At 42.5% G+C, this 72,089-nt stretch overlaps 2 protein-coding genes and 1 pseudogene across 4 annotated transcripts; 1 reads left to right on the top strand and 2 right to left on the bottom strand.

The window, feature by feature from the left end:
* Positions 1-15,424: 15,424 nt before the first annotated feature.
* Positions 15,425-44,044, bottom strand: LOC109879127 (ubiquitin carboxyl-terminal hydrolase CYLD). Of its 3 annotated transcripts, XM_031831219.1 has the most exons (19): positions 43,484-44,044; positions 40,023-40,399; positions 35,889-36,058; positions 32,723-32,966; positions 31,468-31,776; positions 29,754-29,859; positions 25,978-26,079; positions 25,235-25,351; positions 23,456-23,865; positions 23,025-23,190; positions 22,708-22,849; positions 22,374-22,496; positions 22,114-22,205; positions 21,949-22,015; positions 21,640-21,772; positions 18,690-18,798; positions 18,413-18,531; positions 17,507-17,723; positions 15,425-17,230 (listed from the first exon to the last, which is right to left on the bottom strand). In XM_031831219.1, the coding sequence occupies exons 2-19, from the start codon at positions 40,098-40,100 to the stop codon at positions 17,046-17,048; spliced, it is 2,889 nt and encodes a 962-aa protein (XP_031687079.1). In that variant the 5' UTR covers positions 40,101-40,399; positions 43,484-44,044; the 3' UTR covers positions 15,425-17,045. The 3 variants fall into 3 exon arrangements, with proteins under 3 accessions (XP_031687079.1, XP_031687080.1, XP_031687081.1); XM_031831220.1 differs by lacking the exon at positions 25,235-25,351 and having other exon boundaries at positions 43,484-43,868; XM_031831221.1 differs by lacking the exons at positions 25,235-25,351; positions 25,978-26,079 and having other exon boundaries at positions 43,484-43,869.
* Positions 44,045-46,116: 2,072 nt separating this feature from the next.
* On the bottom strand, positions 46,117-49,406 carry LOC109879128 (nucleotide-binding oligomerization domain-containing protein 2-like; annotated as a pseudogene).
* A 9,570-nt stretch (positions 49,407-58,976) lies between these two features.
* On the top strand, positions 58,977-61,861 carry LOC109879124 (uncharacterized). The gene is made up of 7 exons (XM_020471320.2): positions 58,977-59,125; positions 59,466-59,572; positions 59,717-59,827; positions 59,952-60,005; positions 60,116-60,277; positions 60,519-60,641; positions 61,089-61,861. Exons 1-7 carry the CDS (start codon positions 59,119-59,121, stop codon positions 61,125-61,127), a joined length of 603 nt encoding a protein of 200 aa, XP_020326909.1. The 5' UTR covers positions 58,977-59,118; the 3' UTR covers positions 61,128-61,861.
* Positions 61,862-72,089: the final 10,228 nt, after the last annotated feature.

Below are 72,089 nucleotides of genomic sequence, written 5' to 3'. Positions count from 1 at the left end.
GCTACAGGTGGGAGATGCTATGGTGACCAGCGAGCTGAGATAAGGGGGGACTTTACCTAGCAGGGTCTTGTAGATGACATGGAGCCAGTGGGTTTGGCGACGAGTATGAAGCGAGGGCCAGCCAACGAGAGTGTACAGGTCGCAATGGTGGGTAGTATATGGGGCTTTGGTGATAAAACGGATTGCACTGTGATAGACTGCATCCAATTTGTTGAGTAGGGTATTGGAGGCTATTTTGTAAATGACATCGCCAAAGTCGAGGATTGGTAGGATGGTCAGTTTTACAAGGGTATGTTTGGCAGCATGAGTGAAGGATGCTTTGTTGCGAAATAGGAAGCCAATTCTAGATTTAACTTTGGATTGGAGATGTTTGATATGGGTCTGGAAGGAGAGTTTACAGTCTAACCAGACACCTAAGTATTTGTAGTTGTCCACGTATTCTAAGTCAGAGCCGTCCAGAGTAGTGATGTTGGACAGGCGGGTAGGTGCAGGTAGCGATCGGTTGAAGAGCATGCATTTAGTTTTACTTGTATTTAAGAGCAATTGGAGGCCACGGAAGGAGAGTTGTATGGCATTGAAGCTTGCCTGGAGGGTTGTTAACACAGTGTCCAAAGAAGGGCCGGAAGTATACAGAATGGTGTCGTCTGCGTAGAGGTGGATCAGGGACTCACCAGCAGCAAGAGCGACCTCATTGATGTATACAGAGAAGAGAGTCGGTCCAAGAATTGAACCCTGTGGCACCCCCATAGAGACTGCCAGAGGTCCGGACAGCAGACCCTCCGATTTGACACACTGAACTCTATCAGAGAAGTAGTTGGTGAACCAGGCGAGGCAATCATTTGAGAAACCAAGGCTGTCGAGTCTGCCGATGAGGATATGGTGATTGACAGAGTCGAAAGCCTTGGCCAGATCAATGAATACGGCTGCACAGTAATGTTTCTTATCGATGGCGGTTAAGATATCGTTTAAGACCTTGAGCGTGGCTGAGGTGCACCCATGACCAGCTCTGAAACCGGATTGCATAGCAGAGAAGGTATGGTGAGATTCGAAATGGTCGGTAATCTGTTTGTTGACTTGGCTTTCGAAGACCTTAGAAAGGCACGGTAGGATAGATATAGGTCTGTAGCAGTTTGGGTCAAGAGTGTCCCCCCCTTTGAAGAGGGGGATGACCGCAGCTGCTTTCCAATCTTTGGGAATCTCAGACGACACGAAAGAGAGGTTGAACAGGCTAGTAATAGGGGTGGCAACAATTTCGGCAGATAATTTTAGGAAGAAAGGGTCCAGATTGTCTAGCCCGGCTGATTTGTAGGGGTCCAATATCAGGGGAACAATAGTCCCCTGGAGCAGAAAGGCAGACATAATAATATCAGGGGAACAATAGTCCCCTGGAGCAGAAAGGCAGACATAATAATATCAGGGGAACAATAGTCCCCTGGAGCAGAAATAATGTATATTTTTTTATTTCACCTTTATTTAACCAGGTAGACCAGCTGAGAACACGTTCTCATTTACAACTGCAACCTGGCCAAGATAAAGCAAAGCAGTGCAACAAAAACAACAACTAAGAAGTTAAACATGGAATAAACAAACATACAGTCAATAATACAATAGAAAAAAGTCTATATACAGTTTGTGCAAATGAGGTAAGATAAGGGAGGTAAGGCAATAAATAGGCCATAGTGGCGAAGTAATTACAATATAGCAATTAAATACTGGAGTGATACATGTGCAGATGATGAATGTGCAAGTAGAGATACTGGGGTGCAAAGGAGAAAAAGAAAGAAAGAAATAACAGTAAGGGGATGAGGTAGTTGGATGGGCTATTTACAGATGGGCTATGGACAGGTGCAATGATCTGTGAGCTGCTCTGACATCTGGTGCTTAAAGTTAGTGAGAGAAATATGAGTCTCCAGCTTCAGTGATTTTTGCAGTTTGTTCCAGTCATTGGCAGCAGAAAACTGGAAGGAAAGGCGGCCAAACGAGGAATTTGTGAAATATTCCTGCGCGTGCTACAGGTGGACAATCAGGGGGACGTCAGGTGAACAATAGTCCCTTGGAGCAGAAAGAATAATATCAGGGGAACATCAGGTGAACAATAGTCCCTTGGAGCAGAAATAATAATATCAGGGGAACATCAGGTGAACAATAGTCCCTTGGAGCAGAAAGAATAATATCAGGGGAACATCAGGTGAACAATAGTCCCTTGGAGCAGAAAGAATAATATCAGGGGAACATCAGGTGAACAATAGTCCCTTGGAGCAGAAAGAATAATATCAGGGGAACATCAGGTGAACAATAGTCCCTTGGAGCAGAAATAATAATATCAGGGGAACATCAGGTGAACAATAGTCCCTTGGAGCAGAAAGAATAATATCAGGGGAACATCAGGTGAACAATAGTCCCTTGGAGCAGAAAGAACAATATCAGGAGAACATCAGGTGAACAATAATCCCTTGGAGCAGAAAGGCAGAAAGAATCCATTCTGTTCAACATCAGCAGCCAGTCGTCTCTTCTGTTAATTATAGTCATATCGCCCTATTGAAGTCTGCTGTCCCTTAACATATTCCACTTTATTTTGAGGCCTGTTTTCTCTAGTAATGAAATGTCAACTCTCTGCCGGTCCCCCCCCCCCCCCCCGTGTTGCAGTGTTGATCAAAGTGACCTTTGTCCCTGTTCTCCACGCTTCGCAAATCAATACACACACAGTCAACAACACCTTGACAGATGAAGGCACAACATATAATAAATGACAATTCACCATCACAATGGCCAGAGCATATCTGACACCTACTGCTCATAGCAGTCATTTTCAACACAATGCCAGCCTGTTATGTTCAGAGTGGGGTTCATTTGCCGGGCCTGTCTCATTCTCTCACAGGTGTTGATATTACAGAGGAGCGACTTTGTTAAAAAAACACTTGATCTCACAGTCATACATTTCTCCTAGTATATACGCCTGTCCTGGCTAAGTGCTGACAGAGGGAATGGTATGACTACAGTTGTAGGTGTTTTTTATTATTATTGTTGTTGTCTTTCAGAAGAGAGGTTATATCCAAAGCAATTTTCCTCTTAAGGGAGCAAATTGTTCTAAGGAAAATTGTAACTGCCGTCACTCTGGGATGATTGGCAGTGTGTTTGGTGTGTTTGGTTGTTGGCAGACAGGAATGAAGGGAGGAGGAAGAAAAAGGCACAGTGCATATTACAAAATGTGTTGTGAAAAACAAGTGTGAAATTTCACACACTCCCTAGACCGGATGAAAATGGCTGCTGTTTTTACATGGTGGGCTTAGATGGAGCGGTGGAAATCTAACGCATGTACTGTATGTACACAGGTTTAGAGAGAGGAAATGCAGTGTGTTCTATAGTCTACTTTATAGGGGGAGGGAGGGAGAGAGAACGAGAGAGAAGAGCCCCTCCAGATGCTCATTCATTGAGTAGGCTCCACAGTGGGTCATCAGAATGATAAAGACTAGCCTTTTTCTCTGTGTTTCACAGATTTGTAAGGATCAAGAGGATTTGTTTCCGCTGGCAACCTTCCAGTCACCTGAGACAAAGGAGAAAATGGGAGGGAAAGGGACCTTTGGATTTCAGAAATGCTGCTTAAACTGTCCCCTAACCAATACAAATCCCACTAAAAGACAGTTCCTTGTAGTCACTTGAAGGTGTGAAAGTGTAAAACTAACCCCAACCCTAGCTTCATGTCTACATCCTGGTTCAACTCTAACCCTAGCTACATGTCTACATCCTGTTTCAACTCTAACCCTCAGCCACAACCCTAACCCTGGCCCTCAACTACAACCCTAACCCTAACCCTCAGCCACAACCCTAACCCTCAGCCACAACCCTAACCCTAACTCTCAGCCATAACCCTAACCCTCAGCCACAACCCCAACCCTCAGCCACAACCCTAAACCTCAGCCACAACCCTAACCCTAACCCTCAGCCACAACCCTAACCCTCAGCCACAACCGTAACCCTGTTGGAGTTGTCTGTTCTGTTGTCCCCACCCTCTCTTTCTCTCTGTCTCTCTGATACACAGCTCTCGTCCCTGCCTCGGTCTTTCTCTCTGTCTCTCTGATACACAGCTCTCGTCCCTGCCTCGGTCTTTCTCTCTGTCTCTCTGATACACAGCTCTCGTCCCTGCCTCGGTCTTTCTCTCTGTCTCTCTGATACACGGCTCTCGTCCCTGCCTCGGTCTTTCTCTCTGTCTCTCTGATACACAGCTCTCGTCCCTGCCTCGGTCTTTCTCTCTGTCTCTCTGATACACAGCTCTCGTCCCTGCCTCGGTCTTTCTCTCTGTCTCTCTGATACACGGCTCTCGTCCCTGCCTCGGTCTTTCTCTCTGTCTCTCTGATACACAGCTCTCGTCCCTGCCTCGGTCTTTCTTTCTGTCTCTCTGATACACAGCTCTCGTCCCTGCCTCGGTCTTTCTCTCTGTCTCTCTGATACACAGCTCTCGTCCCTGCCTCGGTCTTTCTTTCTGTCTCTGCTAGGCTTTTTCTTTCTTTCTTTCTATTTAACCCTTATTTTACCAGGTAAGTTCTCATTTATAGCAACAACCTGGGGAATAGTTACAGGGGAGAGGAAGGGTTGAATGAGCTAATTGTAGGCTGGGGATGATTAAGTGACAGTGATGGTATGAGGGCCAAATTAACACCCCTACTCTTACGATAAGTGCTATGAGATCTTTAGTGTACACAGAAAGTCAGGACCCCCGTTTAACATCCCATCTGAAATATGGCACCCTAAACAGGGCAATGTCCCTGTGTAGGGTGCATGCCTCCTACTGGACCTCAAACACCACTTCCAGCAGCATCTGGTATCCCATCTAGGGACCAAACAGGAGCAAACCTGCTCAGCTTCAGAAGCAAGCCAGCACTGGGATGCAGGGTGGTATGTTGCTGGCTGCTGCCCTGCCTCTCTTTGTCTCTCTGGCACACAGCTCTCCCCCTGATCCGTCTTCCCCTGCCCTGCCTCTCGTTGTCACACAGCTTTCCCCCTGACCCGTCTTCCCCTGCCCTGCCTCTCTTTGTCACACAGCTTTCCCCCTGACCCGTCTTCCCCTGCCCTGCCTCTCTTTGTCACACAGCTTTCCCCCTGACCCGTCTTCCCCTGCCCTGCCTCTGTCTTTCTTTCTTTCTGTCTGTCTCTGCTCTGCTGCCATGCCTCTCTTTGTCTCTATGGCACACAGCTCTATCCCTGCCCTGCCTCTCTCTCTGCTCTGCTCTGCTCCCAGCCTTTGCCCTGCCTCTCTGTCTATCTGGCACCCAGCTCTCCCCCTGGGCCCTTGAGCCAACAGGTCCCTGCTGCAGCTAATTGCCCAGACCAGACACTGACATGTCTCTTATTATGGACATAATGAATTATGAAAGTGACTGAGCAGTCGTCGTCGTCCCCCCCCACTCATACTCCTTCCTCACACCCCTCAATAAACATGTTTGTTTTGGGTCTGGCTCAACCTCATCCATTAATGTTATTGTTTTCCCTAAACATTACATTGATTCAATTTAACACCAATCAATTTGAAATGGTTCTGACATTCAGATATGACCTTAAAACGAGGCGATCTAAGAACTATGATTAGGATTAAACTTTCAGCTAATGAGGTGATTTCTCTTCCTGGAAGTGCGTCAGACAAGACCCAACAGGAATTGTCAGTAAAAATTTGATCAATTATTGCAAACTGAACAGGTTTAACTTGATTACCCCTTTGCACCCGCTAATTTGTGTAATTAATAACCCTGTTTCGACCGGGACAAAGCAGTTTATTAATATCAATCTATATCTGTGCTCCTTAATGAAATGGCATGTGCAGGTCATCCATTAGGCAGGTAATGTCATAATCAATGGTGCCAAAGACACATGTTAATTAATACCATTATTAATTGTTACAGTTATAGTTGAATGCTACACGCTGTCAGCTCCTTTGTCCTATTATGTATGGCAATCAGCGGATTGGAAATGGCAACGTAATTAACCATTCAGACAGGCAGCGCTGGGAATCCAAATGAGACAGTATCGGCTCTGACAGCTGGCAGGCGGAGCACTGCACATACTGGGCGTCGAACAAAACCAGCATTATCCACTGACCCGGGAACAACAGGAAAAGGGATGTATCGCAAACTAATAAATACATTCACAGTAGCCGGCCTGCCATATCACACAAAGGCCTGATGAAATGCCTGCTTGATGCTTTTGTCTGTGTACAAGCAGTGCATATGCGTTGGCTGAGCGTTTGGGTGGTGTAGTACTTCAGCCTGGCCTCAGAGCCTAACGAAATATACTTCACGTATTTCTGAGCACCTCCAAGACGTATGATACCTACTAATGATCTAGTTACTTCAGACAGAAACAAAGGTAGGTAGGTTAGTCAGGCAAAAAGGGTTGGCGTAATTCGTGACAGTCTAGCAATCCAAAGGCGTCAAATCTAACCCTTCCCCTAACTCTTATTCCAAAGTTAAGGCTCTATAGATCTTGACAGCTTGTAGCCTAGAACCCTGAAATAAGTTACCTCTTGTTCGTTCAGCCATCCATATGGGAATGAATGGGGAAAGAATAGGGTTTTGAAATTAACGCTGAAAATAAGGTCCGAGGCTTTGTTCTATGAGATAATAGCAGTCAGTTAACATGACCTTTATGAATTATGAAGCCTTTGTGTGATTTATGTTTTTTATTACTACATAAATTCTTCAAAATTCACAAAAAGAGATGTTAGCTTATAAAATTTTCCTCATGGGCTTTGTCCAACGAACCATGGTGGAGTTAGTGCCTACAAAAAGACACCATTATTATTTCTCTCTATTCAATCCTCATTGCAGAATTAAGCGTGATTTAAATTTAAAGGCAATGTCCCCACTTTAAAGGAGACCGCATTCAAGGCAAAACGCTGCATTGTCGGCTCAATCGGAAATGACCTTTATACTTTTAAATCGCACAATCTGTAATGCTTCAGCTTTACGCAAAAAAATATATAATTATTTAAACAGCTAAATGCATGAATTTAGTGCACTTTGAGATTAACATTGAGAGAAAAGAATATTGAGAGATTAGATCTTTTTCAGGTAACTTCCCCTTACCACATGCCACAGCAGACACTCCACTACTCAATTACAGTGGCTACTGTGGGTACTCTCTACTCTGGAACACATACAGTACAAGTCAAAGGTTTGGAAACACCTACTCATTCCAGGGTTTTTCTTTATTTTTTACTATTTTCTACATTGTAGAAAAATAGTGAAGGCATCAAAACTATGAAATAAAGTGTTATAAAATATATTTTGATTTGTTTATTTGAGATTCTTCAGTAGCCACCCTTTGATGACAGCTTTGCACACTCGTGGCATTCTCTCAACCAGGAATACATTTCCAATAACACGTGTGCCTTGTAAAAAGTGAATTTGTGAAATGAATGCGTTTGAGCCAATCAGTTGTGTTGTGACAAGGTAGGGGTGGTATACAGAAGACAGCCCTATTTGGTAAAATACCAAGTCCATATTATGGCAAGAACAGCTCAAATAAGCAAAGAGAAACAGTTCATCGTTACTTTAAGACATGAAGGTCAGTCAATTCTGAAAATGTCAAGACCTTTGAATGTTTCTTCAAGTGCTCTCGCAAAAACCATCAAGTGCTATGATGAAACTACCTCTCATGAGGACCGCCACAGGAAAGGAACCCCAGAGTTTCCACTGCTGTAGAGGATAAATTCATTCGAGTTACCAGCCTCAGAAATTGCAGCCCAAATAAATGTTTCACAGAGTTCAAGTAACAGACACATCTCAACATCAACTGTTCAGAGGAGACTGCGTGAATCAGGCCTTCGTGGTTGAATTGCTGGAAAGAAACCACTACTAAAGGACACCAATAAGAAGAGACTTGCTTGGGCAGGGAAATGGACATTAGACCGGTGGAAATCTGTCCTTTGGTCTGATTAATCCAAATTTAAGACTTTTGGTTCGAACCGCAGTGTCTTTGTGAGACTCAGAGGAGGTGAACGGATGATCTACGCATGTGTGGTTCCCACCGTGAAGCATGGAGGAGGAGGTGTGATGGTGCTTTGTTGGTGACACTGTCTGTTTTGAGAATTCCAGGCACACTTAACAGCATTCTGCAGCGATATGCCATCCCATCTGTTTTGACCTTAGTGGGACTATCATTTGTCTTTCAAGAGGCCAATGACTCAACACACCTCCAGATTGTGTAAGGGCTATTTGACCAAGGAGGAGAGTGATGGAGTGCTGCATCAGATGACCTGTCCTCCACAATCACCCAACCTCAACCCAATTGAGATGGTTTGGAATGAGTTGGACCGCAGAGTGAAGGAAAAGCAGCCAACAAGTGCTCCGCATATGTGGGAACTCCTTCAAGACTGTTGGAAAAGCATTCCAGGTGAAGCTGGTTGAGAGAATGCCAAGAGTGTGCAACACTGTCATCAAGGCAAAGGAACTGCTACTTTGTAGAATATATATTTTGATTTGCTTAACACTTTTTTTGGTCACTACATAATTCCATATGTGTTATTTCATAGTTGACTCTGACCTGTCCAATGAGCCAAACTGATTAAAGAATCCCACAGTAGCCAAACACACTCTCTCTCTCAAGCTGCTAGAGAGAGAGAAAGTCTACTGTCTGCATCTCTCCATTTTCTCTGTGTTGTCTGTTGCTGTCGCTAGTCTGCCCTCTTCTGTTGTGGTCTCTTAGTATTCGATGTTGCTGTCTCTTGTCTACCCTCACTCGTCCTGGTTGTAAAAAGTTTAAAAAGGAAACATTTGTTTTAATAGTAATTTCACAGGCTTTTTCACCTCAACTGCAATTCTTTGTAAACCAGTTCTTTGTCCCCAGTCTGAGGTCCTGAGTGCTCTGGAGCAGGTTTTCGGCAAGGATCTTTCTATACTTTGCAGAGAGATCCCAGTCCCTGCCAGTCCCTGCCGCTGAAAAACATCCCCACAGCATGATATTGCCACTACCATGCTTCACCGTAGGGATGGTGCCAGGTTTCCTCCAGACGTGAGGCTTGGCATTCAGGCCAAAAAGTTCAATCTTGTTCCTCATGGTCTGAGAGTCTTTAGGCGGGCTGTCATGCACCTTTTACTGACTGGCCTCTCTACCATAAAGGCCTGATTGGTGGAGTGCTGCAGAGATAGTTGTCCTTCTGGAAATTTCTCCCATCTCCACAGAAGAACTCTAGAGCTCTGTCAGAGTGACCATCGGGTTCTTAGTTACCTCCCTGACCATGTCCCTATTCCCCCAATTGCTCAGTTTGGCGAGGCGGACAGCTTTAGGAAGAGTCTTGGTGGTTCCAAACGTCTTCCATTGAATAATGACGGAGGCCACTGTGTTCTTGGGGACCTTCAACGCCGCATACATTTTTTGGTACCCTCCCCAGATCTGTGCCTCGAAACAATCCTGTCTCGGAGTTCTACGAACAATTTCTTTGACCTCATGGCTTGGGTTTTCCACTGACAAGCACTTTCAACTGTGGGACCTTACCTAGACAGGTGTGTGCCTTTTCAAATAATGTCCAATCAATTGAATTTACCACAGGAGGACTCCAATCAAGTTGTAGAATCTAGCTACAGAAACAAAACCCATTGAATACACTCGCTGGAAATAAACACTTTTCCTCACTTTTTTACTTATATCAACTCGGTTTAGCTTGCCCATTCACTGAATATACTGTTAAATAACTGACTGACACCCAATAGATTAAGGATTCTGAACTCTAGCGCTAGCATGATGTGTGGTTTTGGAAACTCAAACTGAAATGTAAAAAAATAATAAAATAACATTTTTTTACCATCAAAAGGAGTCGGGGCTAGACCATAAACATCCGGGGTTGAAGCCCAGAACCCCAGGCCTAATGTTGCCACTGGCCTTAAGCCAATTCCCCTAACTTTAGTTTTTTTGTTCTCCTAACCTTTGTAGTTTGTTCCCCTAACCTGAAACGTAAATTCTCCCCATAATTCTCCTTTGTTGTTATCACCCAACAAACAACCTAGTTTCAGATAAAGACGTGCAATACTAAATGCCCTCCATAATTCGTATGCTACGACCGGGTAAGACGTATGATATTATACGTTCTCTAATTCGTATTATATTTTGTACGACCGCTATTCCATTCATAACGTAACGTAACATATCATATGAAAGGTCACCATAGATTTATGTACAGAATAATACGAATTGCCCTGAGACAACATTGCATACTTTGTCTGTCCCCATCCCCCTTTTTAATTAAGGATCGGACCCTTTTTTTTTATGTTCACCTAAAATGACATACCCACATCTAACTGCCTGTAGCTCAGGACCTGAAGCAAGGATATGCATAGGAAACACTTTGAAGTCTGTGGAAATGTGAAATTCATGTAGGAGAAAATAACACATCAGATCTGGCAAAAGATAATACAAAGAAAAAACATGTGTTTTCTATTTTTTTGTCCCATCATCTTTGAAATGCCATTATATGATTTAGGAGTCTAGGCACAATTTTTTATTTTGGCCAAGAGATGAGAGCAGTATATGTGCAAAGTTTTAAACTGATTCAATGAACTATTGCAAAACTGTTCAAAATGTTGTATCAAGTCTGCCCAAATGTGCCTAATTGGTTTATTGATACATTTTCAAGTACATAACTGTGCACTCTCCTCAAACAATAGCATGGTATTCTTTCACTGTAATATCTACTGTAAATTGGACAGTGCAGTTAGATTAACATGAATTTCAGCTTTCTGCCCATTTAAGACATGTCTATGTCCTGGGAAATGTTCTTGTTACTTACAACATCATGCTAATCACATTAGCGCATGTTAGCTCCACTGTCCCGCGGAGGGGACACTGATCTTAATACTGAAAAAAGGGCTTTTCTCTTTTCTGAAATGATCACACTCATTTCTCTTCTTACACCTCTTTGAGAGCAGGGCTGAGTTCTCCTGGGTTCTCAGACTGTTATTGGTAAACATCCAGACAGGCAGATGCTCTCTCACAGATCTGTTGTAAACAGAGTAGTTCTAACCTGCCCTCCTCCGCACCCCCCACATGACATGTACTTCTTAGAAGTATCATCCTGGAATGTGTATAGTCAGAGGCCACCATACAACCCAAACAACAGGTATTTTTTATCCATATTGCTTCAGTTAAGACCAAAGGCCAATCACTCAGCATTGTGCTTTGCTGATGTTGTGATGTTGGATGTCTTGGCTCTTGGTATTTGCAGAGGGTCAACTGTAAATAGCACATTTAAAAGCTCTGTTAAATGTTTGTTTATTTTTGTTTATTTTTTTAAAATCCAGTCATAGGTTTCAATCAGAGCTCTAAATGTTATTGATACCATTGAAAATAGTTCTGGAATGAATTCCAAACAATCTGATCATTGTTTGGTTTTTAATTATTAACCTTTGCATGACCCACAGTATATTTAAGCAATAAGGCCCAAGCAGGTGTGATATTTGGCCAGTATACCACGGCTAAGACCTGTTGTTATGCACAATGCAATACTGAGTGCTAGGACACAGCCCTTAGCCTTGGTATATTGGCCATATATCAAACCCCCGAGATGCCAAATTGCTATTATAAACTGGTTACCAACATAATTAGAGCTGGAAATGTTTTTTTCATACCCATGGTATACGGTCTGATATACCACGGCTTTCAGCCAATCAGCATTCGGCGCTCGAACCACCCAGTTTATAATGATTGATCATGACCAATGTTATTTGGAATGGAAAGTGAATTTGACATGAGGAGGCACTGTTCAGGGCAACTGTGCTATATTAGAAATGGTATAGAAACTGTGCGTTTCTCCTATCCAACATGCATTTTACCCCATACAGTAGACAGATGGTATTGGTGCAAACTTCTTCCAGGAACAGTAAGACAAGACTGAGAAAGTGGGTGGCTGAGGGCTAAAACATACACACATAATGGTGTGGCTATAAGGACTATCGGAGCTGACCTTTGTATTTTATTCTTATTTTTTGCACCGTCTCTGTGCACTCACAGGGCCCTACACTCTATGCACACTGATACTCCCAACACACAAAACACTCACTCCCATCATATGATTACTTTTACACTGACTCTATATCCTGATGCCTAGTCACCTTACCCATATACCGACCCTGTATATAGTATGCTTACTTACTTTATCGTGTTCTTATTTTGTGTGTTTTTGTTCTACCTTGTTATTTTTACTATTACATTGTTATTGATTAAAGCATTGTTGGGGTTAGAGCTTGGAAGAAAGGTCTTTCACTGTACTTGTGCATGTGACATTAAAACTTGAAACACTCACTCATATTTAATCTGGAAAGCAGCTTGCGTGCCAATCCAGTCAGCACCTGTAAACAATGCAGTGTTAAAGGTAGCAGCAGGAGGGGAATAGGCAGTACACAGGTGTGTGGGCCTACACGCACGCACACACACACACACACAGACACCACCAGTCCCATCCCACTGCCATTGCTGCCATGTCTTGCCGTCACTCCCAGCCCTCTTATCATTACAGGCCCCATACAGACCCCCAGTGGGGGCCACCGGCCCAGTGCCACACAGACCCCGGTGGGGGGCCCAGCCAGCCAGCCAGCCAGCCCCCCCCCCCCCCCCCCCCCCGTACACACACACACACACACACACACACACAGAACAGTGATGGGCAATAAAAACACTTCACACCTTAAGCGAAAGATACGACTTTAAATATTTTACACACATCCTGCATATGCAATTTGCCCACACCTGGCTGTTAGGAGGAACAACATCTGGCAACGGTTGCTTTAGAGGCAATTAATTCTTCATCCGTCACTAGCATCCTCCTACTGAACATCATTTCAGAGGGGGGAGATGTTGTGTAAGCAACACAGGTATGTGAAGAGATACATACGTAAGAGAGTTCATATGTGGAGAGCAGAAGGGAGGTGTAGTACTTGACCCTCATGTTGCATCAAATAGAACAATGTTTTTCGTTACAAGACGCATGCATGCCTACATCAAAACGTTGAGGTATGATTACAAACTCATTTTGGCAGGGAATAGTATTTGAATCAGATTAGAGTTGGAGTAGTTTCTCTGTGACAAAAACATGTAATTTAATTTAAGTATGAAAAATAACTTGCTTCTGCAGCTGCCCATTTGAACAGGATTGCGAATGAATGGAAACTACCTTACAACACATATTTAAAATGTCTCAAAGTGATTGAAGAACTGCAGAGTTAATAGTTTCAGTTCTAAACATTAGTTTGATTGCACTGCTTTGACTTCATCAGACTGTGACCTTTAAAGCCACTAAATAAAACCCCTTATCACAATAGAGTTAAAACAGCACCTAAGTGGTATATTGAGTTAGGACTGATTGGCTTGAAATTGTTCTCTCTCAGCTCCCTTTTCATCTTTAGTGTCGGAAATCACTGTTTTCCTGTTGTCTGAATGGGCTTTTACATTTACCTTCTCTCTCCAGGCTCTGATAGGATTTCTTTGTTTACTGGCTGTCTTTCCCATGGGAATGAGACTGGATTTCAAGTGCAATGCTGAGTGTGAACCAACCATTCTGCATTCCTATGTATAGTAGACAGGCAGCAGAATCACTACCTGATGTGATGGGAGGCTGTTTACAATAAAAACCATACCGCCCATGTCTTTTTCAAGGTCCCGTGCATGGAGTAGATGTGTGAATACCAAGAACAACATCTGGCAGTCTTTGGAAAGTATTAAAAAAATTAAATAACAATATTTTAACTCGGGACTGACTATTATGAGTGAGATAGAACAGGAAATTCAGCCATTAAAAAAATACTTCAAACACAACACCAAAATAAAAGTGAGAAAGTGATCCTGACAGTGTCTGTCTGGGCTTCTGTTGTGTGTGACCGTACCATAAGTAGACAGGGGTTGGAGAAGAATATAGCCTGGGATACGCAATGAATATCGCTTTGTTTCACTTCACTAAAACAGGACAGTAGTAAAAGCCATATTCTGTGTGTTTTCCAGGCTAAGTAAGTTCGAGGTCTTTCCAGAGGCCCAATCCACCAGTGTAATATTTGCTCCTGTCCAGTGGAGACTATAGGTGGTAGACCCTGCCCCTTTCCCAGCAGCCCCAACCCAGCGGTGTTGGAGGGCCATTGGCTGTTTATCATAAACAGCCCAGCAAGGTCCATCTGCTTTGATTTTATTTAGCATTCTCCCCCAGGGCCTCTGAGCTGGAGTGAGAATAACAATACTTGAGCCCATCTGCTCCTGAAGTACCAGTCCCGGCTAAATTATCACACGCTACGAGCGGCTGGCATATGCTGTGGCATTAAGATACAAGAGGGCATTGTGGCGCCAGCTGTTGTGTTGACAAATACTTATCTGGCACTTCTGAAGTCAGCTTGCTAAGCTGGTTTCAAGTTTGACTAAAAACTAAATGGGTGTAAGGTGTGTAAGAGGGTTCTCCTGTGGGGGAAATGTATAATACAGGCGGATTTCTCTTTGTTGCTAAGTGTCTGGGGAATTGGGTCATAGGGTATATGGAACTTAATCCCAACATACAGGCCACGGGGATAATAACAATAAAAAGCCAGTCACACAATTGGTCAAACAAACTGCCATCTTAAAACTGATCTGTCATTCTTTATTGTTAAGAATATTGCACCCAATTTGTATTTATTTCCTGGACAGCAGATGATTGACTGTTGTTTTGAAGAGGCCTAGACTGGGGCCCATATTGTAATAAGCCTATGACTAAAGGCATAAACCCACTTGCTCACACATTGTCAACTGCTCAAACACCGATGAGAGACTTTTCTCAAGAGCTTGAAATGCTGCAGCCCTCACAGACAGGCACTGCAAGTCACTCACTAAGCTGGAAATGTAGCCATGCACCCGCTGGGCACACACTGGTTGAATCAATGTTGATTCCACACCCTTTCAATAAAATACCATTTGACCACGTGGAATAAACATTGAATTGATGTCTGTGCCCAGTGAGTTATGACTAACTCAAAAAGCCCGTTTCCCCATTTTAACAATGATTGATCAGAGATATGTTTAAAACACGTAAAGTATTTCTGCCTTTTCCAGTAGACTGTAGTTTGAGGTGATAAAGAGAAGAAAATAGAACCTTGTGTTAATGTGCTGTCTGGGCCTCGAGCTCCCTGTCGGACCAGGGTCCAGCTGCTGTGTCTCTGCCCACGGGGAGTTTAGTCCCATCTGCATCCCTTCTCTCTGACAAACGCATCGACCAGAGCAGAATCCCCGCTGTGCTGAGCCCCTGCAGAGAGACACCATGCTAATGAGACCTGCACCTCTGTGACAGGTGAGGACACGGACACACACCTGAGTCGTCATTAAGCTACACGACAAGCGTACCCCAATGCACTCACACTAAGATGCACAAAACAAAGCTAACTGCCAGGCACATGGCAAACATCTCCAACACACAAATAAACACTTTTCATACTTTTCAAAACAGGGGTTTTAATTTAGTTAACATTTACGAGAACAGCACTGACATTCATTTGCATCCGTTATATACTTTACAGATAGATGCCCAAGTCAATGTTCATAGATATCCATATCAGAGACTCACATGCTCCCGTGGAGTAAAGAAAGTCCTCCTGTCTGTCTGTGACGAGCATTAAACTTCAGCAGTGCAGAAACAAGCACACACAGTAATAATGTCCCCTTTGAGGGTCCCTGGGAAAACAATCACAATGGGGCTTTGTGGAGGTTGTAGTCATCTGGAAACCAGCATTGAACCTCTCAATCAGGCCTACATCATGACAAACTACACTACCCAGCATGCCACTGGTGATAACATTCAGTAGTATTAATGGGACGGCATGAATCACAAGAACTCACTTCAATATCTGGTGAGAGATGGGAGGAGGAGTTCCAGATAGCTTATATTTAATATATATTTTTTAATTTTCTTCAAAAAATTTAAATACGAGAATGTAAATATATTCAGATTAAAATATAATTAGGAATATACTGTATTTTAAAGTTACTTGATTTTGAGCCACGGTTGGGGAGTTGACTGTCACAAATGTATGAAAAAGACACAAAAGGCATATACTGTTTGTCTCATCAGATAGATAAGTATTGAGAATGACAAATGCCAAGCAGGGGTTTGCTATGTCTTGAGTGCAGTTAAAAGTTTAGACATGAAATAATTTTGTTTTCTGACACACAACTCCTTGAGACTTACAAAACAGAAAAATCTAAATTTAAAATTTCAGTTGAATGTTTCCACAAACTGTTAATTCAAAAACACCTGCCAGGCTTTAGAGTACCTGACCTGTCCTCTGACTGCATGGAGACCTGTCATACAGCCGCCTCTTACCATATATCCATTTGGAACACACACACTTTCATGAAATCTACAAGGTATAATAGGGAAATATGCCAAGTATTCTGGTTGAGCCTAATGCTATATTCGGTTGACACAAATATACTCTTGGTGGTGGTACACATCTGACATAATGAATCATGGTACTAAGGAGGTCTTAAGACAAACTGTTTAAACCGTATACATAGTTGGTTGAGGGTTTTGAACATTATTTCCACTATGAGTTGAATTATGGAGCGCTCCCATCTCTTACACTGATTAAGAAAAGCAGAACTCCCCCTGCTTTAGGTAAATGAGGTGGCCTCTGTCCTTCCATTAACATGGCTTGTTTTTGTTTCGCATGTTTGGTCAGCCGAGGCGAGCATGCCGTCCCCCTCTCCTCTTCCTCTCCACAGGAAGAGAATAATATTCAGCGGACTTCTCGTGTCTCCATCGACCGCCGTTCCCCACCACTCAGCTACGAGGCACAGGGAAGCTACTGACGTCAAGATCAGCTTGTTTTGTTGTTCACCACAGAGGGAAAACAAGAAGAACAACACTTCAACAAATGCACAGTGCAAATAAGCTTTTTTCTTTTCACTTTTATATTCTCTTCACTTTGGGCAGAGTAGACTGAGGAGACAGGGGCAGGCATTGAGGAGGTGGTGGGGACAGAGGGAGAGAGCTCTGGACTGCAGCTCTGCCGTCTGTCTATCTGTCTGTCTGGGAGTCTCCTGCCCCAGGGGCTCTACTTGTACAGGCTCATGGTGGGGCTCTGGTACATGCACATGTAGGCGTCACACAGCAGACGGCGGGCCTGGCCCTGGATGCTCTTGGGGTCCAGGGCGTGCAGCTCCTCAGGGGTCATCTTCAGATAGGCCCCCACCTCCGGACATGGAGACACCTGGGGGATGTTGAAGCCATTCTGCCCTCCTGTGGAACAACAAACACAGACAGAGCACTCAGATCTGTGGTATTAAAGCAATGGCAAGTGTTCTAGTTATATTTCTATGTAATATAATTTCTGTGTGTGAATTAATCCAAAATATTTACTATGGAGCTGAATATCTATTCATAATTATGAACAATGAGACAAACGGCCAATTTCAGAAAAAGAGTTGCTTTGACAGTTCATAATAACTTTGTAAATTATTCTAAATATTTCCCCACAACAACAAAAAATGATCCAATAACTTTTTCTCTCCATACCGTCGCGGTCGGCCATACTGTCGAAGAAGAGCCATGCAGAGTCTTGGTGGCCGTACTTGACGAAGGCCACGTAGTGACTGGTCTCTATGCAGAGCACGGCGAACAGCTCCATCCGCTGACGAGGGTAGCTACCCTGCCGCCACACACCCTCCTGCAGTTCCTTGGGGATGGACAACTTGCCGTGGCGATGGGCCTTCCTCCTCGGGTGGAGGTGAACCTGAGGGAACACATACACGTATGACACATAATGGTTGGAAATAAGTATTTACCTATTTCTTGGGGATTTTTTCAGTATTTCTAAATCACTAGTTATAAAAATCGGTTAATAACAGTTCTCACAGATCGATGGCAACTACAGAGTAAAGAATAAACTGGAGAATGACAAGTTTCACAATTCATTCGTTTAAAAAAATCTATTACACATATTCACTGAGAGTTATATTTTGTCTTCATCTATAAGTTATTTAAGCAATAAGGCACGAGAGGGTGTTGTATATGGCCTATATACCACGGCTAATGGCTGTTCTCATGCACGACGCAACGCGGAGTGGCTAGATACAGCCCATGGTATTTTGGTCATATATCACAAACCACGAGGCGCCTTATTGCTATTATAAACTGATTACCAACGTAATTAGAGCATCAAAAATAAATGTTTTGTCATACTCGTGGTATACGGTCTGATATACCACGGCTGTCAGCCAATCAGCATTCAGGGCTCAAACCACCCAGTATATAATACAACTTATTAACTCAGTCATTCCTTACATGAAACTCAGTCATTCCTTAGGACTTGTCTCCCCCAAGTGGATTCTACTGGAACTACACTGCTTTACAACTACTGCAAGTCCCTGATGAGATCCCCTTAGTTTCTATGTTGGTGAAATGGCACCCTCTGTCGGTTACCTGTGTATTGCACTTTTCACAGAACTGTTTTATCTTCCCAGCAGTGATGTCACCGTCCTCGTAGCACTCCCTGCATTCATACAGAGCCAGACCCCCGCAGATTCGACACTCCCTGGGAGCTGAGAGAGAAGCGCAGGGTTGAGGGTTGACTATACACACCCACACACAAACATATGTCGATGGAGAACAGTAGATTTCAGATAAGGAAAACAGTTATCACATTCAATAATGATAATCCAACTACATCCATATTCAAATAAAATAACGTTTTACGCACTGTCTTCAAGTAAGTCTGTGATGTCTAACTCCAGTGAGGGGAAGATCTTGTTGAACATCTTGAAGTCCTTCCCAAAGCGAGGCATCTGGATGATAAGGCAGGAAGGAGCCTGACCAGAGATAAGACGCATGAAGTCAGCAAATCAAATGTTATTGGTCACATATATTTAGCAGATGTTATTGCGGGTGTAGCAAAATGCTTGTGCGCTCCAACAGTGCGGTAGTATCTAACAATTCACAACAATCTAAAAGTAAAAGAATGGAATTAAGAAATATCAGATTGAGCAATGTCAGAGTGGCATTGACTAAAATACAGTAGAATAGAATACAGTATATACATATGAGATGAGTAAAGTAGTATGTAAACATTATTAAATTGACTAGTGTTCCATTATTGAAGTGGCCAGTGATTCAAAGTCTATGTACAGTATATAGGGCAGCAGCCTCTTTTATATGTATTTATTTAACTAGGCAAGTCAGTTAAGAAGAAATTCTTATTTACAATGACGGCCTACCCCGGTCAAACCCTAACGGCGCTGGGCCAATTGTGCGCTGCCCTATGGGACTCCCAATCACGGCCGGTTGTGATACAGCCTGGAATCGAACCAGGATCAAAGGGAAACTTCTAGCACTGAGATGCCTTAGACTGCTGTGCCACTTAGGAGCCTCTAAGGTGCAGGGTTGAGTAACCAGGTGTAGGACTGATGGCCTTGAGATAGAAGTTGTTTTTCAGTCTCTCGGTCCCAGCATTGATGCACTTGTACTGACCTCGCCTTCCGGATGATAGCCGTGTGAACAGGTGGTTGATGTCCTTGATGATATTTTTGGTCTTCCTGTGATATCGGGTGCTGTAGGTGTCCTGGAGGGCAGGTAGTTTGCCCCCGGTGAGGAGTTGGGCAGACCGCACCACCCTTTGGAGAGCCTTGCGGTTGAGGGCGGTGCAGCTGCAGTACCAGGCGATGATTTTGGGAGGGTCTTAGGGGCCAAACCAAATTTCTTCAGCCTCCTGAGGTTGAAGAGGAGCTGTTGCGCCTTCTTAACACTGTCTGTGGGAGGACCATTTCAGATCGTCGGTGATGTGTACGCCGAGGAACTTGAAGCTTTCCACCTTCTCCACTGCGGTCCCGACGATGTGGATAGGAGCGTGCGCCCTCTGCTGTTTCCTGAAGTCCACGATCAGCTCTTTTTTTTGAGGTGAGGCTATTTTCCTGGCACCACTCTCTCAGGGCCCTCACCTCCTCCCTGTAAGCTGTCTTGTCATTGTTGGTAATCAGGCCTACTATTGTGTTGTCTGAAAACTTGATGATGGAGTTGGAAGAGTGGGTGAACAGGGAGTAAAGGAAGGGGCTTAGCATGCACTCTTTGGGGCCTCTGTGTTGAGGATCAGCCAAGTGAAGGTGTTGTTTCCTACCTTCACCACCTGGGGCAGTGCGTCAGGAAGTCCAGGACCCATTTGCACAGGGTGGGGTTCAGACCCAGGGCCCCGAGCGAAATGATGAGCTTGGATGGTACTATGGTTTTGAATGCTGAGCTATAGTCAATGAACAGCATTCTTACGTAGGTATTCCGCTTGTCTCGATGGGATAGGGCAGTGTGATGGTGATTGCATTTTCTTTGAATCTATTGGGGTGGTAAGCAAATTGAAGTGGGTCCAGGGTGACAGGTAGGGTAGAGGTGATATGATCCTTAACTAGCCTCTCGAAGCACTTCATGATGACAGGCATTTAGTTCAGTTACCTTTGCTTTCTTGGGTACAGGAACAATGGTGGACATCTTCAAGCATGTGGGGACAGCAGACTGGGATAGGTAGAGATTGAATGTCCGTAAACACTCTGCGCATGCTCTGAGGACGCGGCTTGGGATGCCGTCTGGGCAGCCTTGCGAGGGTTAACACGCTTAAATGTCTTATTCATGTCGGCCACGAAGAACGAGAGCCCACAGTCCTTGGTAGCGGGCCACGTCGGTGGCACTGTGTTATCCTCAAAGCAGGTGAAGAAGGTGTTTAGCTTGTCCGGAAGCAAGACAGTGTAGTCTGTTATTGTCTGTAGAGACACAGGAGTAAGGGGGCCACATACATCTCGTGTCTGAGCCGTTGAATTGCGACTCCACTGTCTCTGTACTGACATTTTGCTTGTTTGATTGCCTAATGGAGGGAATAACTACACTGTATGTATTCAGCCATATTCCAAGTCACTTTACCCTGGTTAAATGCGGTAGTTCGCGCTTTCATTTTTGCCCTGAGCTCATCTACTTTATTATCCAGAGACTGAACATTAGTGAGTAATATAAGCAGTGGATGGTGTGCACGCCTCCTGAGTCGGACTAGAATTCCACTCTAAATACCTCTTCTCCACCGGCGGTGATTTGGAACAGGCTCTGGAATAAGTTCAATTGCCCTGGGGGGTACGAACAAAAGTTCCAATTCGGGAAAGTCGTATTCCTGGCCATAATGCTGGCGAGTTACCACCGTTCCGATATCCAAAAGTTATTATGGCTGTATGTAATAACACCCCAAAAAATTCTGGGCTAATAACGTAATAAATAACAGACAAAAAAACCAAAATACTGCAAAGTTGCATTAGAGCTAGGAGCAGAGCGGCCATATATGTCAGCACCATCTTACCTTACTGAGGAACAGCCATTACATAAACAAATCCTGAATATAAAGTACTTGATTGGTGACAGCAGAGCAAACAACATCCAACTTAAATTCCACAAAAGAGAACTGTGTGTTTTCTACAAGCTACTGATCCTGCCAATTTCCCATAGTAGCTCAGCCTTTCATTGATTAACTCAGCTAATCATTAGAATTGATAGTCAAGTTGACTCTCCATTCATGCTCCTAGAATGAATTGCTTCTTGATTGCAATCAGCAAATGATTCACCCCTGAGCAACACAACCACTGACAGACAGTCAGCCGGCCAGAAAGACATACAGACAGACAGGTCACCTCAGCAAACTTGAGGTCACTGTTGATGAAGGACCACTCTAGGAGCTGCTGGCTGGTTGGCACGCCCACTTTGTCCTTCTTATCCATGAAGATCTGGTAGAAGTAGCAGTCCTGAACCTTCTGACCTGCCGACCTAGACACGACAGACACAAACAGGATATCATGTGTAATACATTAGAAATCATACTCATTTGAGCTCAGATTAGATGTATGTCTAAATATTCTTAAATGTATATACTATTAGCAGAAAGAGTTTAGAAAAGCAATATCAAGAGGATATGTTGAGGAGTATGTTTAATGTAGACTGACCTCAGCTTGAGTAAGGGGTCCACCCTCAATATGTGATGGAACAGAATATTGAGGAACTCCTCAGGATCTGTTAGGTGAACATTGAGTTTATAACACTTCGAACAAGTTCATGATATGTATAACAAAACCACAACACTTTAATATTTTGCTAAAGGCATTAGACACCTTTTTCTTCAGACGTGAACCCTGAGGCAGCTTCTACCTTCTCCAGTATCCTTCTGAGCTTCATCACTTTAGTGGCACACACATAGCCATGTCTACAAGACAAATAAAATAGACAAGACAAATCTCAGTTATGATAATTGGCTGGGTCTAGAAAAAAAATTAAAGTGCTTATAAATGACATGTTAAGCATTGGTTTGCCACATGACATTACACTGAATGAATGTGTCTGAACAACACACGAAGAGCAGTTTCCTACTTACATGCGCAGGGGGTTGACTATCTCTGTGCGTAGCAGCTCCTGTGTCTCTCGGTAATACTCTACGTCAGTCTTGGACCTCGGCCTCAGCAGAACTGTGTCCAGGACTGAGCTGAAGGAAAACAGGCTAAAGAGGGGAGAGGGAAAGAGGAAAAAAAACATGATGCAAAAATATACATTTATTTTCCCTGTTGAGAGACTAAAAAGCTCTCATGTTTCCCATTTTTGTCTACACTGGGCCTTTAACTACAGTGACATAGGAAAGAGGAGGTTAAGAACTCTATAATAATACACGCAAGGAAGAAGTGAAAACTCAGATCTATTTTCTATGTCCTCACCAGAAGAGTGTGGAGTCCAGGTAGCAGGAGTTGTAGTGTCCCTGGATACCTTTCTTCTTGCCCACCATGATGTCTAGACCGTCATTCTCAGTGCGTGGAGGAGTGTTCTCATGCACCACCTCACTCAGATAACCCCCGAAAGCTGGACAGACACAAACAGAGAAGTTTAAGTTGACAATCCTGGGCAGGACTGCTTAGCTGGGTGGAAATGTCCCTGTATAGCCTTTACCCGTCCAATCCTAGGGAGTACCTAGAATAGGGGCTACGGGTCAATTAGTAATTCAGCGCAGGACTGACAGGTGACACCAGTGACTCACCGATAGAGTTGCATCTCTCTATGGGGTTGGAGGAGTGGTGTAGGGAGGGGAAACGGGAGTCAGGCCGGCAGCATTTCAGCTTCACAAACAGGGCCTTCTTGGGCGCGCAGCTGAAGTAGCGGGTACCTTGAAAGGTGCCGTCTGTACAGCCAACACACTCTTCCTCCTGAGAGAGCAGAACCAAACAAGGCCATCGTGATGTTATGAGTGCAGTTACCTGTATGCTATTACACCAAACATATAGCTAGTAATGATCCTGGATTTGGATGATTCTACCATTCAATTTATCAAATGTTGGTTTCTCTGAAGTTTTCCTTAAATTCTTAGTTCACGTGTTGTGACAATGTTATTGGGAAAAACACAAGACAAAACAGCCAGGTCTCAGAGGTGACAAAGAGACAATCCTTTCAGTCAGTGTAATGATCTCTCACCAGCTCCAGGCCAGCCAGTGGCTCTGGTAGTCCCGGGGGCAGCCCCACCCAGCGGATGACCCCACACAGGGGCGGGTTCTCCTTCACCTCCACCAGGGACCCCACCTCCAGACCAGGCACACCCCCACCCCCGCGAGAGCTGGGAGGTGAGGAGGGCTGCGGAGAGGGAGGGGTAGGGGACGGGGGCTCTGGCATCTGCATCTGCTCTCCCATCACTGACTGCACGGAGAGGGAGAGGGGTCCATGGCTCATGCTGCCATTGGGCCCCGTCTTACGGCTCAGGCTGAAGGGCAGGGAATGGAACTTGTTGTCATTGGACAAGGAAGCAGAGGGCGGGGCCCTGGTAGGAGGTGTGGCTTCATTGAAGTCAGGGGGCGTGTCTGTGAGGGACTTGGCAGGGTCCTCCCCGACTGCAGAGGAAAAGAACAATCAATTTTCACTGCAGCAGACATTACACTGACAGAGAGCATCTAGCATTGTGGACTCATCAGATATTAATTTGACTTTTTTGCCAACATTGTGAATAGGGAGTGTGCAGGTGGTGTCACAGCTTCATATCAGCAGTAGCAAACCAAATGTAACGTTGGCTTATAAACACTTTCACTATAAAGTGGGTACACATTTTTACATTCACTGTAAACACAACCACAAAATGTACCTTGTGTGACAAGGACTTTATTTACCTCCCATGGGAGTTGAAAAATGTAAATATTTGTGTCACTGTGAGAATGTGTCGAGAAAATCTAAATGCCTCCACATGGACAGCCACAGAATAATCCAGAAGAGATGGGTGAGTCATAAGATCATCACGTCACCAATGGAAAATACAATACACCATCAAATATGAATATGATGGACCTGAACATATGGGTAAGAAGGCAGTGATGAAAAACAAAACAGAGGTGATGAAACAGCTGTGACAGGACTTCTCTCATTCCTGCGACATAGAGGAGTCATCTCCACTGGGTCTTCCTCACCCTAGAGTCCACTGATAGCTCCATAACTTTACACACAGGCTTTACATGACTCAATCATTTTCAATACCCTTGGTTTCACTTGTGTAATTATCCATTCATCACCACCACGCTGTAAGGAACATGATCTTTGACCCCATGTAAACTACCTACCTAAACTAACCCACACTATCCCCCATGAAACATATCCACATGACCTCACTTAAACCAAGTACTGAAGGCTTACAAGAAACTATCAAGAATAAAGTACAGTACTTTACCTAATTTAATTATTCTGAGGGAGAAAAAAATGCAAGACATTATTAAAAGCCTTTTTGTGATTTGATAAAGACCATGCCACAACAATTACACCATGCAGTTGGACCGCACAGTTAATGGGAATGAGTAGATAGAGGACTCTCAGTGAAGGGTGTTGATCAGGGCCAGGACAATACCAGTATCACAAACACAAAGCAGATTTAACTTCTGTAGAAAAACAATACTCATTATGTTGTCATCCAGTCACATGCATTTATTTTCCAAGCTATAGAACACACTATTTTACATACAGCAGGTATTTTAAAAAGGACCAAAAGAGTTTGATCTGCTTCCTGTTTTTATTTTTGCCATGGAAAAAATATCTAGATACTGGTATCGTCACAGCCCTAGTCTTGATAGCAAGCTTTTTTAATCAAGTTAAAGATCAAACGCATTCTTTATTTGTTCACTGATTGGTAAATGAATAATGTAGAACAACCATGCATTAACAGGACCCTGCTATCAAGACAGATGGGAGTCTCACTACTGTATCTTGCTGGGGCTTTACCTTCATCAATGTACCATGTGCTTTTGGATTTGGCCTGGACTGGGTGGTCAACAGAGCTGCCATTTAAAGTATAATACAACTCTGACTTGCTTCTACTCCCACACTGAAGACCTAAGCCTGGAGATAACACAAGTCAACAGAGAAACAGAAAGCAGGTATGTGTTTGCTGCAGTGGAGGCTGCTGGGGGGAGAACGGCTCATAATAACGGCTGGAATGGAGTAAATGGAATGGTATCAAACCCATGAAAACCATGTTTTTCAATACCATTCCATTTGCTCCAATGCAGCCATTATTATGAGGCGTTCTTTAATGACAGCAGGATAGGTGGGGAGAGGAGGGAGAGAGAAAGGGATAGAGAGAGGGAACGGGAGGCAGATCGTCAGCACACTGAGCAGGTCAGTAGCCATGCAAGGAACAATGGTTCAGTAACTCTCACCACTCCAAACCATTAACATCAGCTCTGGAATCCAAATGGACCATTCACGCAAATGGAATCTGGCAAAACTTCAATTTTCCAAAATTGAGTCATCATGCCTCATTGATATGATTTCCCTCACAACATTCCAGATATGATTTCCCTCACAAAATTCCAGATATGATTTCCCTCACAAAATTCCAGATAGGATTTCCCTCACAACATTCCAATGACAGAAACCTCAACCAATATCACATCAGCACACTAACACCATGTTAAAGTGTTATAGTGTTAGCTAGTACATGCACTTGAAGCCAGCAGCAGTACCTTTGCTCTTTGGTTTGCTTTGGCCAGAGGAGGACTTGTCACTGCTGCTGCCTCTGGGGGTAAAACTGTGCTTCTGCAGCCTCTGGTCCTGCATGGAGTACTCTGCAAACAAACAGTTCAGTATAACAACAGTGTGGAACAACACTGATATACGCATCCCCCCGTGCTAAAACTCTACAGTGCACAGCTGTGTGTCTTGTTGCAGGTGCTGGCAGAGATATATATATATATATATATATATATATATATATATATATATACACACACACACACACACAGTGAGGGGGGGAAAGTATTTGATCCCCTGCTGATTTTGTACGTTTGCCCACTGACAAAGAAATTATCAGTCTATAACAACAAACAAAAATCCAGAAAAACATTAAATATATGTTATAAATTGATTTGCATTTTAATAAGGGAAATAAGTATTTGACCCCCTCTCAATCAGAAAGATTTCTGGCTCCCAGGTGTCTTTTATACAGCACTCCCTCTTAAAGGGAGTGCTCATAATCTCAGCTTGTTACCTGTATAAAAGACACCTGTCCACAGAAGCAATCAATCAATCAGATTCCAAACTCTACACTATGGCCAAGACCAAATAGCTCTCCAAGGATGTCAGGGACAAGATTGTAGACCGACACAAGGCTGGAATGGGCTACAAGACCATCGCCAAGCAGCTTGGTGAGAAGGTGACAACAGTTGGTTCGATTATTCGCAAATGGAAGAAACACAAAATAACTGTCAATCTCCCTCGGCCTGGGGCTTCATGCAAGGTCTCACCTCGTGGAGTTGCAATGATCATGAGGAATCAGCCCAGAACTACACGGGAGGATCTTGTCAATGATCTCAAGGCAGCTGGGATCATAGTCACCTAGAAAACAATTGGTAACACTACGCCGCGAAGGACTGAAATCCTGCAGCGCATGCAAGTTCCCCCTGCTCAAGAAAGCACATATACATGCCGGTCTGAAGTTTGCCAATGAACATCTGAATGATTCAGAGGGCAACTGGGTGAAAGTGTTGTGGTCAGATGAGACCAAAATGAAGCTCTTTGGCATCAACTCAACTCGCCATGTTTGGAGGAGGAGGAATACTGCCTATGACCCCAAGAACACTGTCCCCACTGTCAAATATGGAGGTGGAAACATTATGCTTTGGGGGTGTTTTTCTGCTAAGGGGACAGGACAATTTCACCGCTTCAAAGGGACGATGGACGGGGCCATGTACCGTCAAATCTTGGGTGAGAACCTACTTCCCTCAGCCAGGGCATTGAAAATGGGTCGTGGATGGGTATTCCAGCATGACAATGACCCAAAACACACAGCCAAGGCAACAAAGGAGTGGCTCAAAAAGAAGCACATTAAAGGTCCTGGAGTGGCCTAGCCAGTCTCCAGACCTTAATCCCATAGAAAATCTGTGGAGGGAGCTGAAGGTTCGAGTTGCCAAACGTCAGCCTCGAAACATGAATGGCAGAAAAGATCTGCAAAGAGGAGTGGGACAAAATCCCTCCTGAGATGTGTGCAAACCTGATGGCCAACTACAAGAAACGTCTGACCTCTGTGATTGCCAATAAGGGTTGTGCCACCAAGTACTAAGTCATGTTTTGCAGAGGGGTAAAAATACTTATTTCCCTCATTAAAATGCAAATCAATTTATAACATTTTTGACATGGGTTTTTCTAGATGTTTTTGTTGCTATTCTGTTTCTCACTGTTCAAATAAACCTACCATTAAAATTATAGATTGATCATACCTTTGTCAGTGGGCAAACGTACAAATATATATATAGATAGATAGATAGATAGATATATATATATATATATATATATATATATATATATACACATATACACATATACATACACACACATACAGTGGGGCAAAAAAGTATTTAGTCAGCCACCAATTGTGCAAGTTCTCTCACTTAAAAAGATGAGAGAGGCCTGTAATTTTCATCATAGGTACACTTCAACTATGACAGACAAAATGAGAAGAAAAAAAAAATCCAGAAAATCACACATGTAGGACTTTTAATGAATTTATTTGCAAATTATGGTGGAAAATATGTATTTGGTCAATAACAAAAGTTTCTCAATACTTTGTTATATACCCTTTGTTGGCATTTATTTATTTTTTTTACCAAAAAGTTCTCATTCTCCCAATCTTCTTCTGGATCATCCAAATGCTCTCTAGCAAACTTCAGACGGGCCTGGACATGTACTGGCTTAAGCAGGGGGACACGTCTGGCACTGCAGGATTTGAGTCCCTGGCGGCGTAGTGTGTTACTGGTGGTAGGCTTTGTTACTTTGGTCCCAGCTCTCTGCAGATCATTCACTAGGTCCCCCTGTGTGGTTCTGGGATTTTCTTGTGATCATTTTGACCCCACGGGGTGAGATCTTACGTGGAGTCCCAGATCGAGGGAGGTTAACAGTGGTCTTGTATGTCTTCCATTTCCTAATAATTGCTCCCACAGTTGATTTCTTCAAACCAAGCTGCTTACCTATTGCATATTCAGTCTTCCCAGCCTGGTGCAGGTCTACAATTTTGTTTCTGGTGTTCTTTGACAGCTCTTTGGTCTTGGCCATAGTGGAGTTTGGAGTGTGACTGTTTGAGGTTGTGGACAGGTGTCTTTTATACTGATAACAAGTTCAAACAGGTGCCATTAATACAGGTAACGAGTGGAGGACAGAGGGGCTTCTTAAAGAAGAAGTTACAGGTCTGTGAGAGCCAGAAATCTTGCTTGTTTGTAGGTGACCAAATACTTATTTCCACCATAATTTGCAAATAAATTCATCAAAAATCCTACAATGTGATTTTCTGGAATTTTTTTTCTCATTTTGTCTGTCATAGTTGAAGTGTATCCATGATGAAAATTACAGGCCTCTCTCATCTTTTTAAGTGGGAGAACTTGCACAATTGGTGGCCGACTAAATACTTTTTTGCTCCACTGTGTGTGTGTGTGTGTGTGTGTGTGTGTGTGTGTGTGTGTGTGTGTGTGTGTGTGTGTGTGTGTGTGTGTGTATATATATATATCCCCCATCATAACACCATTACAAAGTATAGGCCTAATAATGATTGGTGGCTGTGGAGCCTGGTAAAGCAGTGGGAAGGGCTTTATAATTGTGTAAAATACCGATATTTACTCAGTTAATCACAAAGACTGATGCAAAGTGAAAAGCATACTTTCACTCAATACCATAGACTTTAAGTACAAGTGAACATAATCAGTCTTAGGTTTCAGAGAGCAAAAAGCTTTTCAAAAGAGAAAATGCATTAACGAAATATACGCCCCCTTCCCCCCACAACACACACACACGCTTCAAGTATGTCCAAGAAGACCAAGAACGTCAAAGCATCTGAAACATTGTTGGGGTTCAGAGTCAGACAACACATACAAACAAATCAATAAAACCAATGGCTAGAACAAGAGGCTGAGAGGAGCAGCATCTCACTTGACTTTCAAAAACAAGCAGAACCATCAAACAAAAGAGCCTCTGTTACTGCTGCTGTTACTGCTGCCAGTAAAACACTAACACACAACACTCCAGTGTTCACTCACACCCGCTACAAATACTACACTCATAACTGCCTGACTGACTATATGGCTAATAGGCAATACCTGAAGCTTCTTCAGTTATCATTTAGAGGATCCAAATATATAAATATAAATAAATATATAGATTTGCACTTGATGAAATTGTAATAAATTGAAATAACTATATACATTTGATGTGAGGGAAAAAAGGAGAGCATAGACTACCGGACCACTGGACTCACCTGGCATTACGTCACAGATGGGGACTAGACGGGTGTGTTCCAGACTGGCGAAATTACACAGCAGCTTCCCATCGATAACACCATCCCAGTCCCCAATAGGATTGTCCTGGAAGAGCCGGAGACAGCAACCGATTACTGCTGCGGGCGTTCCTCATCTCCTACAACCTGTACTTACAGTCCCAGTCTCAGCAGCAGTCCTGTCATCACTACGACAGCGCTTCTCTCTCCATTCAACTACCCCCTCTACCCAGTAATGGTCCTCTGTCTGCTCTTCTCTCTCCAGTCAACTACCTCCTCTACCCAGTAATGGTCTTCTGTCTGCTCTTCTCTCTCCAGTCAACTACCTCCTCTACCCAGTAATGGTCTTCTGTCTACTCTTCTCTCTCCAGTCAACTACCTCCTCTACCCAGTAATGGTCTTGTCTGCTCTTCTCTCTCCAGTCAACTACCTCCTCTACCCAGTAATGGTCTTCTGTCTGCTCTTCTCTCTCCAGTCAACTACCTCCTCTACCCAGTAATGGTCTTCTGTCTGCTCTTCTCTCTCCAGTCAACTACCTCCTCTACCCAGTAATGGTCTTCTGTCTGCTCTTCTCTCTCCAGTCAACTACCTCCTCTACCCAGTAATAGTCTTCTGTCTGCTCTTCTCTCTCCAGTCAACTACCTCCTCTACCCAGTAATGGTCTTCTGTCTGCACTTGAACTCCCCTCTTAACCTTCCCTCTCTACGTTTCTCAAATGTACCTCCCCGCGTCTCAAAACAGAGCGGTGCTTATTCCAATTCCCAGGAAGCAGGGTCAAAGTTCTCCAGTACTGGTTGCTCCACTCCACCACACTAATCTATGTACTATTGGAAGGTTGGAGGCCCCATTGTTGGCAAAAATCTATCCAAATAAACAAAAACGTTATACAAATATAGCCTAACACTAAGCTGTTTTGTATATGGCGTGTCAGAGGGTTGTTGATGTTCTCTGTATGCTGGGCGAGGCTGGAGCAGAGTGGACGGAGCAGTGGACTCTCCTCTCCTTTCCTCGGCTGCCCAGCCAACCCGCTGGCCACGTGCCATGCTACTGGTCATACAGCCCAGTGCTGTAGCTGCGTCCCCAATGGCACCCTATTGCCTATTTAGTGCACTACATTTGGGCCCATTGGGCTCTAGTCAAAAGTAGTTCACTACATAGGGAATAGGGTGCCATTGGGGATGCATGCTGCAACTTTACCTCACTCCCCAGCTCCCCGCATGACTACTGCCCTTTGTGTGTGTCCCAGGCCAGAGTAGACTGAGTGGGCTCACTGCTGCTGCTACTACTAACAACCGGCAGTCAAATGCCTCTGTCATTATGCATGTTCCCTTTCCTTAACTGCTATGCCATCTGATTACATTGGCAATATCGACACCAGCAGTTGGCTAAATAAACATTATGAATTATCTTTGCTTTTCTGGATAGACAATCAAATCATACAAACATTACAGGGGCTACTTGAACTAGCCTTTTACCTAACTTGAGATGTCATTTACAAATTGTTAGCCATGTTCTATAAATACTGCATTATTATATATGTAGGGAGGACATTTTCCCTTTACCTAGTGTTAACAGCAGAGGAGAAGGTAACCTCCACTCTGACAGTATTTACATTGCCAGTCTGACATTCTACAGCAGACAGGAGAAGGTTGACAGGAGTAAGGCCCCAGTATGGGACCAGCGTCTCAAGCCTTACCATGTCTACTCCCACATAGTACCCCAGGCTCTCGTTCCCAGGCAGAAGGTCACAGAAGATGATGGTTCCTCTCTCCGGCCCCTCTCTGGTCTGGACCAGGACCCTGGAGTTGATCTCCAGCTGATGGAAATCCATCTCCTCCTCCACCAGGGTGACGTGATCCACCTCTAGCTCTCCCAGCTCCTCTTCCTCGTCATCCCACAGCTCCAGCTTGTCCAGGGCCACGAACACCCCGCACTCATCTTCACAGCGGAACAGCTGTCGGCCCTGGTAGGAGCCCTCTGTGAAGCCCTGGCCTCTGCCCTCCTCCTAGGTAGAGGCATAGGTTACATACAGTATGTTAAACGTGGGATAACCTGTGAGTGCCAGTCGCATGTGGCTTACTCAGACACGCTAACCCTTCCCCTAATCCTTCACACAGTAATGCCAAATAATTTCCCTGACCCATAACCTCTTCCCTAACCCTTACCATCACCGGAAAAGCCTAGCACTGGGCTGAGCTGATACAAGAGTCATGAGCTGTCATTACAGTGAGGTGAGCTCAGCTAGTAACCTGCCTATTCAGCAGGGGAGGGAACAGGGAAGTGATCATCATACATCTGGGATGATGAGGGTTTCAGATCGATAGTGCGGAGGGCATAACAGCATACTCAAAATGTTTCATTGCAGAAAGTAGCCGGCAGGCGCGGATCTGAATAATCTTTGCTCTTACACAGGGATAATGGACAGTTAGAGGGTGTAGTTACATGATCCTATACACTGCACTTCTTCTTGAGTGCCATGTAGGGCTTTTCAGCATTGGCATCGTTCAATTTATGTTTGTATGATTAAGATAAGAAGTAAACATTGTTGTCTGTAAATGTGTGGTAAGTATTCTCAATCGTGATACAAGTCTGGCATTCAATCAAGACGCTGATCTGAAACCCAATAATGTGCTAAACCCTTTATAGTGAGCAAGGGTCAGCCTCTCGTCCGGCTCCTTCACCCACTCACACAACATTGTGCTCCAATAAACAAGCCTTTGTAGCCCGCTATTTTACTGCATCTTTACAGAACGTAGGCTACGGCATGAGAGAGAGTCCATTTACTAGCTTAACTGTTATGAAATCCTCAGGGAACATTTCACAAAGACCAAATTACAGACGATATCACACATAACTGAAGTTCCCTCTGGGAAAAATAAAGTTATTCTATATAGAGGGTCAATTGCTTACAAAGCGCATTTTAAAAGAACAGTAAAGATGAGGTTTCTCACCAGCAGCTCCACTCCAAACCAGACCCCGGAGAGAGCCCTGTCTGGGAGGAGAGATCCTTTAAATCGGACTACCCCGGGCAAAGGTTCATCACCCGAACGCAGCTGCACGCGCACCTTGGAGCCACAGTCAATGTCTCTGGCCCGCTCCAGCCTGGGCTTGTTGCACAGCAGGGCATAGCGCTCCTCACAGTTGGTGATGGGGAACAGCAGCTCAGCTAGCTTCTCATCCAGCTCCAGGACGTCCCTGATTTGGTTGCAAATCAAAACACACAAAAATATTTGAATCCCAGAGGAAAACACCAGAAAATATGAAAGTTTCAAAAACATGTCAATATCATACACTATAGGTACAAGAGTATGTGGACACCCCTTCAAATTAGTGGATGCAGCAATTTCAGCTAAACCGGTTGCTGACAGGTGTATAAAATCAAGCACAGAGCCATATACTTCTCATAGACAAACATTGGCAGTAGAATGGCCTTACTGAAGAGCTCAGTGACTTTCGATGTAAAGGATGCCACCTTTCCAACATATCAATTAGTCAAATTTCTGCCCTGCCCCAATCAACTGTAAGTGCTGTTATTGTGAAGTGGAAATGTCTAGGAGCAACAACAGCTCAGCTGCGAAGTGCTAGGCCACAAGTTCACAGAATGGGACCACGAGTACTGAAGGGCGTAAAAATAGTCTGTTCTCGGTTGCAACACTCACTACCAAGTTCCAAACTGCCTCTGGAAGCAACGTCAGCACAGGAACTGTTTGTTGGGAGTGTCATTACATTGGTTTCCATGGCTGAGCAGCCGCACACAAGCCTAAGATTACCATGTGTAATGCCAAGGGTCGGCTTGAGTGGTGTAAAGCTCACTGCCATTGGATTCTGGAGCAGTGGAAACGTGTTCTCTGGAGTGATGAATCACGCTTCACCATCTGGCAGTCGGACAGACAAATCTGGGTTTGGCAGATGCCAGGAGAACGCTACCTGCCCCAATGCATAGTGCCAACTGTAAAGTTTGGTGGAGGAGGAATAATGGTCTGGGGCTGTTTTTCATGGTTCGGGCTAGGCCTCTTTGTCCCAGTGAAGGGAAATCTTAACGCGACAGCATACAATTACATTTTTGATGATTCTGTGCTTCCAACTTTGTGGCAACAGTTTGGGGATGGCCCTTTCCTGTTTCAACATGACAATGTCCCAGTGCACAAAGCGAGGTCCTTACAGAAATGGATTGTCAAGGTCTGAGTGGAAGATCTTGACTGGCCTGTACAGAGTCCTGACCTCAACGCCATCAAACACCTTTGGGATGATTTGGAACGCCGTCTGCGAGCCAGGCCTAATTGGCCAACATCAGTGCCCGACCTCACTAATGCTTTTGTGCCTGAATGGAAGCATGTACCCCCAGCAATGTTCCAACATCAAGTGGAAATTCTTCCCAGAAGAGTGGAGGCTTTTATAGAAGCAAAAGGGGGGGGGTACAACTCCATATTAATGCCCATGATTTTAGAATGAGGAGATGTTTGATGAGCAGGTGTCCACATACTTTTAGTCATGTAGTGTACAGTCATGGCCAAAAGTTTTGAGAATGACACAAATATTAATTTCCACAAACTTTGCTTCTTCAGTGTCTTTAGATATTTTTGTCAGATGTTATTATGGAATAATGAAGTATAATTACAAGCATTTCATAAGTGGCAAAGGCTTTTATTGACAATTACATGAAGTTGATGCAAAGAGTCAATATTTGCAGTGCATTTGACCCTTCTTTTTCAAGACCTCTGCAATCCGCCCTGGCATGCTGTAAATTAACTTCTGGGCCACATCCTAACTGATGGCAGCCCATTCTTGCATAATCAATGCAAGTTTGTCAGAATTTGTGGGGTTTTGTTTGTCCACCCACCTCTTGAGGATTGACCACAAGTTCTCAATGGGATTATGGTCTGGGGAGTTTCCTGGCCATGGACCCAAAATATCGATGTTTGGTTCCCTGAGCCACTTAGTTACCACTTTTGCCTTATGGCAAGGTGCTCCATCATGCTGGAAAAGGCATTGTTCGTCACCAAACTGTTCCTGGATGGTTGGGAGAAGTTGCTCTTGGAGGATGTGTTGGCACCATTCTTTAGTCATGGCTGTGTTCTTAGGCAAAATTGTGAGTGAGCCCACTCCCTTGGCTGAGAAGCAACCCCACACACTAATGGTAGCACTCATCTTGTCTTCGTCGGACAAGTTTTTTCAGGATGCCCTAAACAATCGGAAAGGGGATTCATCAGAGAAAATGACTTTACCCCAGTCCTCAGCAGTCCAAATCCTGTACCTTTTGCAGAATATTTTATATAATTGTATATGTTTTTCCTGGAGAGAAGAAGCTTCTTTGCTGCCCTTCTTGACTCCAGGCTATCCTCCAAAAGTCTTCGCCTCACTGTGCATGCAGATGCACTCACACCTGCCTGCTGCCATTCCTGAGCAAGCTCTGTACTGGTGGTGCCCCAATCCCGCAACAGAATCAACTTTAGGAGACAGTCCTGGCGCTTGCTGGACTTTCTTGGGCGCCCTGAAGCCTTCTTCACAACAATTGAAGCGCTCTCCTTGAAGTTCTTGATGATCCGATAAATGGTTGATTTAGGTGCAATCTTACTGGCAGCAATAGCCTTGTCTGTGAAGCCCTTTTTGTCCAAAGCAATGATGACTGCATGTGTTTCCTTGTAGGTAACCATGGAAGAACAATGATTCTAAGCACCACCCTCCTTTTGAAGCTTCCAGTCTGTTATTCGAATTCACTCAGCATGACAGAGTGATCTCCAGCCTTGTCCTCGTCAATACTCACACCTGTGTTAACGAGAGAATCACTGACATGATGTCAGCTGGTCCTTTTGTGGCAGGGCTGAAATGCAGTGGAAATGTTTTTTGGGGATTGAGTTCATTTGCATGGTAAAGAGGGACTTTGCAATTAATTGCAATTCATCTGATCACTCTTCATAACATTCTGGAGTATATGCAAATTGCCATCATACAAACTGAGGCAGCAGGCTTTGTAAAAATGTATATTTGTGTCACTCTCAAAACTTTTGGTCACGACTGTATGTCAAATGTGAGTATTGTTGTTTTTCGAACTTTGTCTTGTCTTTTTAAAATTTGCAATATAGCATGATAGTGTCACTATCCATTAATTAGACCAACCGCTCATCCAGGCTCAGCACCACGTTGGTCTGGTCCAGGATGCGTATGCTCCTCTTGCCCTTGCTGGGGGGCAGCGTGCGCCCCAGGCTGTTCCTCTCCTGGCAGGCCTGTCCCAGGCTGCCCCGGGGGATCCTCAGGGTCTTCTGGGGGGGCTTCTCCACTGTACACTCCTTAGTAGAATTGTGTTGACTTATTAAGGGACTCAGGCTGTGTTAGAAATGGCACCCTATTCCCTATTTAGCACACTGGTTTTGACCAGGTCCCATTGGGCTGATGTAGTGCATTATATAGGGAATAAAGAGCCAATTCAAACATAATCAAAAGATACCCATTAGTACATCAGAACTTATCTTCCTGAGTTGATTCTCAAACACACAATAGCTGAAACAACAAAATATGAAACACAAAAAAATAAACCCTTTGATACACAGGCCTTGATAAATAAACAAACATTAACAAAATCTTGAATAATCCCTAGCAAAAGTCAGGAAATTCTTAAAGAGCAACCGCTTTAAAAAAAAGCAACGAATCCCTTTTAAAAATGGCCTGTGGCATCATATCAGACTACAAAGTGTAAATAGGATAATTTTGCTCATAAAGTCAGTTTACAACAGAGTTTGGAACATCTGTGCGTCAATGGGTAAATGAAGATAGGGTTTTGATTTGATGATGTCCATTAGTCCACTAACATGGGGTAAAGAGCTGCGGTGATTACTCTCTATCCCATAGCATAGACAGTGAGACTGTTTAAATAAGCTACCTGCTAATAGCAATAATGGCGCTGTACAACGTGACCGTGTGTTTGACAGAGTATTTTCCAGTAAGCAACAGTTTGTTTAACTTTATTAGACAACTTTGTTCCAATATTTCTGTAATTCAGTGATATTTATTCCCATAGTAATTTGTTATGGATTCATAACTAAATAAACAACGGCATTTTGAAAGAGTATTTTTATCATTATTTTATTAACAAAAGCATAAAGATGCCATTATTAGTTACATTGTTTTAGTTTGAATGTGCAGACTGGCACTAAGAACAACGGGAACATTTCCCTAGTCAGCGACATTATTAGTGCAATGCCCCTTAAAGTGTTGTTCTGTGCTACCCAGTGTGGCGGGGTGGGGGACCACCACCCTTCCTCCTCCTCCCTCCCCCATGGGCTAGGTCTTTCTTCTGTGCGAGGCTCTGCAGCCCTGCCCTCGTGCCTTGAACCGCATGCGCTTTCAGTGGATACAGATGGAGAACTGCAAGGCAATCCCATTGTGCACAACTCTGGGGCCAACTGTATGTATATACAGTTGAAGTCGGAAGTTTACATACACCTTAGCCAAGTACATTTAGACTCAGTTTTCACAATTCCCAACATTTAATCCTAGTAAAAATTCCCTGTCTTAGGTCAGTTAGGATCACCACTCTTATTTTAAGAATGTGAAATGTCAGAACAGTAATAGAGCGAATGATTTCTCTCATTCCCAGTGGGTCAGAAGTTTACATACACTTAATTAGTATTTGGTAGCTTTGCCTTTAAATTGTTTAACTTGGGTCAAACATTTTGGGTAGCCTTCCACAAGCTTCCCACAATAAGCTGGGTGAATTTTGGCCCCTTTCTCCTCACAGAGCTGGTGTAACTGAGTCAAGTTTGTAGGCGTCCTTGCTCGCAGACACTTTTTCAGTTCTGCCCACAAAGGTTCCACAAATGTGAGGGCAGGGCTTTGTGATGGCCACTCCAATACCTTGACTTTGTTGTCCTTAAGACATTTTGCCACAACTTTGGAAGTATTCTTGGGGTCATTGTCCATTTGGAAGACCCATTTGCAACCAAGCTTTAACTTCCTGATTGATGTCTTGAGATGTTGCTTCAATATATCCACATAATTTTCCTTCTCATGATGTCATATATTGTAAAGTGTAACAGTCCCTCCTGCAGCAAAGCACCCCCACAACATGATGCTGCCAACCCCGTGCTTCATGGTTGGGATGATATTCTTCGACATGCAAGCCTCCCCCTTTTTCCTCAAAACATAACAATGGTCATTATGGCCAAACAGTTCTATTTTTGTTTCATCAGACCAGATGACATTTCTCCAAAAAGTACGATATTTGTCCCCATGTGCAGTTGCAACCCTAGTCTGGCTTTATTATGGTGGTTTTGGAGCAGTGGCTTCTTCCTTCCTGAGAGGCTTTTCAGGTTATGAATATATATACTTTTGTACCCGTTTCATCCATCATCTTCACAAGGTCCTTTGCTGTTGTTCTGGGAATGATTTGCACTTTTCGCACCAAAGTACATTCATCTCTAGGAGACAGAATGCGTCTCCTTCCTGAGCGGTATGACGGCTGCGTGGTTCCATGGTGTTTATACTTGCGTACTATTGTTTGTACAGATGAATGTGGTACATTCAGGCGTTTGCAATTTGCTCCCAAGGATGAACCAGACTTGTGGAGGTCTACAACTTTTTTTCTGAGGTCTTGGCTGATTTCTTTTAATTTTCCCATGATGCCAAGCAAAGAGGCACTGAGTTTGTAGGTAGGCCTTGAAATATATCCACAGGTACAACTCCAATTGACTCAAATGACATAAATCAGCTTCTAAAGCCAAGACATCATTTTCTGGAATTTTCCAAGCTTTTTACAGGCAGTCAACTTAGTGTATGTAAACTTCTGACACATGGGGACAAGTGGGAGAACTTGCACAATTGGTGGCTGACTAAATACTTTTTTGCCCCACTGTATGTGCTTTCTTGAGCAGGGGGACCTTGCGGGCGCTGCAGGATTTCAGTCCTTCACGGCGTAGTGTGTTACCAATTGTTTTCTTGGTAACTATGATCCCAGCTGCCTTGAGATCATTGACAAGATCCTCCCGTGTAGTTTTGGGCTGATTCCTCACTGTTCTCATGATCATTGCAACTCCACGAGGTGAGATCTTACATGGAGCCCCAGGCCGAGGGAGATTGACAGTTATTTTGTGTTTCTTCCATTTGCGAATAATCGCACCAACTGTTGTCACCTTCTCACCAAGCTGCTTGGCGATGGTCTTGTAGCCCATTCCAGCCTTGTGTCGGTCTACAATCTTGTCCCTGACATCCTTGGAGAGCTATTTGGTCTTGGCCATAGTGGAGAGTTTGGAATCTGATTGATTGATTGCTTCTGTGGACAGGTGTCTTTTATACAGGTAACAAGCTGAGATTAGGAGCACTCCCTTCAAGAATGTGCTCTTAATCTCAGCTCGTTTCCTGTATAAAAGACACCTGGGAGTCAGAAATCTTTCTGATTGAGAGGGGGTCAAATACTTATTTCCCTCTGTCTCTCACTGTTCAAATAAACCTACCATTAACATTATAGACTGATAATTTCTTTGTCAGTGGGCAAACGTACAAAATCAGCAGGGGATCAAATACTTTTTTCCCCTCACTGTGAGAATATCCACGGTTTTTTTTTTTATATCATTCTAAATTAATAATAAAATCGCTTTGTTTAAAAAATATATATATTTTGGAGACGATTTTGTTTTCAAATAACGTAAAATGAGCGTGAAAAAGGCCATTGTTGAACATGGGATGAGACATTGTTACTAATTTCTAAATAAAGACAGTTTGTTATTTAGAATAATTTATTTCTGTTATTAGAGAGAAACCAAAAACCTACAGTCATCTCATGGGTCTCCCAGTCGAGGCCGGCACAGGTATTGAACCAGCACCTGTAGCAACACAGCTTGCACTGCCTTAGACCGTTGCGCCACTCAGACGCTGTGCAATGTGCCCGGTCAGGAGTGGGCTATACTACTACAGTAAGAGAAAAATAATCCTAATAAAATACAATTATGAAAACCTTTGTGTAATAACAGTTTTAGTAAGTAATACTGAAGTCGTGCACAATTATCAATTTCTATTTAGGTTTATGTCGCCCATTCATTGTCAGTTAGAGACACAGTAGGACCCTAAACATAATCAGTGCTCTAACTCCCCCTTGTGCTGGTCTGGAGCAATTAACTCTAAGTAACGAAGGATAATCTCAAAACTTTTAGTGGAGCAACCACATTACAAGACTGAAATCTGTTTTTTTCTAATGAGCAACAGAAAAACACACGTGACAGTAGAAATGTTCAGTGGCTCTTTAAACATGTGTATATTTACCTTGACCACCATGTAGAAGCGCCAGTCCTCCCTGAAGCCCCCACTGGGCTTCTCCTGGCTCCACAGGGCAGAGCTCATGGCTTTAGGGGCTGGGGCAGCTGGGGCATAGCAGAGGGAAATACAGGGTCCGCCTGTCTAACTAACCCAATATCAAGCCCCTCTCTCTTCCCTTTATGGACGTTCCTCTATCCCCAAAGCAGTGACAGGGGCATAGCAAGGGTGAGAGAGAAACTAGGCCTACCACCTGAAGGGAAGGTTGTCTGGTTAGAGAGTAGACAGAGAGGGTGTTATGGTCGCTCACAGGCTCCTGCTGGCCTGGGGTGCCCTAATAACGGTCTCAACTGTCAGCCTGCATGCCCCAATGTACGTCGTAGGACCTGTGTACGAATAGAAAGGCATGGTGTTATTATGAAAATGTTGTTAAAAGGTCATGGAATGCCTCCAGGTTAATTCTATTAAATCACTGACTTATCATAAATCCCAGAGCAATTTCTCCCCCCCAAAAAAGTGGCCTATGGCTAGGCTATATTAACCCAAATAAGCATGGAGTTGTTTTTTAAAGATTTGCTAGATATTGGCCTTTTCGGGAAAACAACAAAACATTTAGCCAATACAAATCTGGGATAAGCTCTGAATAAATGGCATTCAAAGATTAAAATTGGTATCTAAACAAACAGGATGTAGTCTCATTAGAATGTAGGCCTAATATCTGAGTGAAGCCTGATTGCACCATTAGCTACAGGCTGCTACTGTACCTCATAAAACTGACGGTGAAAACCAGTTGAGCACAAACATGATTAGGCCTAACCTAGTGTACTACCGGTATCTTGCTACCAAATAGGCAAATAAAACATACTACCTGTATTCTGATTCCTGACAAACCTATTTGTCATAAGGGTAGAATCAATTTGAATTCAATCACTTTTTGACAGCTCCCTTTTGATTTAAACAAAACCTTCCATGCATATTTGCCCATTGTAAGAAGTGCTCAGGAAGTGACTTTGTAGCTGAATGCCAAAACATTCAGGAGATAAAGGTTCTCAAAGTTGACTTATTTTGCAACCCCACCATACCATGAAACATCAATGTCTTTATCACTGGAAAAGATAAAGAGTTTGGGATTGTTATAATTTAAAAGCTTACAAACAGGGTTGTCAAACTATTTAATCGTTTCTGGAAAAAGAAAATGGCAATTATATTACGCTTCTTTTCAAGAAATAATAAAATAGTTTGACAAGCTTTTAAATGATATCAAGCTGAACCACTTATCTTTTCCAGTGATGAAGACACGGATGTCTCATGGTGTGGTATGCGAAATGGGTCAAATTTGAGCACTTTAATCTCCTGAATGTTTTGGCATTCAGGTACAAAAAGTAACTTTCTTAACACTTCTTCCATGGGCAAACATGCATAGAAAGTTGACAGGGATGCTGTCCAAAAACTGATTGAATTCAAATGGCTTTACCCTGAAGGCAATTTTGAAGCATGCAGACAATATGCTCAAAACCTGTTGATACTCTCCTCTTAAGATGAGAAATGGGTGATGCCGCACAGGCCTTGGTCCTACTGTCAATATTAACACAAATGGATTCTAAGCCAAGCGTTAGTCACACACTGTTATAAACATATTACTCAAAACCCATTTTGGATTTCCCCTAGCTGTGTGTTAAGGGAGCTGTGAGGGGGAATTCACAGACTAAAGCAGTCAAACGCCTCTTCCTGACAAACAATAGAGTCAACGCCACTGTAATACAGGGCCGACCTGTTTGACCAACCCAATATGAAGGGGGGATCCAAGCCCCTCTGACATGACTCCTCTTTATCGTTCTCTGGCCACTCTCACATCTAGGCTATTCACACCTCATGTCTGTGCATCAATCAAGCAACTTGAGGCTCTCGAGCGGCGCAGCGGTCTAAGGCACTGCATCTCAGTGCTAGAGGCTTCACTACAGAACCTGGTTCGATTGCAGGCTGTATCACAACCAGCCATGATTGGGAGTCCCATAGGGCTGCGCACAATTGGCCCAGTGTCGTCCAGGTTAAGGTTTGGCTGGGGTAGGCCGTCATTGTAAATAAGAATTAGTTCTTAACTGACTTGCCTAGTTAAATAAAGGTTAAATAAAACTTTTAAAAACATTTTTTTAATCAATGACAGGGTTAGCCTTGGTTTGCATTGCAACTCCTCTTAGGCTGTGCATCTGTGCTTAACATCAATTATCACAGTTCAAATTTCACATAGAGGACTTGTTGTTTATCATGCAATGTTGACCATGCCCCTATTTGAGCTTAAGGATGGAGCATGGGGTGAGCAAAAGAACATGACAGACATTTACTATGATGTGATGTTATTCTAGAGGTCTACCATAAGGAAGGAGTGAGGGCAAAAGGCCTATTGCCCTTTCAAAATACACATAATTGAATGACCCTTGGTCAACAACATGCACTACTGCATGGGATGGGTTTAATTTCTGGAACGTTCCAAATGGAATCTGTTCCAAAAACTTCGTAAATATCAAGGTTGCCCACAAACAACGCATATACAGTTGTATAGCGGCAGAATAAGATACCGGGTAGTGGGCTATTTCATTAAGTTTTTCACTCACCACGTTTATTCCGAAAAAGTCTTTCTTCACTCTGGTAGTTTATGGACAAACATTAAGAATAAGCTACGTCGTGAGTTGATGTCTATTCGGCAGCTAGTTAGCTAGCTACGTGAATTGATCATGCTACTTTGTATGCGTTGTTTGTTGACAACCTTGTACTTAACAACGTTATTGGAAGAGATTCCTGTTGGAACGTTCCACAAATTATACCAACCCTACTGCATGTCAGATAATGCCCAAGTAAGAAGGACTGCTTACTTGGGCATTATCTGACATGACAATTACTTCTGAAAGTAGCCCACTGGTCCCGTTTGCTTTGCCTTTTAAATTAACAGTGTGAATGTGTGATGTAGCCACGTACTGATGGTGCCGACATCCTGAATATAAAATGACTGGGATGCAACACTGATTATCTAAACACACCATCATGCTTCCATTTTCAATCACAACATTCAAAAGCCCCAACAGATTAAATAAAATATTAACAGCAGAGTAATTGTATCATTATTGCAGTTGTCTTGCCAGTTCCATCAGTGACATCACTGAATAAAGCCAGTCAGCAGCAGCGAGTGATGATGACGCGTGAGAGAAGAAGGAAGAATGTGTCACTGCCAGGCCTTGCTAAATCATGGCTGAGGAAGGACACTCATTGAGAAAACACCCATGGAACATGTCAATTAGTGTAAAACTGCACATATACTAAGAAATGTTTGCTGTAGGGCTAGCTAGTCAGTATAGCAAACCATGCAATATTTGATCATGTGCATCGATATCATAATTTGACGTATGACGAGGATAGCAAAGACGAAATATTGCTATCATTATGACATAACGTCGTTAGCTAGCTCGTTTTCTTACCTTATTCAAACGTCAGTTCGGTGCTGGAGTGTCATGCCACCTGCTCATTCCAATGCTGTCCTTTCGTAGCTGAGGTTGTGATACGTTTGTACAATTAACTGGCTAGTTTGTTGATAGCAAACCAGCTGAAAACTGATATGACAGCCTCGAAATTAGCTAGCCAAAATAGCTAGTATGGCTAGCTAGCTGCCCCCATGCAACACAGAGCCTGTTATCTACGGCATTTAATGTAGATAACTATTTTTCTGAACGACTCTTTGACTATACTATTAAATACTGACAGACAAACGAAATCAGGCCTTATAGCGAGAGGAATAAATATTATTTACAGAACCAATAGGCACCGAAATGTTTGTCGCCTGAGATTATGTCTATTTAAAAAACCCATTGGTCAATCTGCATCCATCACAAGTGCCAATTGGCTGGGCTTCAGGTTAGTCATTAAGTCCCACCCCCCGGGGTTTTCCCACGAGTTTGGTTGACGGGTATTGAAGAATCTGCGAATGAGGGGTTCTCTACTAGCATTTTCAAAACCGTGCTTACTCGTCTCTCTGGCAGACTGTCTTCCCTAGTTACCACAGCCACAAAGTCTCAAAGCCCACATATTTCTACAATGTATCTTCTTAAAAAGTGAATATTAACATAGCCATAACCTTAACCACACTACTTAACCGTATGAAAACCAAAAGGCACATTTTTGTTTTCGTGAATTTTTACGAAATTGCCCATTTTGACGTTGTGGCTGTGGGAACTAGTGATAGCCCTGGCAGACCCTGTACACTAGATTACTGATAGGGGGCGCTGTGTTGAAGCCACTGTGCCTCCATCTTGGCCTGATCTTAAAGTGATACCCTCTATATGCAATATTCCAGTCAAGAAAAAAGTAACATACCTTAGGAGTACTATATATAAGCATCATCAGGAAAGATGCTTATTAAATTTCATACCTATTATTGAAAAAAACTCAAATAAATTGAACCATTGGTTGCAGAGGGATTTATCCCTGATAGGTCGAGTATTGCTTTCTAAAGCTGAATGTATCTCCAGACTTACTTATGCAGCCCAGCCTCTACATGTTGACAGCAAAATAGTTCAAGCTGTTGACCATATGCTTTTCAACTTCCGCTGTAAAAATCATACACATTATATTAGGAAATCTGTCGTTATGAACACATAAGAATATGGTGATTTTCCTACTTTGAATAATACTTTTTAAGATACATTGTGCTAAACATTTCTTAAAGAATCCAATTTCAATTTGAAATTTCATCCCTCATTATAACTTTTCCCGTTTTGGTGGCCTCAATTTTAAGTTACCTTGTAAGTAGAACATTGATAAGATTCCTACAAAATGATCTGCTTTTCATAGATATGTATTCTTAGCGTGGTCGTTATTATATTAACACATTTCTTCCCCTCATAGGTATTCTATTTGGAACGATAAGGATATTTTGTATAGAAACAAGTCTTCATTCTTTTAGAACTGGTTTAATAATCATATCCTGCTGGTGAGTCAACTTTTTGATGCAGGATTGTTACTCAATTTTTATCTTGTTACAATATCCCTGTTACACCTAGAGTTCGCCATAGTCTTTGATGCTATTCCATCTGGAACTATCACGTTGTTTAGAGGTGTAACCAGACCTCACCTTCTTGACCTACCCTCACTTAATCCAGTTCACTCTCCAATAGGAAACATTTGTTTCTGCTTACTCCCTCGGAACAACAGATCTATACGTGCTTTATTTCAAAGGGATATTGTATCCATTCCTTGTCACAATTTACTGGAATACATTTGTCAATAATATCTGTTGGAAAAAAAGCCTGGTTATTACCACACAAGTACCTGCTTGTTAACAAGGTCAAAGAGGTCTCTTTCAGAATGATCCATAAGTATTACCCTTCGAATCATTACCTGAAGAAACTCAAAAAACACATTAACATTAACTGTACTTTTTGTGTTGAGCATCCAGAAGCAGTTTTGCATTTATTTTGGCGTTGTCTACATGTAAAGAAATGATGGAAAGTTATTCATAGTTTTATAACTTAATATTCTAGATGACGTTGTTTTTTATGGGAGAATATGCTGCTCGGTTTCCTTAACTATAATAAGAATAATGAAAAACAATTTTATCTCATAAACCTAATTGTGCTAATGGCAAAATGTCATATTCATAAATGTAAATTCACTAATAAAAAAACACTCTTCCATGTTTTCTATAAGGAATTCGAGCAGTACATTAAGACCATTCTACATTCTCCTAATAAGAAAGCTGTTAAAACAATCAATATGTGTGCATCTTTTAAGGTCTTTGTATAATCTGTAATTTGTTGTACCCCCTGGCATATGTTATCATTGTCTGTTTGTATACTTATTGTATGTATACTGGTTTATCTGCAAGCAAATAAAACCATCTTGGCCTAATCTTGGTACTCCCCCGCAATTGGGATCTACATCCATTTTTGCCAAATGTATTCTATTACAATCACCTTCATACATAGGTTTAAATTATATTGTGAGCTAAACACAAAAATAAATACAAATATTAAAACATTTTTGTTAAAGTATCACCTTAGAGATTACTAATAATACTGTCACCACTACAACAACAAAATACTTAAATATGTGCAATTTTGTCCTTGAAAAGTTTAATTGAAATACTGTAGAATTCCATATTCCTATGGAGGACTGCTCCTACTGGGGAGTGCCAATATGGCCGACCAGTGGCTTCAAAGCCAATACAATGGCCAATGCAAACCATCAGCAATCCAGGGTTTATATTCATAATTGATTGCCTCCCACATTAACAGTGCTGTTGACAGGTCTGGGATCCACTATACTGTGACTTGTACAGTGTACACAGATTAATGTCATTCTAACCAGGCATGTGTGTGTGTTGACATGCAAATTACTTGTTATGAATGCAGAAGGATGTGCAAATATTGATAAAAGCAGCATGTGAATTATTCATATTATATTTTGGAGAAATTATATTTAATTAATTGTACACTGAATTGCTGTCTTACTTCAAATTAAAGCTGCAATATGTAACTTTTTGGGATTCTTTACATTATACTTGCTTGTTGCCACATAAACTGAAATTAAGCAAACAATTAGAATTTTAGCAACCAGCAAATGGCAGAGAGATATCTGCATAGTGCATCTTTAAAATGTAATAGCCTACATTAACATTTCTCAGTAGGCAAGGTGACATAATGTAACAAGTCGTTCTATCCCCACCATAGATCATTGACACAATAGGACTAATGTAATCACTGTTAGTGATTCACTGATAAAATAAGAGTCATTTTACCACTGAATCAACCCATGTTATCAAACATACTGGCACTTCCAGTCAGTCAGTGTACAATAGGGTAGGGTACATAAGAATGCTGATGTACCAGTTCAAATACCTGACTGTTATTTGATAATTAGCCAGAAAAAATAGGGTCACACACAATGGTGCTTACATAAAACAAGTGTCAGACCAGTTCCTTAGCATACAGCATGGTGTCACTTATCACAAGGACTAATATGAAAAGAATGCTACCAAACAAGCTCCCTGTAGTAGCAGAGCAGGTCAGAAGTTGCTACTTATTGTGAATGGATAAAACAAGCTGCCTGTAGTAGCAGAGCAGGTCAGAGGTTGCTACTTATTGTGAATGGATAAAACAAGCTTGCCCACACTGTTTACAACATAGAGAACAACAAATCCAACATGATCCATAATGTACGTAAAAACATATAATAACCTATAAATAACACAACTACCATTTTAAGGGAAATGCTACTGATGAAGTTACATAAATAACAAACAGACATACACATGGCTGTAAACAATAATACTCCAGTATAGTTGACCCGCACTTGGCATCATCAGAATGTAAGCCTGGGTTCCCGCTGTGTCATCTCCTCCACCTCTTCTGGGCTGAGCTCATTACCTTTCAACCTAGAAAGAAAACAATTATTCACTTAACTCTAATTTACAGTCTTTGGATTAGAGACCTTCTTAAGTGATTTGAGATCCAATCTTCACATGTATGGGGAGGTATGGGGGAGGCATAGGAGACCACAGCATACTATACTGTATGTATAGGACATGACACTTTGTAAATGACATTTCTCAGCCAGTATATAGCTGTCTAAATGATCAAAGCATAATGTTAACATAGCACACTGCCTTCACACTAGTGTTGCTTTCAAGAGCCAGTATTAAACACTCCACACCTGTTCTTGTGATGCAGTTTTTGGTTAACCTGTGGAGGGCATGAGAGAGCAGGGTGAAAGATGTGTTTAGCACAACCACAAATCTACTGCACAACTACAACTATCAAAATGTCAGTTGAGGCTAAACGGAATGTGAGTAGCTGCAAAGTCTTTTTCAGTATTCAGGATGTGCTATCAATATACTCACCACAGCGTATTTTCTTGATGAGTGGGGCAAGAGCACATGCTCCTGCACTGCCAATACCATTGTCTACCAGGCTGCCATGAAACATACATCTGATAGTAAGATTTATTTCTATGTTGAAGTACTTTAATGATAACAGGGATGTCTGGACATATTACTGGCGGAGAGACTGAGGTTCAATCGGTCACTACAGTTCTTGGGGTAGGAAGCAGACTCTCCTATCTCTCTGAGAATGACAAAGTTGTTTTTATGCCTATCACGATGCTGTAATAATATATCTGTATTAGCTATTGCTATGTGAGGTAACATTGTACAGTATCTTATATGTTGAGAGTTGAAAAATATCCTCACTTTAGAGAGAGAAAATTCTGCTTTATCTTCAGGAGCGAAGCACTCTGTGCAGGCATCAGTTAGCTTGTTGTTGAATAGCCTTTCAGAGATATTAATCAAGATCAATAAAGGTTATTCATCAGGTTTTACATCTGCATATTTGACTTAGAACATTTACAGCCACCATAGCCTAGCTATAGGTCTCCTGACAGTGGAAAATAGATTTGGCAATACTCACGCAATCTTCTGAAAGCGCTCACACTGGATGCCTTTTTCAATCAATTTGCAGATCCCCTCATCTGATATGTTATTGTGTCTCAGGCTGAGGAAGTGAAATAAAAAATAATCGTATTATTAGGCCTTAGTTTAGTTTCCTGTGTATTATGTTACTGGCACAAGGTAATGCTAAAATAATCCCATAGTGATTGCCATGATAAATACACTTACTATACAGAGTGGCAGACATGCAGGCAAGGCAGCAGATGCTCCACCCCAATGTCTCCTACATAGTTGTAGTCTAGCTGAAGCCCCACAGGGTTTCTAAGGTGCTGGAGCAAGTAGGCCAGTGCAGTACACTCCACAGGGCCTATGTTACAATAGGTCAGCTTCAGGTGTTCCACATCTAGCTTAGCCATAGTGTCTCTGGCGATCCTGCTATCCTGCATCTCATGGATGCACTTGATGAGCCACACGAAGCACGGCATGGCATGCATGCTCTTTTTCTCCCCCTCCACGGGCCGAGGGATGGATTTAATGACTTGCATGACTTTGGACAGTCACCACCTGCTTGGACTTCCTGTCCAGAGTGGGCCCAGGGCAGGAGAGGAGCAGCAGGCTATGGTGGTGCTGAGACAAGAGCCCAGACACAAAAGTAGCTGTTATTTGGAGGTTTGGGGTCTCTGCTGCCGTATTGGCCTCCTTCAAGGCCCATTCTTGTTGGGTCAAGCAGTGCCCCAGACACGCTCTGTGAAATCCAGGGGCTGAAAGAGCTTAGGGATGGTGGAGCAGTCCGAGTTATTGTTCAGGACAATGTAGAGAGCAGCAAAGAAGCACTGCATGGTAATGTGCAGGAACTCGAATTGGTTGCAGTTAGTGGAGGAGGAGAGGTCTTTACTACGGACGAGGAACCCCATGCAGATATCTTCCTCGGTCACCCCACACTTTTTTTGTTGTTGTTGTTGTTATACTTTGTTTTTATTGTAGGAACACAAAGAAAGTACAAATAAAGTCAAATAAAAGAACAACAAAAAACGATCTGGCAGTTACAGTGCACTTCATGCCTTCATCATCATATTAGTTACGTTGACATCTTTGAATTAGACCTTTTCCACGTACGAAACCCATTTTTCCGAGTATTCTTGACCTCTCTCCTGTTGAGATCTTAAGATTCCAAGAACACAGGATGAGATGTTACTATCCTTTGTGCAAGCACTTCCAAGAGTTAATGAACAGTGAGCCTGGTGAAATTTGGGGAGCGCATCATCAGTAGTGTACCTTTGGTTCCTAGGGTGTTTTCTGTTGAGATCTTAAAGCAAAGGTCATACGCTCCATGTGGTGTATTTCTTCTACAATGTCTATCCATTGTGTCACTGCGGGAGGGTCTTTTTGAAGCCATTTCCTAGTGATAGCCTTTTTACTGGCTGCCAGTAGGACCTTCAAGAGGTACTTTTCTCTATTGTGTAAGTTATCAGGTATTTCACCCAAGTACAAAGAAATGAATGTTTGTTCTATGTCAAATCCCATAATTTTTCCAATGTTAGATATTATTTCTCCCCAGTAAGTTTCGATTGCGGGGCACGTCCAAAAGATATGAGAGTGGTCCTCCCTCAATAGGCCGTATTCTCTCCAACAAGGGTGTAGTGAGCCAGTCTGTTTTGATTTCAGTTTAGGTGTTATGAAGAAACGTATAACATTCTTCCAACAGAATTCTCTCCATGACCTTGAGTTGGTGGAGCTTTGTTGAGTCTCTAATAGAGGTCGACCGATTATGATTTTTCAACGCCGATACCGATACCGATTTTTATTTATTTATTTGTAATAATGACAATTACAACAATACTGAATGAACACTTATTTTAACTTCATATAATACATCAAAATCAATTTAGCCTCAAGTAAATAATAAAACATGTTCAATTTGGTTTAAATAATGCAAAAACAAAGTGTTGGAGAAGAAAGTACAAGTGGAATATGTGCTATGTAAGAAAGCGAACGTTTCAGTTCCTTGCTCAGAACATGAGAACATATGAAAGCTGGTGGTTCCTTTTAACATGAATCGTCAATATTCCCAGGTACGAAGTTTTAGGTTGTAGTTATTATAGGAATTATAGGACTATTTCCCTCTATACCATTTGTATTTCATTAACCTTTGAGTATTGGATGTTCTTATAGGCACTTTAGTATTGCCAGTGTAACAGTATAGCTTCCGTCCCTCTCCTCGCTCCTCCCTGGGCTCGAACCAGCAGCACAACGACCACAGCCACCATCGAAGCAGCGTTACCCATGCAGAGCAAGGGAAACAACCACCCCAAGGCTCAGAGCGTTTGAAACGCTATTAGCGCGCTAACTAGCTAGCCATTTCACTTCGGTTACACCAGCCTCACCTCGGGAGTTGATAGGCTTGAAGTCATAAACAGCGCAATGCTTAACGCACAACGAAGAGCTGCTGGCAAAACGCACGAAAGTGCTGTTTGAATGAATGTATATGCGCCTGTTTCTGCCTACCACCGCTCAGTCAGATACTTAGATACTTGTATGCTCAGTCAGATTATATGCAACGCAGGACACGCTAGATTTTATCTAGTAATATCATCAACCATGTGTAGTTAACTAGTGATTATGATTGATTGTTTTTTATAAGATAAGTTTAATGCTAGCTAGCAATTGGCTTACTGTATTTGCGTAACAGGCAGTCTCCTTGTGGAGTGCAATGAGAGAGAGGGAGGTCATTATTGCGTTGGACTAGTTAACTGTAAGGTTGCAAGATTGGATCCCCCGAGCTGACAAGGTGAAAATCTGTAAATCTGAACGAGGCAGTTAACCCACCGTTCCTAGGCCATCATTGAAAAGAATAATGTGTTCTTAACTGACTTGCCTAGTTAAATAAAGTTATATATAAAAAAAGAAATCGGCAAATCGGCGCCCAAAAATACTGATTTCTGATTGTTATGAAAACCTGAAATCATCCCTAATTAATCGGCCATTCCGATTAATCGGTCAAACTCTATTCTCTAATATGTTCAACCATGTTTCATCAGTTATTTCAATGTTAAGTTCCTCCTCCCATTTATTTTTAATATAGTTTGTAGAATGTTTCTTTGAGGCTTGAATACCCAAGTAGAGATTTGAAATAGTTTTTGTAGTTGTATGCGTTAGTGAATACTTGGATTAATTTTGGAGGTGCTCGAGGGTCGGTCACTTTTATCTCCCTTAAGAAATAGTGTTGAACTTGTAGGTTTCTGTAAAAATCTTGTTTATCCAAGCCATGTTTTTTACTTAGGTCCTGGAAGTTATCTAGGTTCCTATTCCTTATAATTGTACTGAATGATGTGATGCCTTTCTGCGTCCATTGTTTAAACCTGCTGTCCTGAGTTGCAGGGATGAAGCTGGGGCCGTATGCGGGCCAACTCAGCAGTTTGATCTCTCTGTCTAAATTATTTTGCTTAACTAGCCTAAACCATGTCTTCAGAGAGATATTAATCCACTGATTTTGTCTATTGTATATTTATTTTACCATGTCCTTATTTCCCAAAACTGACTGTATGGGTATCTCTGTCAAAGTAGTCTCGATGTCTTTCCATTTGGATTCGTATTCTGAATTGCACCAACACACCCTGAGGTCTCAATTGGGCTGACACATAATCATCTTTTAGGTTTGGTAAGGTCATACCCCCACAGTTTTTGGTAACTGTAATGTTGTATATCTAGTTCTTGGTCTCTTACTGTTCCAGATCAACCTTGATATCCGTTTATCCCATTCCCTAAACTGTTTAGGCGGGATTTCTATGGGCAGTGATTGGATCAAATACAGTAACCTTGGCAGGATGCTCATTTTGATTGTTTAAATTCTACTACTAAGATCTAAGGGAAGTGAATTCCACTTGTCTAGATCATCATATATTTTCTTGTTAATGTGATCGTAATTCATGCAATAAAGTTTGGGTGTATCTTTTGGTAAATTTACTCCCAGATATTTAATGAATGAAGAGGTCCAGGTGAAGTTATACCTACTCTTCAGCTCTTCCTGTGAGGTATAATTATATATTAGGGCTTGGGTCTTGTGTACGTTAAGCACATACCCTGAATATGTTCCAAATGTTTGTAAAACATCCATCAATCTAGGTACACTTGAGCCTGGGTCTTTAAGGAATAACAGAACGTCGTCAGCATACATGCATATCTTATGTTCACTGCCTCTTATTGTTATTCCCTCTAAGGTTGGGTCCTGTCTTATTGCATGTACTAATGGTTCGAGGTACAAGGAGAAGAGCATGGGTGAAAGATTACAGCCTTGTCTTGCCCCTCGCTCTAATTTTATCGTTCGTGTCAAATGTCCATTTATCTTTATTCTAGCAGTCAGACATGAATACAGTGTTTTTATGCGCTGTATCACTTCTTTGTTGAAACCAAATCTTTCCATAACTTGGAATAGGTAATCCCATACCACTGAATCAAATGCTTTTTCTGCATCTAGGCTGATTAATATTGCAATTATCTTATTCTGAGTAATGTGGTCCATGACATGTAGTGTTCTCCTTATATTGTCCTGTGTCTGCCTATTTTGTATGAAACCAGTTTGATCTCCGTCAATCAATTCTGTGATTATGTTCTCCATTCTTTTGGCTATTATTGATGCATATAGTTTATAATCTGTGTTAAGAATTTGCATGTGATCTTTTTTGTTTTGGGGTCTTTTATTTTGAAAATTGTATTCTGTGCTTGTTGTTTCCTGAGTCTCCATGCTAGTAATTTGGTTGCCTTTGAGTCTGCTTCATAATATCGTTGTTTCAGGAACCTAAGCTTTTTCTCTACTTCTTCTCTATAAATCTGGTCAATTTCCTGTTTTACCTCTCGTAATATAAGAGGGTATTTGTATTGACTATGAGATCGTTCTAAGTTTCTTAGGGTTTCCTGTAATTTCAGCAGTTTTTGTGCATTAATCTTTTTCTTGAGAGATGATGTGGCTATGAACTTCCCTATAATAACTGCCTTAGCTGCATCCCACAATATAGCAGGAGATACTTCCCCATTATCATTATTCTCCAGATAGATGTTCAATTCTGTCTTTATTGATTCCTTGAATGCTGGATCATTCAGTCTGCTTGTATTAAGTCTCCGTATAGTATTTCTTGGTTTGCTATCAAGGTGTAGAGTTAGGTAAACTCCATTATGATCTGATAAGTCTCTCTGCCCGATCCTACAATCCTTAAGCCTGTGTCTATCTGCACTGTACATAAAAAAAGTAGTCTAACCTGGAGTATTCAGTGTGGCGGGCTGAGTAAAAAGTATATTCCTTATCGGTCTTGTGGGTGTCACGCCATACATCGACCAGTCCTAGATCCTGCAGTATCCTATTGATCTTTTTGGTAACTAGGCTCATTTTCCTATTTTGGTTTGTGCTGTCCAATTTTGAGTTTAGAATTGTGTTAAAGTCCCCTCCACAGATAAGAGTGCCAGTGGTTTCTGTGGCTATTAAATGAAACACCTTCCTGTAGAAGACCATGTCACTCCCTAGGGTGCGTATACATTAAATAATGTAACTTCCTTGTTATCCAGTTTACATTTAACAAGTATAAATCTACCCTCCTTGTCTTTTATTTCTGACATAAACTCAAAATGAACTGAATTTGGGATCAAGATTGCAACTCCCCTTCTACCCATTTTGTAAGAAGAAAAAAAAGGGTTCCTATATCCCATTTTCTTGAGTTTCTCGTGTTCAGGTGTGGAGACTTATGACCTTACTTCTCTTGATGTCACTCCCCAGTCTGTTTACATTGAGACTTATGACCTTACTTCTCTTGATGTCACTCCCCAGTCTGTTTACATTGAGACTTATGACCTTCTCTTGATGTCACTCCCCAGTCTGTTTACATTGAGACTTATGACCGTACTTCTCTTGATGTCACTCCCCAGTCTGTTTACATTGAGACTTATGACCTTCTCTTGATGTCACTCCCCAGTCTGTTTACATTGAGACTTATGACCGTACTTCTCTTGATGTCACTCCCCAGTCTGTTTACATTGAGACTTATGACCTTACTTCTCTTGATGTCACTCCCCAGTCCGTTTACATTGAGACTTATGACCTTACTTCTCTTGATGTCACTCCCCAGTCTGTTTACATTGAGACTTATGACCGTACTTCTCTTGATGTCACTCCCCAGTCTGTTTACATTGAGACTTATGACCTTACTTCTCTTGATGGCACTCCCCAGTCCGTTTACATTGAGACTTATGACCTTACTTCTCTTGATGTCACTCCCCAGTCCGTTTACATTGAGACTTATGACCTTACTTCTCTTGATGTCACTCCCTAGTCCGTTTACATTGAGACTTATGACCTTAATTTCCCGATGATGCATCGATATAAATTTAAAAACCTGTGCACCATATCTACCTGCTTATCATGAACCTAAAAATGAACGAAAAATCAAGAACGATAATAAAGTAAACCAAATTGGGAAAATACTTTGGTATTTGGACTCCCATGTCAGAGGACTGTCTCTTGCCTCTGGGGCTTGAGGGGATGAGCCTGTCCGCAGGATGGGCCCCTCGCTCAGATATGAAAATGTGTGACGTAGTCACAAACAAGACCTGGTGGAACCGAAAATAAAAAGGGCGCCTATTTTGTCGCTTATACACATTGGTTAATTACAAGTGAAAGAATGTCCCTCAGTCCAGAGGCACCCCTCAGTCCAGTGGCGCCCTCTACGAGGGTCTTCAGTCCGGGGCCCGCTGCGAGTCCAGGGCCTGCTAAGTGGGCCAAGACTGAGGTGGAGCGGGGTCCACGTCCCGCACCAGAGCCGCCGCCGTAAGAAGGCCCACCCGGATCCTCCCCTTTAGAGTCAGGTTTTGCGGCCGGAGTCCGCACCTTTGGGGGGGGGGGGGGGGGGGGGGGGGTACTGTCACGCCCTTTTTATTCTCTATTTTGGTTAGGCCAGGGTGTGACTAGGGTGGACATCCTATGTCCTTTTTTCTATGTCTTGTATTTCTATGTCTTGGCCTGGTATGGTTCTCAATCAGGGACAGCTGTCTATCGTTGTCTCTGATTGAGAACCATACTTAGGTAACCTTTTCCCCCACCTGTTTTGGATTTGTTCAGGGCACATAGCCCAAAGCTTCACGGTTTGGTTTTGTTCTTTGTTTTGTCGGCGTCATTTAAAAAAAAGAGAAAATGTACGCTTACCATGCTGCACCTTGGTCCAGTCCTTCAACCAGCCGTGACACCATGGATAAAATTGTAACTTACGTTTCAGCGGGCGATTTGTCTGATTTCTTCGAGATCATCATCTGTCTACTCGAGTCCTGCGAAACAGAATGGTCCACTCAAATGGAACAGGCTGAAATACGTCAACTCCTGTCTCACTTCCTCATTCCACAATCCCTCGTTCCTCATGCCGCTAGATTGCCCGCTGTAAATTATGGCTTTTTCCTCAACCATTTAATAACTAATCTATAAACATATTAAGTTATTGTTTCAACATGAAGCATTTGCAAGTTCTCAGAAACTATTGTATTACTGAGAGCTATTGAATTATGAGAAATTACATGTGCATGTACCTTTTATCTAAAGGGAAAGTGACATGTCAATGAAACGTTTAGAATTTGTTTAAATCCTGGCTCTTTATTCCAATGATTAATGTCCCTTCTAATAGGCCTCAGTTTAGTGGCAGGTGGGGTAGAGACACACATTTTGAGCAAAAAATACAATACAAATAAATAAATGTTATTTTGGTGTCACATATCAGTTTGCAAACAATGTAAAAAAATATATATATATCCTTGAGTTAATAAAGTTGCACACAAACATGGTCTCATTTTTGTTTTCTTTAAATAATTCTAGCCCCTTGGGTGCTGCCATAGAGTAACATTAGAAGTGCCCATCCAAGAAGGCTCAAGGTCATTGGCCACAGATAAAATTATGTCAAATCACTTTATATGTACAGTAGCTTTGATTGAACTGATCATGTCAACATACTTTCAAAATCTTAGCTAGCAGCCATCATCATGAATTAAGTCGACAATCTACTGGCAAATCCTTTTTAATCCTTCTCATATGAAGAGAAATAATGAAGAGAAATTATAGATAAAACGTATCGGTGCTCATCAGCCATTGGACATAAACATTACACAAGTTGGAAATCACAAATTCAACAATGAGTGGTTTGGAAGGAATCAGTGACGGTGGATAACTGCAAGCATTGCAAAGCAATCACTATCCTGCTATTCAGTGGAGTGGCTGTGTGTTCCCAAATCTGGGATTAAGGGGCACTTTCCCAAGTTTCAAATGATGAACATTCAACATTGGCTATGCTGTCAATGAAGCATGATTTGTGCCACAGTCAAAACAACTGTTAACTCGGAACTGCGAAACCTGACATCAGTGAGTTCAAGACAACTGGGAAATCGGGAATAAACGAGCTCCGACTGGGAAAATAAATTTTGAACGGTCATCTAACTTGGGATTGTAAATCTGTTCTCTTTCAAGAGCTACGGCCTGAAAATCAATTAAATCATCATGATTCGAAAAATTTTCTTTTTCAGAGTTCCCAGTTGTTTTGAATGCACCATAAATCCAGAGAAAGCCAGACTTTGATGACAAAATCTTCCCACAAAGGACCACCGCGCCACCTTCCTGTTCAAGTGAGCACAGTACAACAAGGTGAGTCTAAAAATGTATTGTATGCTGCTGCATAAATGCTGTAATATTCCAGGGAGATATGTCTATTGTAACTAAGAAAGTAATAATAAGTGTATGTTGTGTAGTAACATGTTAGTAGGCCATATGCCTCACCCTAATAATTTGGTATATTTACCTCTCTTAATTGTGCCTACTGTTCTGACTTGGTGGTACACATGTAGCCTATAACCTGTTTTGGAGAAATGTAATCATTGAATATTGTAAGAGCTTTCATTGTCAGCTTATATGCCCCCTTTATTTATCCTACAGTTCTGACTTGGTGTACAGGGAGAACACTGTAAGAACGGCCCATGTTCTGAATTCTGTTGCTGTACATTTCAAAAGTGCTAAACAAATAGTTATATTGACTATGTCCAACCTAGCTCGCTCATTAATGTCTTAATCTCCTCATGCCATAGTTTGTACATCTCAATTGTCATTAGAAACCACATTCGTTTAAGCAAGTCAGCCATATTAGCACTTTTTTTTTTGAAAGGCACTAAATGAGGCTGAATTAACTGTTTTGCTGCGAGACCAGGCTCCGCTGATAGCCAGGTGTAGAAGTGATAAGATGTTGAGACAGCTTTATGTAGGCCCTAACAGTTTGTGGGCACCGCTTGTCACCGTTATAGTGCACTTCATGTATTGTTTAGTGTTGTGTTGTGTAGTGGCTTTGCTGGCATGTATCCCACTTTTTGTTATTTTTTGGCCTACCAAGATTTACATGCTAAAATTGCCACAGCTCTCAGTTAACAGTAAAACAAACAGTAAACCTCTGTTTCTGACAGAGGCATAATAATGAAGACTAGTTTATCTGATCAATTTCGCATCAATGTGGCAATATTAGGGGGATGTCTATAGCCTTATAAGAGTACAAAATGTATCCGATTACAATAATTATAACCATTGGGGTATTTGTAGGTTAAGCTGAGGTTTAGAGTTTAGTGAATGATTTGCCACAAATTCAATGCTTTTAGTTTTCTAAACATTAAGGACTAACTTATTTCTTGCCACCCATTCTGAAACTGACTGCAGCTATTTGCTAAGTGTTGCAGTGATTTCACTTGCTGTGGTAGCTGATGGCATGATTTGTGTTAATGTTTCATTTATTTGCATTTATAAAGCACTCATTAAGGAGCGTGCCCCTCCACAACAACCCAGTGGCAAACTCAAAAGGTCTTCACTGCAGACCTATGTGGGTGGAAGTCACACATTTTGAAATAAAAGAAGCAAGCTTTAAATCAAACTACACACTGTAGTCCAGTCTTTTGAATGAACATATGCATATCTTTCAATCAAATAAATAACAGTTAGATCATATGACCATGATTCAACTTATGAAAAGCCTTACAGTCTAATGAAATATACACCTCACATGTAAAGTAATTGGAGTGTAAGTCAAATCTAAGCCAGTCTAAATGGTCCATGTCCGCTAGGGCAGATGTCGGGCGATGAAACAACGGAAGCCATTCATTTTCAATGGAAGAAAATCGATGAGAAACAAAGTGGACGGGGTTGGGCGATGCGAACATGACATGAGCACATTATGCAAATACTCTGCGATATCGCAGTGCAATTTACCAATTGTAGCTCACTATAGCTAACAGTCTGAAATGGCATCCTACCCCTGGTGGCACGCGGGCCAAATTTGCAATGGCACCCTAAATGGCAACCTTTTCCCCATAAAGGGCACTACTTAGGGTGTCATTTTGAACACGAACACAGTCTTCAACAATTTTCAAGTCAAAACCATCAGTTAGAATATTCTGTCCTGCACTGAGGAACTCTAACAGTTAAGGGGGAGGAGTGTGTGGGCCTAGAGAGGGGTCAAATTCCTCTGACAACAAGGGGGCGGGATTGGATAAAAAATAACGGGGCACACAAAGAGTTTAGGGGCGTTGGTGGTTTTGTTATAAATTTTGTCAAGGAAGTCAAAAGTAGACTATTTTAAAGAGTATCGAAGGTTCCAGAGATCTTAATAACATCCAGCACTTATGGCAGGTAAAACAAATATCATTGCATTGCATGGTTAGTAAAAACAAGACAATCTGGACTCTGATCTGCATGTTTGCTTTAAAAACAAACGCAATCTTTTTTGGGCCTTCCTCTGACACATCTTAGGGTGTCATTTTGAACACAACAATTTGCCAGTAAAAAACATCAGTTAGAATGTATTGTCCTGCTTTGAGGAAATCTAACCGTTAAGAACTTTTGCATGTCAACAGCAATCTGTGCAATACGCTCTTCCCAAAGAACATTTAAATCTATTCAATCAATTGGATTGTATTGCAGTAGGTTCAACAGTCTATTGCAAGACTGTTTACTCAAATGTTCTTTTCAGATGAAGAGGCCGTGCCCGGTGCAGAGGGTCCCCTTGTCACAGTGACTTTTCAGAGAACTCCTCACAAAAAACAGAAGTACCTGGAGTCTGAACCCAAAGCATTGGGGGTAAATCATCCCGAGCAAATAAATGAAGTGTTGTCTGTGTAGTCTGGCAATCCATTTAAATGTCACTATAATGTATTATGATCTATGAAATGTTATAAAATCTGTAGCTCGTTTTACTTTACCTCTCTCTGTTCCTCTCCTCAGGTGGCTCAGATTGCTCTCAGTGTGTTCGATATAAGTTCTGTCATTGTCCTGTTCACCAACAGCATGAGCATGTTGGTTGAAGATTTAACACATGTCATTGGATCAGTGTTTGTGAGTGGCCACCATACATGTGCCCCCTGCACTCACTTGATTGATATTAAAAGACAAGCAAATGAAAGAGTTGAGTGTTGAGACTATGAGTTTGATGTGACATTTACTGTTGTACTCTCTTCAGGTGATCATAGCTGGTAGTTTGGCCATAGCTGCACAGAATCTCCATCTTCCCACTGTAAGTTATGCAATTTGTAGGCGTAGATGTTCTTTGACAAAACAAGTGAGATATACTGTATCAGTGGCATTTATTCTGCTCTCAGTTGCTCTCCTCTCCTCCTGTCTCAGCTGAAGGCCTGTCTGGGGATGCAGGTAGTGGCCTGTGTAGCATCAGTGATCAACTTGATCGTCTCTGTGTCAGACATGGCTGGACACAGACATGGTTATAGCTGCTGGAAATATGTTGAAATCAACAACACTGATCACAATGATTCTTGCTATTCAATCACTGTGAGTATGTACAGACAATATGTCAGTATGTGTTGGAAATATTTCAATGTAAGTGGATATGGAGAAAGAGGTTGTTCAAACTGGGATGATCATATTAGATGTTAAAGTGGGCTGAGATTGAGAATGTCCTATCAAATGTTACAAGCAAATATTACTAATCAAATGTGTAAAGAGGCAAATATGTCATATAATAGGAAAAAACATGACACAAAGTACACAATGCTCCAATTCTTTTCAACAGGATTCTACTGCACATTACTTTGCTGAGTTGGTCCTGATACATACTGCTCTCATCGCTATCTCTGTCACGCTGGCTGCCTACTGCTGCAAGGTGGTCAACTGCTGCTCCCCGGGACAACGAATGGTGAGTCAGTGTAGAAATGGATCCTCTAGAATCAGAAACGGACTGGCCATAGGTCAATTCTGGCAAATGCCAGACGGATCCATTGGCCAGTGAGCCAGTCTAAATTGGGGTTTTATCACAGAATTATCATGATTTTTCTTATGATGGGAACATAAAGGGAAAGAAAATGATCCAGTGAGTTGTAAATGCCCAGGCTAATTTCTAGTCCCATACAATCCATGCCTTCCTAGAACAGACATCACCTTGAAATGCGAAGTTCGGTTGGAGGCCAACCAATACTATGCTTGTGGTATGTCTAGAATGAGCTGAATGGCATTTTCTCATCATTTCAAATATTGTATTTGACCAGATACCGAACAGGTCATCTGAATTATCATCGGTGATTGAATGTTGTTTTAACATTAAGGTTATAATCTCTTAATTCAGTGTGTGAGTTCTCTCTTCTAGCCGGTGATCACGCTCCAAGTCCCTCCTGCTCAGCAATGAGGAAAGATTCTGTGTGAGGACCAATCAAGACAAGAGATCCAACCCTACTAACCAACCAGCAAAAACATGTGTTATTCTTCAATCAACAAAAAATATTGTAGGCCTATATGTCATACAATGAGTGCACAAAACATTAAGAACACTGTGCTTCCCACAGTTGTGTAAAGTTGGCTGGATGTCCTTTAGATGGTGGACCATTCTTGATACACACGGGAAACAATTTAGTGTGAAAAACCCAGCAGCGCAGCAGTTCTTGAGACAAACCGGTGCCCATTCACTCTCTGAAAGGTACACATGCACAATACATGTCTCAATTGTCTCAAGGCTTAAAAATCCTTCTTGAACCTGTCTCCTTCCCTTCATTTACACGGAATTAAGTGGATTTAACAAGTGATATCAATAAGGGATCATTGCTTTCACCTGGATTAACCTGGTCAACCAATGTCATGGAATGAACAGGTGTTCATAATGTTTTGTGCACTCAGTGTAAGTCACGCTGATGGATTTCTTTATGCAATGAAAAACAGTTTGACATGATGTAGCCTAATGTGAGTTACATGTTATTAGGGGTCCTAGCAGGTGCAGGAACCCTATTGTTCTGTTAGTGTTCTTGTTATATTTCCTGGGTCTTCCTCCTTTTGGTCAATATTTCCACAAGCGATTGTTGAAAAGTTGATCAATGGAGGGTTTATGAATGGCTTACAATTCACCAATAAAGTATACCCAATAGTTTACAACCGACTCGGCGGCTGTGTGGGTTAGAGCGCGGTGTTTTCAACACCAGGGGGTTGGAGATGACTCCCACATTCATAAAGTGACTCAGAGTAGAAGTAATGGTCTAGGATCAGTTTAGTCTTTTAGATCATAATGAATATCAGATTACACTGACAGGGGGGACCTGATCCTAGATCAGCTCTCACTCTCAGAGACGATTTATGAATACGGGCCCAGAGGTTCAATTTATATTACAATGCCGCCCCTTTTTGGCTAACAGAGAACTACAATTCCGTTAGATATGAAGTGCCCATTTCTCCTAATCCATTTGTAGGTGATAGATTTAGAGTAATGGTAAATGGATAACTATAGTGTTATAAACAAGGGTTAGAGGTAAGAGGTACAGAGGCAAGGGTATAGCTACAAAGTCTTATACAAAGCCTAAAGAGCTGAATGAAATCCAAGAGATGATTAAACAGACACATTATTACAGTGATTATATGGATGAGAGCTCGATTCAATCAGATTCACGTTAGCCGACACCCGTATATCTGGTATTTTGACGATGTAGGAGGGGGAAGCGTTTTAGACCTGTCAAATCCACAAGCAGCTCCAGGTGTGGTGACACGGATGGTTTCTCAGAACTGATGGCTTCTACAGTTGTTTCGAGAGTACAGCATTTTAGCTAAGCCTAACCTTTTTCCAAACCTTAACCTAATTCTCCTAACCTGCTAATTTAATTCTCCTAACATGCTACTTTAATTCTCCTGCTACGATACAGCCAGTCATTTTTGTGCTTAATCAGAATAACATAGACCCAGCGCAATGATCTAAGAGCTGGGGTGTGCAAAACCCTGCATGCTTTCTGTCACACATCCTAAACCATTTCCTGCCTTGAAAATGTTTTGAAATGCATAACCAACAAGGTATAGTATTGGTGGACAATAGTTGACATGTTGTTGTTTAGGATATTAGCTTTTATTTGTTCCATCCAAAGAGCAAAATAGATAGATAGGTAAGACTTGACTTCCTGGTTTTCTGAGGCTTGTCTGATACTTTGCTCTTCCAGTGTGTCGACAGCTGTAGAGGAAGTTACAGGACCTTCATTTACTGTCTCCCTTTAGAGAAATAATGTGTTGGTGGATGATCATGGAGTTGAGGAAAATAAACCTAGAGCACCAGTTGACTGTAGTTTATCAGTCCTCTGTTCTTTATGAGTAGGTTCTACAGGGCAACAACAACCTGACTCTGACTCCTATCAACCTGCCTCATTAGATGGATACAGACTGCATCACAAATGGCACCGTACCCTATATAGAACATTACTTGGTGTGCCATCTTTATCCAAAATGTTACCCTTTTCCCTATATAATGCACTACTTAGGGTGTCATTTTGAACACAGACATAGTCTACGACCATTTTCAAGTCAAAACCATCAGTTAGAATATTCTGTCCTGCACTGAGGAACTCTAACAGTTAAGGGGGAGGAGTGTGTGGGCCTAGAGAGGGGTCAATTTCCTCTGACAACAAGGGGGCGGGATTGGATAAAAAATAACGGGGCACAAAGAGTTTAGGGGCGTTGGTGGTTTTGTTATAAATTTCGTCAAGGAAGTCAAAAGTAGACTATTTTAAAGAGTATTGAAGGTTCCAGAGATCTTAATAACATCCAACAGTTATGGCAGGTAAAATAAATATCATTGCATTGCATGGTTAGTAAAAACAAGACAATCTGGACTCTGATCTGCCTGTTTGTATTAAAAATAAAATCAATCTCATACCAGAACATTTGCATGTGAACAGAAATCGTCTCAATATGCTTTTCCCAAAAAACATTGCAGTAGGTTCAGCAGTCAAGGGGTCAAGGGGTCTGAATACTTTCCGAATGCACTGTAATATTGATGATATTGAGAATTTCCTATGAAATGCTACATGCAAATATTACTTATTGGATGTGTAGAGGCAACTACACAATATATATAAAAGTACAGTATGTGGACACCCCTTCAAATTAGTGGATTCGGCTATTTCGGCCACACCTGTTGCTGACAGCTGAATAAAATCGAGCACACCGCCATGTAATCTCCATAGACAAACGTTGGCAGTAGAATGGCTTTACTGAAGAGTTCAGTGACTTTCAATGTTGCACCGTCATAAGATGCCACTTTCGAAGTCAGTATGTCTAATTTCTGCCCTGTTTAAACTGTCCGTCAACTGAAAGTGCTGTTAATTTGAAGTGGAAATATCTTGGAGTAAAAACGTCTCAGCCGCAAAGTGGTAGGCCACACAAGCTCACAGGATGAGACCTCTGAGTGCTGAAACACATAGTGGGTAAAAATGGTCTGTCCTCAGTTGCAACACTCACTGCAGAGATCCAAACTGCCCCTGGAAGAAACTCAGCACGAGATCTGTTCATCAGGAACTTCATGAAATGGGTTTCCATGGCGAGCATCCGCACACAAGCCAAAGATCGCTATGTACAATGCCAAGCGTCGGCTGGAGTGGTGTAAAGCGCGCCGCCGTTGGATTCTGGAGCATTGGAAACGCGTTCTCTGGAGTGATGAATCACGCTTCACCATCTGGCAGTCCGATGAACGAATTTGGGTTTGGTGAATGCCAGGAGAACGCTACCTGCCCCAATGCATAGTGTTAACTATAATGTTTAGTGGAGGAGGAATAATAGTCTGGGTCTGTTTTTCATTTTTTGGGGCTAGGCCCCTTAGTACCAGTGAAGCGACATTTAACACTACAGCATACAATTACATTCCAGATGATTCTGTTCTTCCAACTTTGTGTCAAAGGTTTGGGGAAAGCCCTTTTCTGTTTCAGCATGACAATGCCCTCATGCACAAAGCAAGGTCCATACAGAAATGGTTTGTTGAAATCGGCGTGGAAGAACTTGACTGTCCTGCACAAAGCCCTGACCTCAACCCCATCGAACTCCTTTGGGATGAATTGGAACGCCGACTGTAAGTCATGCCTAATCGCCTAACATCAGTGCCCGACCTCACTAATGCTCTTGTGGCTGAATGGATGCAAGTCCTTGCAGCAATGTTCCAACATCTAGTTGAAAGCCTTCCCAGAAGAGTGGAGGCTGTTATAGCAGTAAAGAGGGGACCAACTCCATATTAATACCTATGATTTGGAATGAGGTATCCACATACTTTTGGTCATGTAGTGTATGTCATACAATGGGAAAGAAAACACGAAAGAAAGTACACAATGCTCCAATTCTTGTCAACAGAATTCTGTTATACATTACTTTGCTGAGTTGGTCCTGATACAACCTGCTCTCATCGCTATCTCTGTCACGCTGGCTGCCTACTGCTGTAAGGTGATCAACTGCTGCTCCCCGGGACAACGAATGGTGAGTCAGTGTAGAAATGGATTCTCTAGAATCAGAAACAGACTGGCCATAGTCAGATCTGACAAATGCCAGACGGGTCCATTGGCAAATAGGCCCGTCTAAATTGGGGTTTTGGTGCAGAATTTTCATGATTTGGTTTATGATGAGGACAACAAGGGGATTTTTTCCCTCCAATTTCATGCAGTCCATCCCTGCTTACAATAGACATCACCTTGAAATGCAAAGTTTGGTTGGAGACCTACCAATACTATGCCTGTGGTGTGTCTAGAATGGCCTGAGTGGCCTTTTCTCCTCATTCAAATATTGTATTTGATCAGATAATCTGAATTATCATCAGTATTGGAATGTTGTTATAACATGACTGTTATAATGTCTCAATTGAGTGTGTGAGTTCTCTCTTCTAGCCGGTGATCAAGGTCCAAGTCCCTCCTGCTCAGCAATGAGGAGAGATTCTGTGTGAGGACCTATTAAGACATGCAATCCAACCCCCTAACCAACCAGCAAAAGCATTATACTTGTCTTATACTTCCATCAACTGACATATTGTAGGCCTATATGCCTACACGTATGTCAGACCGATGGATCTGTTATTTTTATTCAAAACTGCTTGGAATGGTGTAGCCTAATGTGAGTTATATTTTAATATGGGTCCTAGCAGTTTGGTGGAACTGTGATGGAAAACATTTTGTTGGTGCTTTTCTATTTACCAATTGCTGTGTTCTATGTTTGTGCTTTTCTATAAACCAATTTCTGTGTTCATGCAAGTGACAGATTAAACTAATCCTCACTATCAGTATGTGCATTTTGGCAGTACGCCCAGAACCTTGTTTAGAGAAAGGGAAATCTCAGTTTCAAGGTCTCAGCTTAGAGAGAAGAAGCCTTGTGAGGTATTGGTCTGTCACATGCATGACCCAGTATTGGTTGTCACATGAATGAAGCACGGGACTGCCCGTTAGAGCTCACTTCAGACCGGTACTTTATGTATCTAAGTTTGACTGTGTCCTCTCCAGCTTGCTGATAATACAGACTGATTCATTTATAATTGACTGAGTGATAAAAGAGTGATTAATTTATAATCCATGTGTAAGAATTCACACAACAGAAACCCTACATTATGATCTATGGAGGGTTTCTAAATAAAGGATATCCTATAGGGGTTTGAACAGGCTATGTGGGTTAGAGCATGGTGCTGGCAACACCAGGGGGTTGGAGTTGATTCCCACATGGACCACATACTGAATGTAAGTATCACTGGCAATTGTAATGTAAGTAGCTTTAGATACAGTGCCTTCGGAAAGTATTCAGACTCCTTGTGTCACAGGTGTGATGTAGGGTGGGCATTCTATTTTTTGTTTTCTAGGTTTCTATATTTCTATGTTTTGGCCGGGTATGGTTCTCAATCAGGGACAGCTGTCTATCGTTGTCTCTGATTGGGAATCATACTCAGGTAGCCCTTTTTCCCTCCTTTCAGTGTGGGTAGTTAACTTTGTTAGAGGCACTATAGCCCTGTTAAGCTTCACGGTTGTTTATTTCTTTCTTGTTTTATTGGCAACATTTTAAATAAAAAGAGAAAATGTACACTCGCCACGCTGCACTTTGGTTCACTTCTTTTGACGGCCGTGACAGAACTACCCACCGCCAAAGAACCAAGCAGCATGGTAAAGAGGACTCCTGGACATGGGAGGAGATCCTGGACGGTAAGGGACCCTGGAGGCAGGCTGGGGAGTATCGCCGTCCGAGGGAGGAGATGGAAGCAGCTAAGGCAGAGCGTCGGCGATATGAGGAGGCAAGTCAGCGAAGCAAGCACAAGAGGCAGCCCCCCAAAAAATTGGTGGGGGCACACGGGGAGATTGGCGGAGTCGGAGTTTAGACCTGAGTCAACTCCGCGTGCTTACCGTGGGGAGCATGTGACTGGTCAGGCACCGTGTTACTAGGTGATGCGCACGGTGTCTCGAGTGATCATTCTCATGCCGGTGTGCTCTGTGCCAGCATCCCACATTTGCCAGGTGGAATTGGGCATCCAGCTAGAATGGGTTGTGCCAGCTCTGCGCTCGAGACCACCAGTGCTCTTTCACAGCCCAGTGTATCCGATGCCCGCCCCACGCACCAGGCCTCCTGTGTGTCTCTCCAGCCCACTGAGTCCTGTGCCTGCTTCAAGGACCAGGCCTCCTGTGTGTCTCCCCAGCCTGGTGAGTCCCTGTGCCTGCGCCCAGGAAGAATCCTCCAGTGATGATCCAGGGCAAGAAGCCTCATGGCATGGGGGGGGGAAATGTACGCTCACCATGCTGCACTTTGGTTCACTTCTTTTGACGGCTGTGACTTTTTCCACATTTTGTTATGTTATAGCCTTATTCTAAAAAATACATTTGGAAACATTTCTAATAACCTGTTTTTGCTTTGTCATTACAGGGTATTGTGTGTAGACTGCGGAATATTTTGATTTTATACATTTTAGAATTGGGCTGTAATGTAATGAAATGTGGAAAAAGTCAAGGGGTCTAAATACTTTCTAAAGGCACTGTATGTGTCACTGGCAATTGTAATATAAGTAGCTTTAGATAAAAGCGTCTACCAATGACCATATCATTATCATATGGTATCACAATGTAAAGAACCCAATTCAATATCACTCCCATTATTTCAATGTGCAAATACAGTGGAAAAAGTAGAAGTAGCTGGAACGTGGAAGTTATTGTATTGTTTCTATTCCGCGAGTAACTAGCTCTCACAGTCCATGTTTCTCAAACTTCAAATTTCAAAGTTTCTTCAAATGTCAAATGTACAAGTATTTACTGTTAAATTTAGTCATTAACCCTCAAATTTTTAAGGTTAGGTTCAGGTTTCAGGTTAGACCCAAGTGCACACTGTGTTGAAGTAACAAAGTTTATTGCAACAACAGGGGCAGGCAAACGACAGGTAAAGGCAGGCAGGGGTTGATAATCCAGAGTAGCGGAAGAGGTACAGGACGGCAGGCAGGCTCGCTGGTTAAGTTGAACAAACAAGACGGACTCGGCGCTGACAGAGAAAACACAGGTATAAATACCCTGGGGATAAGTGGCAGTCAGACATGGTTTTAAATCTAGACACAGGAAAGGTAGGACAAATATGGAGGGTATGGGGCAACAGAGGATGAACAGCAGGGGGGCTAATGATCTTGAAGTGGGGGGGAAAGGTCTCGGCTTCTGGGGTAGTAGCCGTGGCACTATAGCGGTGTGCATCCCTCGTTGCGGGCCCCGGTCTGGGCACCCTCGTTGCGGGCCCCGGACTGGGCACCCTCGTTGCGGGCCCCGGACTGGGCACCCTCGTTGCGGGCCCCGGACTGGAGACCGTCGCTGGAGACTCCGGACTGGAGACCGTCGCTGGAGACCCCGGACTGGAGACCGTCGCTGGAGACTCCGGACAGGAGACCGTCGCTGGAGACTCCGGACTGGAGACCGTCGCTGGAGACTCCGGACTGTGGACCCTCACTGATGGGAGGAGACGTATAGACAGGTGCCTGACTAGTCACTCTCTCCCCACGGTAAGCACAGGGAGTTGGCTCAGGACTATAACCTGACTCCGCCAATCTCCCCGTGTGCCCCCCCAAAACATTTTTTGGGGGCTGCCTCTCGTGCCTGCTTCGCTGACATGCCTCCTCATATCGCCGCCGCTCTGCTTTAGCTGCCTCCAGTTCCTCCCTTGGACGGCGATACTCCCCAGCCTGCCTCCAGGGTCCCTTACCGTCCAGGATCTCCTCCCATGTCCAGGAGTCCTCTTTACCACGCTGCTTGGTCCTTTGGTGGTGGGAAGTTCTGTCACGGCCGTTGAAAGAACTGGACCAAAGCGCAACTTGGTGAGCGAACATTTTTCCTTTATTTAAAATGACGCCAACAAAACAATAAACCATACAAAACGACCGTGAAGCTTAACAGGGCTATAATGCCACAAACAAAGACAACTTCCCACACAGAAAGGAGGGAAAGGGCTACCTAAGTATGGTTCCCAATCAGAGACAACGATAGACAGCTGTCCCTGGTTGAGAACCATACCCGGCCAAAACAAAGAAATACAAAAACATAGAAAATAGAACATAGAATGTCCACCCAAATCACACCCTGACCAAACCCAAAATAGAGACATCAAAAGCTCTAAGGTCAGGGCGTGACATCTAGGGCCTTGAAGATGGACGGCAAGTTGTTACTTGCTATGCTATGCCACTGCTACGTCAATACCATGCCCTTCCAATGGACTCAAAATCATTTCAGAAATGTCACTGCCTGTCTTTCTAGCAAAGTCTTTAAGTTCATTGGAAGTTCCATGAACTTTATCTTTGTGTACATATCTCACCAATAATACATTTTGCTCAGCAAGGGAAATGTCTGGAGTTGCATCACATATAACCGAGTAATAGATTGCATCTTCTCTTTCATAAAGTATTGTTTTCAAAACCCTTTGACCACATATTCCTATCAACTCGTTTTGGCTCTCAGGGCTGAAGTAATGAGTCAGTTGTGTTCACTATTAAGTTTCATTAAATAGTACCCGCAAAACACCAGTCTCAACGTCAACGGTGAAGAGGCGACTCCAGGATTCTGGCCTTCTAGGCAGAGTTCCTCTGTCCAGTGTCTGTGTTCTTTTGCCCATCTTAATCTATTATTTTTATTGGTCAGTCTGAGATATGGCTTTTTCTTTGCAACTCTTCCTAGAAGGCCAGCATCCCAGAGTCACCTCTTCACTGTTGACGTTGAGACTGGTGTTTTGGCGGGGACTATTTAATGAAGCTGCCAGTTGAGGACGTGTGAGGCATCTGTTTCTCAAACCAGACACTCTAATGTACTTACTTCTAATGTACTGCTAGGTCCTAGGAGATTGTCATACCCAATAATTTAGCTGTAGTGGTATAATGCAACCACTTGAGGGAACTGTTGTGTAAATTAGAGCACGCTATCTGTTGACGAGACTGGACTGAGGCCCTTTCTTATCGTTTTCCTATGACACATTTTCTTCAGATTCCCCTGACACTAACCTTTCATCCGTCACTTCCTATTATCTGTCAGCTTCAAACCTTCTACAGAACTCAATCACAGAAATGACTGATGCACAAATGATCAGATATAGGGATGTTTTTTTCACACACATCATAACTCTGTCTGCAGGGTTCACTGTGATCATTTACCAAGACATTTAGCCAGTTAATTGCCATTCATCTAAATTGGGAAATCATTTGACATGAGACGATGATTCATTGACTGTGTTTTGACAACTCATTCTAAATAAAATAGCTCAGGTAGAAATTGTAATGCTGTTTCCTAATAAAATACTACAATTCTTATGAATACTAACAGTATGCAGCGGAGGTGTGGGAGAAATAAATAGTTTAGCCATTGGGAGCATGTATCTATTCATCATGTTCACATGCTGTGTTTCTGATGTAATCTCATAAAAACACAACCATGGAAACAGCAGCATTCTGAATGCCATCTACACCTCATGCATTCTTTGATCTGAGAAATGAAATATCAGCGGAACATTTTTTGAGGGGGGACTGTCTGTTGTTGTATTATTATTATATTATTATTATTGTTTCCTCCTGTGTGCCATGATTAGTTCATTCTGTTTTTCATTATGTTCTGAGGGCGAAATCTTCAAAAGTCAGACAAAGGAAGTATGTAATGAAAGGCAGACTGGGTGATTTTAAAGTCAGTTTCTTCCTAAATCTGACAAGGACACAATCCTACCACAGGGAGTAGCAGAGTGTCACACAATTGTCTTTATCCAACCAGCACAGCATAGTTATTGCTCTATCTAATGTTCTGTGATATGAACTACGGGTTGTGGCCTGGTCTGAGTCAATTTCAATTCAATTGTACACTGTGCTTTTGTAACCATTCATTTAACCCCGTCTGACCATGGGCATGAATATCTGTGACCATTTAATAAAAAGTTGCTTGTTTATTGTGAATTCCTGGATGTGGTACGTACAGATGTTATTGTGTTGTTCATACACAGTCTTTGCATTTTCTAAATGATGCACTGTGACTGTTGACACAGCTCTATGATTTGTGTAAAAATGTAGAAAGCAGACAAAATACATCTTATAGAGTAATATACAGCATTTCTTCTTCTCTTATAGCTGAAAGTATACCCATTCCAGGAGCAATGATGCGAGCCAAGTCTCTACAGAGTACAGACCATTCCTACTAATTTCCTCCCTCAGTGATGAGGTGATTTTTGGGTCTATATGGGTCTCCAACGGTGCGGGACAACTTCTTGAATCTTGCCCAGACGTATAATGATGTTTTTCACAGATATGTTATAGAGAGTCTGGCTGCATTGTGTGTCTGATGATTAAGGGGTGGAAAAACAATCCCCAAATTGTTTGTTGTCTATACAGTCCTGCTGATATCATCTTGGTGCTAATTGTATCTCTCATGCCAATTAGAAATCTCTGAACAAACAAACAGGGAGTCAGATGACAGAAGTGCTAGGATCTAGCTGTCACTCTTATGCTTGTTCTTTAGTGTAAAAAGATAGTAAGGACTAGTGTCTGGTGCAAATGTCTTGACACACCAGTCACCACCAAGCTCTTATGCTCTAGGTCATTGGTTGAAATGAAAGGTCAAACTGATGTTGATCTGACGATGTGGTGCAGGCCTGTGAGCTCTGCAATGGACACCCAGTGACAGACTGACATGTCTATGAACAGCCAAGCCTGGGACTCCTTCATATATGTACTGTAGCCTCTGGCTTGTTCTAACCACAGTATGTATCCAGCTACATACAGATCCCTGGACCTGAGCAATGGACCAGTAAAGGGGAATCAAAACAGCGATGGGACTCCAAGTTTCTATGGTCCTCCAGATCACCCTGTGAAAGAGAAGGAGAGAGAGAAAGAGGGGGATTT

Source organism: Oncorhynchus kisutch, linkage group LG8 (genome assembly GCF_002021735.2).
Source record: "Oncorhynchus kisutch isolate 150728-3 linkage group LG8, Okis_V2, whole genome shotgun sequence".
Classification (NCBI taxonomy): domain Eukaryota; kingdom Metazoa; phylum Chordata; class Actinopteri; order Salmoniformes; family Salmonidae; genus Oncorhynchus; species Oncorhynchus kisutch.
The sequence above is the reverse complement of the archived record's forward strand: the minus strand, read 5'-3'. Positions and strand labels throughout refer to the sequence as shown.

What these genes read in the sequence shown, in the direction of transcription:
- LOC109879127 (XM_031831219.1), bottom strand. Translation starts at nt 40,100, where the DNA reads ATGAGCTCTGCCCTGTGGAGCCAGGAGAAGCCCAGTGGGGGCTTCAGG. An exon ending in GTTCACGTCTGAAGAAAAAG is followed by an intron (nt 22,016 to 22,113) that starts GTGTCTAATGCC and finishes TTCACCTAACAG; the next exon opens with ATCCTGAGGAGTTCCTCAAT. An exon ending in GTGAAAAGTGCAATACACAG is followed by an intron (nt 17,724 to 18,412) that starts GTAACCGACAGA and finishes GTGTTCCCTCAG; the next exon opens with GTTCACCTCCACCCGAGGAG.
- LOC109879124 (XM_020471320.2), top strand. An exon ending in ATGTCATTGGATCAGTGTTT is followed by an intron (nt 59,828 to 59,951) that starts GTGAGTGGCCAC and finishes TACTCTCTTCAG; the next exon opens with GTGATCATAGCTGGTAGTTT. An exon ending in ATTCTTGCTATTCAATCACT is followed by an intron (nt 60,278 to 60,518) that starts GTGAGTATGTAC and finishes TCTTTTCAACAG; the next exon opens with GATTCTACTGCACATTACTT.